Source organism: Aphis gossypii, chromosome 1 (genome assembly GCF_020184175.1).
Source record: "Aphis gossypii isolate Hap1 chromosome 1, ASM2018417v2, whole genome shotgun sequence".
Classification (NCBI taxonomy): Eukaryota; Metazoa; Arthropoda; class Insecta; order Hemiptera; family Aphididae; genus Aphis; species Aphis gossypii.
In genome coordinates this window covers 38,526,947-38,583,828 of record NC_065530.1, presented here as the reverse complement: position 1 = coordinate 38,583,828, position 56,882 = coordinate 38,526,947, and the positions used below count along the sequence as shown (strand labels likewise).

The following is a 56,882-nucleotide window of genomic DNA, read 5'->3' as shown; positions in this document are numbered from 1 at the left end:
CATAATCGTGTTTATATTAGAATTCACGGTTTTGACCAGGTATTAACCAACATAACTCATAAGCACACGGATGCCGTGTACCCGTAACTTAAGCGTATTAATAAATATCCGTGTAATTGAAATCCGGATATAACTATAAAAGTGTAATTATTCAAATATCTTTATATCTAACATGCATGGTACCAATGTAATTAAACTTAATTACTTGTATATAATTATTTCCTTAGCTTTTCATAAGTATTTTATTTAAAAAGTATTAATATTTATTACTCAGATTTAAACAACTTTATTTATAAAAATCAGATTAAAAATAGAAAATAAAATAATGATGTAGATGGGAAATAAATTTATTTCTAGTGTTACCTAATACGTCAATTGTGTTAAACAGTCAATAAAAGAATAATAAATATTTATAATTAGTAGAATAAATTATTATTCTACTAATTATTTAAATTTTTTAGTTTAATAAATTAAACTAATTTATTAAAATTGATTTTAAATTGTCATAACCGCCTCGATAATGAAAAAGATTATAGTATAGACTATAGATAATGAGTTTTTCATAGTTAGAATTTAAAATTTATGGAAGTATTAGTTGGATATTTTGAGATCAAACAAATTAAAGAAACAAAATTTGTAAATTAATTTATATATTTAATATAAGTATTAGGTATTTAAAATATGTATAATGCAAACACACAGATACATGCACTGAAACAAATATACGGGTACACAGATTTCAACGTTCATTTAACCGTATAGTCGTATACCTAGTTTTTTACACCGTTTTAATAAAACATGTGTATTTAAATATCCATGAAATAGGATTCTCTAGTTCATATTTTTTCAACTATCATTTGATAAAACTATAATTTCTTCCATTATTTAAAAATTGTATATTTAAGGTGGTATTCGATTTTAATGAGAAGTATTATTATCTTAAAAAAATAATAATAATAATAAATAAAATACAAACGGGGGTATTTAAATTTAATATTAGTCGTCTTATTCATCTTACATTTAACATTTAACTAATTACTATTCTAATTCTACCCAGCTGAAGTATTGTGGTTATACCTAAATAGTTTTAATAATAAAAAAGCATAGCCTGATATGAAAATATTTATTTTATATTATACCCAAAAAATTGATTTCTTTTGAAAATCTAATCATTTTTTAAATTAAAAAAAAAACCAAAACAATTTAAATATATAAATGATATTATTAAACAATCATATCCTAATTAAAAAAAATAAACTAACCTACCTAACATAATGTCTTGTTATGATTATATTATAGATATAATAAAACACTAAATTTCTTACTAGTTCCTCAACAAGTTCATTCAAAGGGAATTATAAAGCTTATTTTAGTAAAACCATCACCGATGAGGTTGTAAAATTTGATACTATGTATGACCTAAAAGGTGGGAAAAAATACAAACTTCAAATTCAAGGTTGAATTCAAGAGCCAACTATTACAGACTATTCGTTATTCGTTAAATTTGCAAATTTACTTTGGAAAACCAGTAAATGCGAAATAAAACATTGATTTAATCCCTCTCTTAAATTGTTTGCGTAAATTAAATTTTTAATAGTTTAGTGGAAATTTATTTTGGGATAGTATACAGCAGTTAATAATTTGAACATTATTTTTATTATTTTTTTAGTGAAACTATAAACCTTCTATTATATTTAAAAAATATATATACATAAAAAAAGATCACTTGTCTTGGTTTATGTTGTGCATGGGTTATAGAAAGAAAACAAATATTGTGCTTAACTTTAAATCACAATGAAAACGCCAGCTAAAAATCATTTATTTGAATTTTGATTTAGAAACATAAGAACTTTTTTTTAAAAAAAAAAAATCATATTTACTTCACAATTTAATGTAAATAAAAGGGATTCTTATTAAAAAAAAAAAAAAATGTTAACTTAAAAATTCTAAAATCCAATATTTAAATGTATGCATTATTAATTAAATAATTAAAGGAGGTAACTTGGGTAAGAATGATACCTTTCATGTATAAATTATAAAATAAGTCACGATTGTTGTAATAAAAAATAAAAACTGTGTTTTAAATAATTATGATATTATACATTATAATTTTTAATGTATGCTACTTACCTTCTCTATACTTACTCAATATTCACTTAAATAACGTAAACGTTAATGTATTTTTACAAACAATAGATACCGATACTTATGATACTTTTAATGAGATACAGGGTTTAGGGTACTATAAAAAAATATGTGGAGTATGTATTTTATTATAAACCGACGACAGAGATGTACCTAAAAGGCCTATCCTTAACGCCGCTTGATCATATTGTATTATTGAAAATACGAGTATTATAAATTATAATAAATAAAAACAACTTAAATTGCCTATCCTCAATGCCGTATCTGGTACATCGTCTATATTATTGAAATATTCTATTCTGTGAAAATACATAGGTAAACAATACAGGTTTAAAAAATAATATAATTAAATTTATTATATACTCACTCAATTCTTGATAATTTAACGACTGATAGTAATGAATTGAATACATTTATAAATAAGTACGTATATTCAGGTTTATTTAAGGTATATTGTTGGTCCTTTCGGTTTTGACAAGTGACCCGTGTACCATAATATTATATCAATTTATATTTTATTCGTGTATTGTACTTATTGTAGACTATCTATAATATTTTTCAACATTTTCAAATCACCTATTTAGAATCACTTATTTTCAGGCCCGGATAGACCCGGCGAGTTACCGAGTTAAACTCGGTGGGCCGCTTAAAATTTAGACCGACTTAGTAATATATAATCGAAAATATTTGAATACCCCAAACTCTGTATTACTCTTAACAGCTCAAAAATGTATATAAATATGAATTAATGACTTTATATTATTGAAAAATGGGCCGCTAACATTTTTAGGGCTGGTTAAAATTTTAAAACTTGGTTGGCCGATACCTTCTCTATCCGGCGCTGCTTATTTTTTCAAATTCTTAAAAATCACAATATGCAGCTATCTTTTTTTCATAATATTATGTTAGTATATTATTAAAGTTTGTGTAATTATTAAATTAATTATAAAATATGTATGTACCATTAGATCATAATATCCATAATATAATGATTTTATCAATAGCAAAATTAGGAAGTTAGGATTTTTAAAAATAAATTGTGGACTTTAAAAAAATGGCAAATTGGGTACTGCTCAGTGCTCTGCTTAATAGCAGGTATCGAGTAATATATTCAGTGATGTATTATTATTGTATACGAAAAATAATTTCGTGCTAAGACGGTCTGCCAGACTATATCACTATTTACGTTTCATATGTTTTTTGAAATTGTTGTAATTTATTTTACTATTAGTATAATGGTAGGTAGGTCGATTTAATTTATGCAGAAAATATAGAATTTATTTTATTATTGATACTCGTATCTTTTAAATTAAAGGTAATATGTTATTGTTATTAACCTTCAATTTAATACGACCTTATATTAATATTGTATAAAAAGCTATTATAGCTATTAGGTATCTTAAATTGAATGGGTGAAGGTAAACTTTCCCGAGTCTTCAGTACCACTAATTTAATTTAATAAAAATCATATAATAATAATAATAGCAATTAATGCCTTTAGCTGTTACTATGTGCTATTATAGTCAAAATACAAAAAAAATAAATAAAAAATCATAAAATAAATCTTATAGGTATACAAAATATACGTATGATAAAATAAAAATTTTTAAATTTAATTTTTTTGATAGTAGGAACAGATTTTAAAAAACTTATGGGGTATTTAATTTTTGACTTTGTAATCTAATATTTTTTGAGTTGTAGTTTTTTCTTAATTTTTTGTAAGACTGTATTTTTACTTGTTTTTTTAGTTGATTGCAACTTTGAATTTTGAACAATTTTGACCCATAATGTTGACCCAGGAGAGTTAAAAAAAATAAAATTGGGAGAGTTTACCACCGCCCAATTGAACATACATTATACATATTTTGAAAATTCCATTATGTTTAAATTAAAAATTAAAATTCATAATTACGTTAAGTTTTTAAGACCTCAAAAAGTAATAAATAATATCATTAAATTATAAAAAAAATTATAAACATTAATATATATAAAATTATTTATAAAAAATAAAATAATATATTTTAATTATTTAATAATATAATTCATTCATATTTTAACTTCAAATACCTATCTATAAAAATAACTATGTTTATATATGTTTAGTTTTTTAATTCCAGTATGAACTATACTTATAAGAAATATTGTACCTATTACATTTTCAAAACTTAGCTTGAACTTGTTAAAATATATTTTATAATTTTTTTTGTATAAAATACTTGTAGTTTGGACATTTTCATTATTTTTGAACACATTTTGTAAAAATTTAAATTTCAAACTTGATAATAATAAAAAAAAACTTTATAGCAGGTATTTTAATTATTTTAATTTTAGTTATCAATAACATTTTATAATTTCTGGTCTTTTAGAGAGTTTTCATCAGTGTCGTGATTAATTCAGGAATTTTTATGGTATCGGATTAATTCGTTCTTGATTTTAACTGAACCCTTATGGGACTGAAAAGTATTGAGTAAAATCTATGTATAGCATATTATATAATAATATAATAAAATTAGGAATTTATAAATCGAATCTTGATTTGTGAGGTGAAGCGTGAAGCATTATTAAAAATTTGAGATGATTAAATTACAATTTTTTACCTATCCACTTGTATATTCTCATAGCGTATAATTACAAAGGATTCAATATAAAGAAAAATCAATAATCTAACTTAATTCCATTTTTTGTAATAGTTTCATAATGTTATTTTTAAGTTTTGTTTCCGAGTATGTACCATCCTAATTAACGATGATAGAATTGTTTGTTTAAAATTCCGAAATAATAATTATAATAATAATAATAATAATAAATAACAGGACGTAGGATTTATTATTTTAATGGGGCAGGTGCACGATGGGGCCAGGTTTCAGGAGGGTGCTACACTGCTTAGGTACTATACAGTATACAGTATATATATTATATACGCAACCCGAAATAGTGACTAATATTATAATAGCCGTCGCGCGTCGGTGGTTACATACTAGGTAACTTAGGTACTCTTTCCCTTTTGTTGTTTTTATTTATTTTTATGTATAGACTATAGGTGGTAATCAGAGGTTTTTGTTTTCGTAGATTCGACTTTTCATTTTTAAACGAATTATGATTAAAATTATCATTAAATCTCCTATCCGAATAATATTATTTTGATATTATCTGTAATAAATGTGTATACATGTTGTACGTCTATCATTTAATGTATTAATTAATTCAACCAGAACCAACGATCAATGCATAACATATATAAATATACTGGATTTATGATGAAAATATGAAATAATACACCACTATAATAGTACCATACATAGAGATTCATCAATGTGTACCTCCTCTCCAGCTTCCTTCGTTATTTAATGAGTTTATTCAAATTATGCTTTTTGGAATTTTTAAATGTTATTTAAAGAGTAAATATCATGGTTTTAGATATTTGTTGTTAAGGAGCATGCTTGGTGAATTTTTCCGTTATCCCTCCCTAATTTAATCCAATATTGATCTTATATACATACTTCATTAAGTGATTTTTACTTAATTATTGGGGAATGGGGGATAACATTTTTTTTCGCGGTTAACAAACAACTGATACCATTAGGGTATAGAGCTATTTATATACCTATTATAATGTATTAATATAATACGTACTATATGGTGGAACCATTATAATTTATAAGTGTAACTTTTTATTATTTAATCAAAAAAAAACCTACTGGTTTTTGTGTTAAGTAAAGCAAACAATATTAATATTTTTAAATTTATAATAATATAATAATTCGAGAACTAAGTACGGATAGTGCGAGTGACTAATGATTTCGTTGTGGAAATTCACCATTTGAACACGGCAGTTCTTCGGCTCAGTGCCCCTCCGACAGGTGTATAAAACCAGCACAAGAAGAGGAATAGACAGTCACGCACAATGCATTTCGCTCTCCATACGGGCCTAGTAACCAACGTGCAGTTGTGTAGTTCAGCGGTATAGTGCACTCATTGGTTTTCTATCCGTGTTCTTACGATACCGTTTACGAGGTGGATATTTCGTGCGTTTATGGTTTATATTTCGTCACAGTTTTCAATTTATTATTGTAATATTTACACGCGACAAAATATAAATACGATTTTTTTTAAAAAGGTTTTGTTCGATATACGTATATTATGTGATTTGTGTTTAATGTATAGGATACGTGTAGAACAAACCAAACGGTTTTAATTTTGTAAGTAAACATTGAATTTAATAATATGTTTAAGCACATTGTCTGTAGGCAATTTAGTTCGACTAAATTGTAAATTTTATACTAATGAGAATTATATTAAAATTACTTATAACCATTACTCAGCTATTCAATTATGATGCTTAAATGTTCGGAGGAAAGATAATAGTAGAAAATTCTGTACACATTTATTAAGAATTAAGATACTTTTGTTACAGCTATGATATTAAAGTCTCTAACTCGTAATAATTATAATTATTTTAGTATACTAAACAATTATATTAAAATATAATACATATTTTAAAAGAAAACCATTCACTCTTAATATGAATACATAAACAGATATAAACATTTATTTAAACTTAAAATCTTCTCCCCTCTTTCAAAACAAAAGAAATCCTCTAAAAAAACAATTATTATTATATAGGTAATTTTTTTATACCCTTTAGATCGAAAACCAATTCTGTAAATCGTTTTTGAACCTAGTACTTACTACCTATATATAGCCCAAAAACAATGCTAGTTAATTATTAATTAGTATTACTAAGAAGTAACTGAATCAAAGGATTGATCAACTGATTCCTGTAAAACATTTATCACATATTTATATTATAATCATTGTCGAAGCAGGTTTATTGACTATTGAAAAAATAAATAATAATAATATCACATTATAGGTATAGTTATGTTAATTATGCCGCACTGCGCCCATTTTGTCAAAATAATAGTCACAATTTAAACTATTATAGTTAAACGAGTTAAACGTATTTAAATTGAACAATTTTGTATGGAATTACTCTATGGTTATTTGTGATAAACTACGGAGCGGTATAGAGTTTTCATTAAAACGCCAAATACATTAATGCGTTGTGTTTTATCGGGCGTAACCTCTCAGAAAAATATAGTTGATAAACCTATAAAATATTCGTAAAAACAATTAGAAAAAGTTTTTGTTAAATACTGTTTTATAACTACTATTTATATAAATATTAAATTAAAAAATTCAATTTAAAAAAGCCTTAATGATTCAAATTTTATATTTTGTTGTGTAACGATTTTCGTTTAGATTCGGCATTCAGTCTCGCTGCAGGAATATCTTGTATCCGTTAACATACCCTTTTATGCGGTTCTCTCACCCATCGAGTAAATAATGTCTAGGGTACTTTTTTAAATTAAAAGCTCTATAAGTCTAAACTTATAATTTAAAATGATAAGAAATATTATTTTTTTTTTATAGTTACTGAAATTTAAATTTTAATAAACAACAATTGTCATAGATTCAGATGAAAAAAAACTTAATAATCCATGGTCGTCACTGTTAGGTCTTGACTCTTGAATTATTATTATTTGCGTTCATATACTTCATATTTTCTAAAATATCCAGGACGCGATTTACAAATGTTTACACTTGACCTGTTGATTATTAAATATTAGTAATGCTCATTTAACTTTTTTTTCAATTGTATAATGTCTAATATAGTGTCTATATAGAATTAATATTATACACAATACAAAAGGCGAAACTGGTGAAAGGGAGTATGTTTCACCTATATAATATAGTGCAGGTATTATTATTAAATTACAGACTCTTGATTACTATTGTCGATGGGCGGACCCATTGTAAGCGTATCATTTTTGCAGAATGGCGTAGGCACATACACACATGTCACACACTATAGTGATAACTTGATTTCTACTCTTGATCCTGGGTCTTAATATCTTAGTTCTAGTATACCACGAATAATGATAATAATAATAATATTATGTGGGTTAATACTTAATATACACTTTATATAGTATAATACTTAATACATAGTATGACGTATACAATATGCCTAAGTTTTAAAGTTATATATATATATATATATATATACCTACTTCACCATGTATGCTCACTCCAATTTTTTTCATTAATAATGCACTTTTTAAAATTTTGATTCTTTAATATTGACGATTATGTTTTACATTATGTTAAACATAAATTTAAACTGCCACAGTATTATTCTATATAAATGTTGTAACAAATCTATAGTAGGTAGTAGGTACCTATTTGAAAATGTTTTCTTTAAGTGTAATTAAAAATTTAAAAACCAGAGTTTGAATAAATGCATTATAAAAGCAACGTATTTAGTGAATCATTTTGTATATATATTTTAGTTTTATTCACACAGACGTTAGGCATGTACTACATTTATGAATATAGGTGCTATAACCCCGTTAGATTAAATAAATAATACTTTAAGTGATTATAAATAATTTCAAGTGTGTGCAATATACACACTACCTATGTACATAATTATAAATACGAAACAACAAAATAAACATTATTACTGTTTATAGTTTTTATACCCTTCGGGAGTTTTTTGAATTTAAAGTGTTTTTTAAACTGTAGATTTGTACGATGATAGTCATACACCATCATAATAATATATAACGTACCTATAAGTTTATATTTACAACCAAATAATAGGTAATTCTAGTTGGGTGGGCTCACGCTTTGAAGTCAGCGTTTCAAATTTGAAAGCAATTTTATTATTTATCATTGAATTCGAAAAACGTTACTACAGATTTTGTTTGGTTTTACAAACGTCCGTGACTTATTATAAAATAATGTTGCTGTTGTCTTACGCGTGTAATTTAAAAATTACCGTTTTACGAGTACAAATAGTATACAATCTATGTTCAATTTCATATATATATACACATGTACGGCGACTGGCGTCACTATAATGATTATTTGCCACGGACATCACCAAAATATTATTTTCGGGTAGGAAATTGTTTTAAAAATAAACCTAAGGTAAATTTGCTTTATAGTTTATACCTACTAAGTATTTTACTGCCAAATAGTTAGAATTTAAATTTTTTTTTTTTTTTGATCTTATAATAAAAAACCGTTGTAACATGTTGATCAAATTAATTTGTGTTTAATCAAAGGTTGGAAAGTTTACTACTTATAAATGCACCTTTGTGACTTGTACTAACCTTGAGTTATTATCTTGTTATCTGTGCGTTATACAAAATAGATCTAATATTGATTGGACTTCCAATAAACTATTCAATAAAGTTTATTAGTTATTAAAAAACATATAATTTATTTTTCTTAGGACTCAATTTACCTTCTACCTTTTATTTCGGGTCTCAATTTACCAGTCCTAATTTTACAGGGTATCATGCGTTTGGGCGAATTACCTTTTTACCCGCATGACGAAAGTAATGTATTCGGACAAGTATAGTAATATTAATAGGTAATTTTATATTAATCTAAAAGATATCGAACATTGAATAGTCTTACCTTTCGTGTAATCTAATAAGCTCAGATTTAGTATAATATGCCAATGACGTATACAAAGAAATATATTATGTTCCCAAATGTGTTATTATGAAGGAAAATATTTCTCTCAAACGTTATATGGATTTACGTCCTAAAGTCTTCTGCTTTGGGTAAATTCACTCAATCGCTCAATAACTTATTCATAAATATTTATAGTTTATAGGTAATGCGATACCTAAGATACCATTAACTAAATATACATTTGAATTTTCAATCTCAGTTTCATATTAACTTATAGTTTACTTTCAGGAGGTTTCAATAGCAATATATAGTGTATTAATTTAAATATCTGTTCTGAGATATTGCGATTAGGCTAAATATAATGTAATTGGGATCGTCCTGCATTGAAATATAAATAAACTAGCTTAATGTTTTGTTAAAAGTATAATTCGTTCAATCAAATAAGTAGGAACATAAAGACAAAAAATATAATATTATCTATCTATAGGATAGCTATAATATGTTTTCGTATCAAATATCCAAATGAACCCAACAAATCCCAATATCCTCTCAATTAAATTTTCAAGGTATTTTAACTTTTATTGTTTATTAATGTTATTTGTATTAAATTTATTATGTATAAACAAACAAACGTGGTCTAATTTTTAATGTTAATAGTAGGTACAGGAAATGATTGGTTCCACGAGTCATCGTCATGACAATCGATGCATTTAATTGTTCTCGATTCTTTGCAAACAGTGAAATAAATTGGCCTAATTTTAAATAATATTAAACATTAAAAAAATATATTTTTTTATGTCTATTAGTAATGTACATCTATATAGGAGAAAATAGGCAAAAATCTAGGGAGGCCTCAAGTTTCCAATAATATTGATTAAAACAATGCCGGGCGTAACCCCTATACGCCCTCAACTATAGTTATCGATACACAAATACGAATTGTTATTTTATTTACATAATTTGTTTTACATTTATTTGCATTTATTTTATATAATCTAAATATTAAACAATAAATGGAGTAAAATACACAGCTACTAAAAAAATACAATTATATTATGTTAAAATTTACATTGTCTGGTCATATTATTCTTCCGCCACATTTTTTTTTATAGAAAATAACAATTCTTATCTTCTATGTTTAAATCAGTTATCAAAAATACTTTACCACAATAGTAAAATTGTAAATAAATATATATATATATTTTTTAACTATATTTTTATGGTTGGATTTCTAAGTTGTAAAAAATATAATATTTACTTTGTACTTACTCGATAAGGACATGATTTCGGGATTGTGGGCAAGAGTATTCGAGATTCTATGTATGCCCCAAACTTCTTTATTTGTATGTTAATCTGTATAATATGTATATTTACTTCTTTATTTTAAGTCTTCAGTGCCTAGCTACAAGTAGGTATACCGTTTTAAAATAGTTTAAACTAGTAAGACTTTAACCAAAAAAATATTCATATTCTTATATAATACTTAAATGTAAATTAATGTGATGGTAATTAATAATTATACATTATTTAGCTACTCGTATTAACTTTTATATTTTAAAATGGTGATATAGGATATTAAATATATGTATATACTATATAAGTATAAAGACAATACACCCAATATGGTGAATGGTCATATAATCTTCAACGTTTAGAATGTTTAAAAATAAAGCTTTTTTAGGTAGTCTAATCAAAAAAACTATGTTTAAACTTATTATTTCTTTCCGATCAATCCGAAATTTTTTTTTTTTTTAATTAAATCCGGAACAACCGTAACAGGCTTCCAGGTTTATTTTTTGAATCAACCAATTATTAGTTTTAAATAAATAATTTTTGTAGTTAAATATTTGTAGAATAACTGTTTACATATCAATTCAATTTTGACTTTTATTTATTATACTTTATTATACTCGAAGATTAATACTAAACGTACCTATATAAAATATTTAATTTCATGAATTTCATTTTAAAATAATATGTAAAAGTCGTTATATACTGTCACCACTTTTAGTCATCATTCAATTCATACAAATTTCTCTGAAGACACCTGTTAAATTGGTTACTTGTATAACAGTGTCATACTCATCCTCTATCATTATGTTCGTTTTTATTTTATGAATTCAGTTGAAGGTACCGCAAAATAAAAATCAGGATGTGTGGTATTGTGGAAGTGTGACAGAAATAATTATTACTATAAGATACCACGTCATAATAAATATACATAAATACAGTTATAGGTAGTCTTAAATAATTATGAGGTCCGTTATTGTGGTTAATGACAAAAACGTGTTACAATTTTTTTTTAACGAAAATTGTGTTAAAATAATATTATTTAATTTAAGTTTTGGGTGATTATTATACACTTTTATGCATTTAAATAAATGTCGACCCAATTTATAAGGTTAGTTAAATGTTACAAAATACAAACATGTGCAAAATATTGCGTGAACATTTAACCGTTAACAATCTGACGTTGACGAGTATACAAGGTGATTTCATAGTGGAATTGATTTGACTTATGGGTCATTAGTTCATACTTAAACTAAAGTAAAAATAAATAAATCTAAAAGTTATTAACGAATTTATTAGTTATAACTAATAAGTATATTATGCATGATATTTAATTTTTAAGTTATTAAAATTCAATTAAAGTAAAATGATCTCCCGAACACAATATCTTCTTAACTACTTAGGGATAGGTTGATTTCTTATATTGAAATAAACTATCATTATAGGTACTTCAGTATTTATTTTGCTACTTATAATGGACCATTAAGTGCATATATAAGTATGTAATATTTTAATAAATATATTTCCTCAATAATATTAATTAATAAAAAAAATTTCAGAAGATCACAATACATTTTAAGGACATTTTTTAAAAACATTTATCGAAATAAGGTTTATTTAAAAACATAAAAAATGTAAAGATATTTTTATCGACTGAGACGTCATGAGATAGTTATTGATTATCTTTTGTTTTAGGATTTAATTTTTTACAAATTATCTTTTTTTTTCAGGTAGATACAGGAATGTTACTACTGCAACACCGTATAGAATGCTTACAAAGACCAAACGATGCCTACAACTAGTTGGAGTATTAATTTCGATATGGTTGGGGCATGTTGGAAGCCAAGGTAAGCGCTTACAATAAAAATTAAACTTTTATATATGTAGGTTAATAACTAATAACTCAAATAAGTAATGATTATAAGCGTTTTTGATTATTTATAAGTATAAAATAATGTATTATAATATTACATAAATTCGCACTTTCGTAGTGAACGGATATCGTAAATTAGTTTTAATATATTTATAAATGGATGGCCTAAGTATATATTAAGTTAATGCTATATTATTATGAAATTATTGGTGTACCTATTTTGATTTATAACAGAATTATATGGTAAAAAATACTACAAAAGACTGTGTCCAATTATTATTGTTATAAACATTATAATATATAGACATGTAGTACGGGTGTAATTATAAATTACTTAATTCAATGTTCATAATGGTAATACAGGCAAAATTTTGGTATGTGAAAAAAAATGTACGAAATTATACCTAATCAAAATAAAGATTTATTTAAGTGTCCAAAGGGTATGTTTATGCGTAAATTCATTAACAAAAACGATGTTGAAGGTATGGAAAATTAAGTGGAACCAAATTATGGTAAAAATAGTCGTTTATAGTAGGTACTGCTTAAATAATAGATGTGTTGGCTCATTAGTGTTAACGATACAATACCCATATAGAATAAACGCAATAGTTATTAATTTATTATTGGCTTTCCCTATGACTGAACACTTCTACAATAAATCACCGACTCGAATCAGTCACGGAAGAAAGAATGTATAGGAAAAAAACGTTACAATTAAGTACCGTAGGACCCAACGGTCATTTCGCTCATTTAATATAGATTTTATTTTTTTATTTTAAAATAAACTATATTAAATTAAAACCAAAAATTATTTTCTCAAATGTACCTAATAGTTATTTTTTTCGATTTGTTTGATAACTTTCTATTCGGAATAAACATTGTCAGTACTTATAACTTCATTATTTGATTTTCTTAGAACAACAAATTATTTTTTAATAAGTTATAATATTAGTGCATTCAACATTGTATTATTTGTAACGCGATCTAAAATCACATTAAGATCATTCAAAATTCATTGTATTTAAAAGTTTTAGAATTTAGATAATACTCAAAATTCAAATGATACATTGATAATAAAATCATTAATTATGAATTAAGCCCATTAAGGAATTATTTACTTTTTCAAAACATTTCCTCCTCATTTTTATAAAATTAAATATAAAACATTTTTAGATGTAACATGTGATATAGGTAAGTATGCGGTAAATAATTATTTTAAATTAGGTTATTCAAGTGGTATATGTGTACATCAATTGTAATTTAACATTTAAAACTATAAATTCAATAAATTCTAAGAATAATATAGACATATTTTTTCTATTCATGATTCTAATTGGACTTAAAAAATTCTAGTTTATTTCTTTGTCAAAACCTTACAGTGTCAAAAAAAAGCTCATCAGTTTTAATTTGTATAAGTACTGACATTTTTTTTTACCTTATAGAGAATTAAACATAAGTAGATAATTAATACTTTAAATTTGTAATATGTAAAACGTCAACAACAACAAACTGTTAAGTGATATTAGCTATTGTACATTTTTATTTCAATAAATATTACTTCGATGAATTTAACATTAAAACGACTTGTTTTAATTGTTCAATTGAATTAGAATAAAATAGTGTATTATAGGTATTGCGTATTATAATTGTTTTGTTCTCATGACGAGAAGTTCCAAATATTTGACAGACCATATCCGTTTTCCGGTCTGCTTGACCATTCACGAAAAATTTGCTTCGGTTTTGACAGCGTAGGTTATAAAGTCCAAATTATAAGGTGCGTGTACCTATTTAATTAAGAGCAGACACGGTGTTTTTTTTTCTATTTTGGAGAAAACCGTCAGTGTTTTCTGAGGACTGACACCCTCCTGTAACAATAATAATAATATTTTATAATACGTAATAGACATTATAACAAGTCAATGCGGTCGGTAGGAGGTTCCCGAGATAAATAACCAATTCCCAGCAGTATGCCGCTTGCACCTGTGTGCCTTATGAATATTATAACTGTACACAATCTAGATGGTAATGAAGCATCTATATAGTCACGATCTGTTCTTTTGTCAGTAGTCCGAGGCGGCTTTGCGGCAGCACGCATTACTAATTTTTTTATAATTATATATGTTTTTTTTATTTATACACATACATGATGTGATCGTATTGTACACACGAAAAAAAACGGGTCATGTATAAAATTCGTGTCCAGTGCGTATGCGTATATTATTTAGGGATCAGTAAATTGCATGAGCGCTAGATCATAAAGAAAGTATAATATTATATATTACTGAAATTCGAGTACCTATATATTTATTGACCAACGAGGTTAACAGTGTACACTGTACAGGCATAATTAATGTATTATAATATTATTTTTAGTATAATAAATAAAATGTATTACATACAGCGTAGACGCATAATATAATATTTCATTTCGCGATTGGGTATTACGAAGATTTATTTTCAATATTTAATACGACTCGACATCCGAAGAGTAAATTATTTTGTAATCCAATGATGAAATCCGCTTGAATAATTAACTATAATATAATATAATATAATATAGTGTATACCTACATATATTGACTATTGCAGCAAGTACTCGTAGACGATGTTCAGCGAAAGAGGTTTAGATACTCTCGACTATTTTATATCATGTTATAACCTAATTAAATTGATATCCTACCGATATAAAATAAGTATAAATTCAACCGTTTCTATATCTATATATTACAATAACATTAAATCAATATAGACTATAGACATCTTTTATGCATATTATGTTTAAAGAATATATATTATTATCATCACTATTTACTTTGAATTTATAATCCTCGATGTATTTTAAACTACGAATTGATTTTCAATATTAACTAACTTGCAAAGAATTATGGAGTATTATTTAAAACCAAAACAAAACCCTATAGTTTATACGATCAATTTTTAGCTAACACACGAGTAATATTTTTGTTAGTTAAAAATCTTGCAATTTGTATGATTTCTTAAATTAATATCTTAATCACTTATAGAGATTTTAATTGTTTTCAGTTAAGTAAAATAAATGTGGGTAACGCATGGCTTAGAATCTAAATTTTAAATGTTTCAGTGTAAAACTCAAAATATTTTATTTAAAATAATGACAAAAAAACTAATTAGTTTGATAATTACGTACAGCAAAATAATTGTAAATACATAATATAATAAGAATTACTACACATGTTTTATTATATGTAATTATAAAAATACAATTTATTGTTATGTAAAAAAGCAAATTACGGAGTGTGTTCTTATGTTTTAAGAATGAATTGTTTTTTTAAATAAATTCATATTATACATTTATAACTGAATTAAAATTTCGTTGATACTGTATCAGTAATATTGCGATACATTTTCAAAATATTCATTAAATAATTATTCAGTCTACCTGTTTTATATTAATCCTATATTCCCATCTCAGTTAAATTTCATTAAATGATTCTTTTTTTGTATTGTTACTCTATAATAATTTTAATTAGAAACGAGTGTTATTATTACCTAATGGCATTATAATTTATAATGTATATAATTAAACAAATTTATCCTCACATACTGCATAGATACGACTCTGAATGAGTAATTAATCACAAATTAGATTGCACCAAGCTATAGTTACGTAGTTGGCTTATGTATATAGATCCATATCAATACGTAGGTAATAAAATATAATATGTATTTGAATCATTGTGATTCTGCATAAATACTTTGTTCGCGGGTTCATGTTTTCTGTATTCTTTAGACATTCGTCTGCTGGTTAACAAACCACAAGTCCACAAGGATTACTCAATCGCGAGATTATATCTAATCGAGAGTCACTGCTGCTTGAACCAAATCGTACTTAGAAGACCATTGTTTTGTCTATTAAACATAAAACTCTATATTGTCTATTGGGTATAGAATAATTCCACTAGACCGTGGCGCGTGGTGTTAAGTTCCGCACAAATGGACATTGTAATAGCATCGTAAAAAGATGGCAATTTCATACATTTAGGTAAGAATTCTACATTAACACGAAAATCATATTCTTTTGAACTTTCAATCATTTTTAATGTTTAACACTATGGACAATAATATAATACAAAATAATATACCTTCATTTCAATTTTAACTTGTAAACCTATAGAGTTTATTTATTCTATTTCTGATTTTTTAAATGTTGAGTTATAATAAAATTATGGATTTAAAATCATAGTTTTAAAAGCTTGGATTTGTATTTTTGTAGAAAAGTATTAAGTCTCTTGACAATTCTATCTTCTTTTTTCAAAGAAAACCTTCTTTTTTTTTTACATCAATCTAAATCTGCATTCAAACGACTTTTTGAGTTATTAATAGGTATTTATGTTTAAAGATAGTTTTGTTACAATAATAGACAATTTAAAAAAATGATAAAATGCTAATTGATAATTATTTAGTTTTAAAATCATCGTAGTCTCCAAATTTTCCAAATCTATTAATATAGTCTAATAATCATCCTTACACATAATTTAGTTTTCATTTAAATAAAAGATGTTTGTTTAGTTATAGGGCACTTCTCATCCATTGAATAACAAATAAAAATAATTAAATATAATACGTTTTTAAGTGTACTTAAAATGTGGCTTTATCAATTCCGCCCGATATTTGCCGATATTGATTCCGCTGAATATTTGTTTATGTTGATTATTTTGTTAACATTTAAAAACAAAATTCGTGAGTAGGTACTCTAACATTTGTAAATATTTTTTATTATTATGAATTTTACTGTACCCAATAAAAGTTAATACATTTTATCATTTTGAGGTAGGTAATGAATGCATTGCCATATTGAAATACGACTATATTATACATGGGTGTTGAATGTTAATGGTGTTTACTTATGGCCTATATGCCTTATAAATAGTTGTATAAAAGAATCGCTATTCACCATACATATGAAAGCATTTTATAAGCATTTATTCAATTATAATTTATTTATTTCCATAAACCTAATACATTTATAAGCTGTTATATATTATCTTAGGTAGGTATTAAAATGTTCATAGGTACATTTTTTTTCTACTTCAGCTGCTTGTCCGTTCTGATTACTGCAGTGAGTGGGTCCCATTTCACGAAGTTTGATGTTTAAAACAATCATAGAACCGAAAACAAAAGAAAAACAAACAAACATTTACTGGTATATTATGTAAATTGAATTATCAGTGTGATTAAATCATTTATAGAAAGCCCAAAGAACTTCCAACATCTACTCCACAAATTCGGCTTTTATCTTATTCTCCTATAAGTATGTTCCATTTTACCATCATGAAACACCAGTTTTTATTGAATAAGAAATACAATTATAAAAAAAGTACTGGATATAAGTATGGTGTGTAACAAATCGTGATTAACAAATTTTATTCTGTTAATAATTTGGGCTTCCATCACCAAATACTATTCAAAGTCAATATTATCGTATTATTAGCAGTGAGGTGACATCGAAACCACATACTCAGTATTTGAACCTAAAACAAATATGTACTGGGCATCCAACAAAGAGTAAACATTAATCAAATATTTGAAATATTTGAAAGTACCTATACAACATCCTATACATAACCGTACACTGTGGTCATCTGTTCAAAACTGCAAATCTAATAATTAATATCCAAATCCATAGTTAGGTTAGATTAATCTATTTTTATTAGCTTTTTATTTCCTTTAAATTTAATATTCACAGAACTCACCACGGTTCTTATAATAATATATATATATATATATATATTAATTTTTTTTTATTTTTTACCACTTACAATGAATGTCAAATGCTTTTACTATCTAGATTTCTTCATAAATTATTATTGGGATTTATAGATTGTTCTGATATTTTGTTATCATTAATTTAAAAATAAATTGCCCTAATACCAGAAATCTGAAACTATATTGTCATCTACCTATTAAAAATAAAAATACATATATTTTTAAATCCCCTGCTAACCTCTTGATGGTTGACTTTTAATTATAAATTTTCTTTAATCTTAATTGTTCGTATAGAATATTATTTTATAGTTTCTCATTATATTCATTTAATTAGTTTTATATTTATAGACTTTTAGTACCTATTGTAATATTGTTTTCTTTCTGTACATTAGTTAATTTATATTTTTTTTACATATATTTTAAAAAAAATTTCCAGAATTTGAATAAATATATAACTTAAGGGAACATTTTGAAAGACCATGTTTGATGGATCATTGTTTATTAATATAATAGTCGTTAAAAATAAGACAAAACATAGAAAGATATCATATATAATAAAAATGAAATATAATTATATAAGTATCTATACTAATAACTTAAACAATATCGTATATTAATCTAATTTTTGAGCTTCGTGCATAGTTTTTATAGTATTATTCTTGAAGATTAATAAATCAATAATAAAAAAAAAAAATACTAATGTTAATTAGACATTTTGCTTCAATTTATTATTGGTAATTTCGAAATATTTCTTAAAACAAGCAACACAGAAATAGCATCTAGGTCAACAAAATGTGAATATGATTTGTGACCGATGTCTAATTTTTAACGTCTGTACGACTAACATTTAATAAATTAAAATAAATATTTTTAATTTTCATCGCTAATTCAACCAGACACTCTATAGTTGCCGTAGTACTATACAATCTATGTATAGTGAAGGTACTCATCGTACTTCTGATTGAAGTTTATATTGTTATTAATACAATACGTAGTTTATTTCGGATACACAAAAGAAAATTTAACACACTGGAAACGATGAGAGCACACCACTTCTGTAGGGAAGTTATATTAATGTGAACATTCTAGACGGTGTATTAAATGTAATTAAAAAGGCTTGAACTGAAATAAATTTCTATTTCAATTATTTAATAATAATTAAAACATAAGAGTCATCAATTGAGTTTTCGAAAATGTGACTTCAATGTCGTTAAAAATTGTGTATGCGTTGTATTATATATAAACAAATCGTTCATTTTATCAATTAATAATAATATATATTATAAACCTTTTTTTAATGAGATATAACTACTTCTCTGATGTTGACTGATGTCAGTAATAAATATATTTTAATTAAAAATGTATCATTTTCATAGTGTGAAGTAATAAGATATTATTTAATGAAAGCGAGTTTATTTTTCGGAAAATAGTCATCTTAAGTACAACCATAACGCATAAGAATAGTGCTTCAAACATTTGCAGTAGGACTGAATGCATAGATAGTATTTTGAAAGGAATTTTCGTATAAATATACAACTGATTATTCACAAGTGTTAATATAGTTTCTCTAAACTAGGAAATATGACTTAACTTAGACAAATCAAATAAAACAATTACAAATTATAATAAATATAAAATAAATAATAATTAACACTACAATATTATCATTGTGTTATTATAGAAATATAGACTTTATATCCATAGTAGGTACCCGTTTAATACACTCACTACCCACAAAAAGACGACTTATCAAATTATTCATACATAAAAGCTAAATGTAAGCTTTATTTCTTTTATTGAACTGTAATAATCGTAAAATCGTTGAGACATTATATTATATCACGATAAATCGTTTATTGAAAAGAATCAATTATTATAAAGTAAGTATCTGACCTAAAAAATTTCACCATAGATATTCCTAGGTATGCAACTATGAACCTACTAGGTTTAAGGACGTCGGGGAAATTATAGCAGTATTATAATGCACCATAAGTATTATGCAGCCAGGGTATGTGGGTTATTACAACACGGACAGCCAACGGGGACGATACACATTAAATTGTAAAAAAATATAGAAATACACGTCATACTGCTTGGAGGGCTTTGCTTGGCATGGCGCGTGGTCTCGACCGGTCACGAGCAACCGTGTAAAACCGTTAGTGGACGGACGGCAGCGCGAAACAGTGTAACAATATAATATAGATAGGTAGGCACGTATAAATATAATATATAAAATAATATTGAAATACGAAAGCCGTTCTCGCCGGTGTTGCAATGCGACACGAGTCTTGTGGTTTCAAATCTATAATAATATATATGGACTATAAATTGTATCGATATATTGTAATAATGTAATGTATCATATTGTAATCGCAAGTTGTAGGTCCGCGGGCGGATAAAAAAAAAAAAAACAATGGACTGCAAAGTTTGATATAATAACCCCGCGAGACGATTCTAATCGGAATTAGCATTGTTGTTAATAGGTTTTAAACCATAGAGACAATAACGTATTTTATAATTGTAATACAATACTACATAAAAGATATTTCTCTGGGTAATTAGATATTATAATTTCAAACAAATAATGATTTAAATCGATCGTACTATGATATACAAAGCTATTTATATCAATAATACCTAATATATAATATATTATAGTGAGACGCGTAATAAGTTAATAATATGATGGTACCTATATATTATAGTCTGTTTATAATATTATGTACACATTATGAATGTATAGATATTTTTTAATTTTATATTTTATATTACGAGAAGAAAAATCAATGCTGAAACTACAGTAGGAAATTTGATTAAATTTATAATAGTTTGTACTTTTGCGAATTCGTATTTAAATTATTTTCTAATTATAGAAAATTCTAATTCTAATTATATAATAATTTATAATTGTTCTATTAGATTAAGCAAATATTTGTTGTGCATTTTAAAGAATACTCTAATGTCGTTAATAATTTGATCATTGCAATGTCAAATAGGTAGTTAAAAATTATAATTAATGTTTATGTGTTTTAAATTTCAAGCTGAGTAAATATGATACAGTCAAATATTTTCTAAAAAGTTTTGAATTGTTTATTTAAATTTAAAAATTTTATAATATATTTATCATACATTTTTTTATGCACATATTTTATGAAAATTGAGGAATTGTTTTGTTTTGTATTCTGCAGAAGAACTACACAGGTTTCATGTGATTTTGTTTTTGTTTTGAAACATCCGTTGAGGCATTAAAAGTGCAGCCCTAAAAATAGTTGTTTATTCCACTATACTTTTTAACATTTTAGATGTAAACAATAATTTTAGAAGTGACAGACATCTAAAACTCAATCTAAAAACAATGTATTTTGTTGAAACATTTTTATAAAATGGTTAACATTAAATGTTTGAAAAAATAAATTGTTAGATGTAAAAACATTTAATTAGAAAATAATCTTGTTGAGAATTCAAAGTTTTAAGGTATTACATTTGATAAATTTACGATAAGAATATATTTTTAATATTTTATTTTGGATTAAAAATGAGCGTCTGTATCTAATAATAAATGAAGTTAATGGCTAAAGGACAAAAAACAAATAACATTATATATTTTTATATACATATAGAATCATTATTTTATTTTCAATCGTTACAATCGTTCAATTTTTTTGTTTTTCAAAAAAACCTTTTAGCAGTAGTCACTGTTAACTATCACTGTTTTAGTCCTTGAATCATTTTGTATATTTGTGTACTTAAAGATATTCTTTATAAAGTACATTTGAAATTAAATTCCGTGAAAGCAAAACACTCGTGAAGATTTTAATTTCAAATACTTGTCAAAACAATGTCAAGTCTGTATTAACGGAACACACAATGACTGTCAAGTTGAACAATTACTTGTCAATTTGATTTTATATATAGTATTGTATCTTTTATAAAACAATAATTATAATAGCTAGTAAATAGGTAAGTGTGTATGTCCCATATTTACTATGTTTGAATTTTTATATGAGTATATAGTATTTTTGATGTTAAAAAAATTGATGGGTTAGCTAGCCTCAACAATAGTTGTTTATTTGTGAAAAAGGAGAATTGTTTATTCTACAATAGTAGGTACCTATGTTTTTTTTCTCGAACAGCACTTTCTAGAAAAATAAAATTTATATAAAAATATTGACGATTCATATTCATACATGTACCAATTCTAAATGTACCTAATCAAATAGGTATCTATATAAAATTAAAAAATATTTTTGTTTTATATAATTTTAAAATTTAAATCATTATTATATAACAGGCTTAAAAAAATTATATATATATTTACAACATAAAAATGCGTTTGTCACATTTTTATTAAAAAAAAAAAAAAAATTAAACAAGACAGTAAAACAATATTATGAGAAATATCAAAAACGTCAATGGTAAAACTTAAAAAATTAAATATATAAATATATTGTTTTTTTAAACCGTAAGAACATAATATAAAATTATACTATTCATGTAAATAAAAAATATTTTCTAAGATGTTAATATTTTTCGATGTAATAAGAATTCACAGTTAAAAAAAATCACCCCGTATAAAGCTCGTCAATTGAAATTCACGATTTCGTCTGTCCGGCTGGTTAAAATTTACTTAATGCATAGGTATTTTATATTCGAAAGCTTACTTCGTGTATATTCATTGCGATTTTCTTGATGACAATTTTAGATATATATATTTATGTCTTAAAAAACAGCTGACTCCCGTCGATAAGTACCTACCTACGACGCGTTTCCTCCTCAGTAGTTCGATTTTCCTAGAAAGAGAAATCGATTTATACAAATATATAGTTTTTTTTATTTCGACTCGACACGAACTACAGCGATGATAATATATATATATATCATTTCGTGCATCGGTTGGCGGCGTTCAAGCCCTAATAATCACACAATCACGTGCCCTCTGGGTTCATCCGCAAGTCACCGACAGTCGTGTGTGTTTTGTGCGCTACTTGGTCATTTTCGCCGGGCACGGGCCATAGTCATATACATAATAATAGCGTTAGTGTTAAGCCGTGATCGGTGTGACGCAACTGTGGTGGTGTAGGAGAGCAATATTGTATTATAATATACCGTCGGAATCATTCGAGCAGCGAACTTATATTATTATTTATTATTATTGTTGTTTTTGTTGTTATTAGTATTAGTATATTATATGCATATTGTACTTTCTATAAGACCATTGGCCGTTTTACTTGTGAAAAAACGTCCTCATCGTGCTTATTATATAGGTATATATTTTTGAAAATTTTGACAATACGTCTATACTTTCTTATTTTTGAAAGTTTACAATATGTATCACGTTTTATATTCGTTTATTTTTTAGTCGAATTACATAGGTACATAATTTAGGAATGACCCCGGAGCGGTGTATATGATGCATAATGATCATCGTGTAGGTTACACCTGCATGGTGTAATTGAATATTAACATTTAAATAAAATTGGATTTATAATTAACTATTATTATGTCTGTATTGTAGTGAACGATGAGCAAAACTATGTCTGGTTGATAAGGTTGGTTTGTCGAGATGATGATTATTAGTGGACTGTGGATAGGCAAAATTCTCAGTGGTGGAAAGGGGTGTAGCCTTAACACATTTTTTTTTATGTATATACAAGCAGTCGAGTAAATAACCCTGTAGCCTATTGTAGAGAGAGTCACCAGAATGTTAATGCGTGATAAGTATAGACTTATGAATATAAAGTAAGTAACTCGTTCGTGTATTATTGTAGAAAGTTTAGTTACGATTTTTGGGGGCTACCTACTCAACTATTTACGTCAATAATAAACATATAATACACATACTCGTATAACTTACAACTTCTTAAGCACTTTATATCTTGATATTATGTTGTAGATTAAACGCGCAATAATTTATGAACATAAAGTTATGTTAAACTTAGACAAATATATTAATATTAACTTCTAGTTTGGAATAAATTAGTCCCGTGGCAGTGTTATAGCAATAATTGACAGCGACAAACATGATCATGCGGGTCGGTAATTGGAGGATATTTTTTAAAAAAAACTATCAAACAGAAACAGGTATATTTTTTCAGTTATATATCTAGTTTCAAATGTTTCAATGCTAATATATTTCATTAAAACTTTCTACTACTGATTCTGTTTTAAATATATATACATATATATAAATTAAGGGTTAAGGCTATAATTAAGACTTTTATTTAACCGTTTCGAATACCTTTTTTTAAATTTATTCTTTAGAACCTATTTGTTTAATTTTTATATAATATTATATAATATTATATATAATGTGTATAAAAAAACAAAAAAATGTATAAATTTTAAGATTTTACAAGAAATAAATGATTCAGACAAGAATAATATTATTAATTTATCAAACAAACGAACTTCGGTTTTCATTATACATGAAAAAATTATTAAGAGTGTAAGAAAAAAGTTAATCATTCTAAGCCATAATATTTTTTATTCAAAAAGATGGGTTCCGATTTAAGTTTCTAACTAAAGATGTTCTACTTGTATTAAATTCAAGTCCTAGTAATGATGTATGATGGCGTGAAATTATTTTGCACTATTTTACTATAGGGCTGAAGTCAATTTATACTGAGTAATAATGTTATGTTATTATCGGCGTAAAATATGTGTCTTAATAGGTACTAGGTACTAGGTGGTTATACATAAAATCTATAAAAATCATACTGCACGCACACCACCTAAAAATGTCTATGTATAGGTTTACTTTAGTGACGCCTAGACAGAACATCAAGTACTGCAGTGAATGTGCTCTTAAAGGATTGTGTGTGTGTGTGGTGGGGAGAAGGTGTAAATTGCTGGTATCACAGCGAAGCGTGCGTATAAACTATAATAATTAATTTTAATAAATTATAGTGATTTAATGATTTTTTAAAACTAAAACTCTAAGCTACTTTAAAATATATTTTTTATAAGCATAATTTTTGAGCATAACAAAATGATTTTCTTATAAAAAAAAAAAAAATAAATGAGAAGGTGGGTAGGTATATATTTTTATTAATTACAAATGAACTTTTGAAATTTAACAGGTTTACTTACTTTACAATTTACATAGTATATATCATGGAAAACAATTTACTGTAAAATGTATTTAATTTTCTTATAATATAAAATGTAAGATAAAAGTATCTTTACGTGTATATCATTATTATGCAATATGCAGTCGCGTAAATCGATCTACAGAATAGATTATTATATTATTATATTATATATATTATTATCACATCGTGGGTAGGTACTCAATTTACATTAATAAATTATTTAGAAATTGCGGTTTATTTTGTCACGATCGCCAATACTCGTTATAATATTATTATTGTATTATAATATCAATAATAATATGTAAGTTTATGATTGATACATAGATCTAAGTGCTCGTATTAGATATAATTCATAGTTTTGTTTAAAAATTGGACACTTAATGCTTGAATTATTTTAAACAGAATTACATAAACAATATACGATAAATTATACACAAAAATTAGGTAATACCGCGATATATTATTGTACAGCAACGAGCAATGTTTATATTCATCATCTGCAGTAGTTTTTATTGTGGTGAAACGTGATAGTGGACCATGGACGAGAGTCGTAATTCTGCGGTAGAAATTCAGAACATTACCATAAACACCAATGATATTATAGTTGTGTAATTGTATAACACTGCTGCAGTAATCACTAATCAGTGACGATGTTTATTGTACTTACAGTACAGTTATAATGTATAGTATTCGGTTTTAGATCACCATAATCTCGACTATATAACCATTTTACTCAACATAATATTATTATAGTTTATTTTACACGCGATGTAACATAAGAAATAACAGTATATTTTTGTAATATTTATATGAATTTATATATAAATTAAATTAAAAATAAATATATTAAATATATTTGTATATATATATATATATATATATATATTTGGATCTTCAATATTAAGCATTTAGTATATTATTACATTGTTTAGTTATTGAATATTAAATTTATTCATTTTTGTTAGGTTTACTGTGTTTGATATTTTGTAGACTTTGTCATCTAAGTATCTATAATTGTGCGGGTCTACAATGTTCCATAATACTGTATATAAAGTGTGTAATTATTAAATTGTTTAAGTTTATTATTTTTCTATTCATTTTAATCAAACTGAAATTTGATTTCGGGGGAAACCGATTGGAATGGTTATTGTCGCAGTACCTATTGTAGTAAGTGCGTGACAAACTTTATAATGATATTATATTTGACGCATGTAGTTGTATAGCATTACATTATAGAATATTCAAATAAAAGAGTACCACTGACCAAACTTTGCCTGTATTACAAAGACGTTTAAAAACAAATCAACGGTCATACGGATCGGAGTAACGGTTAGCAACGGGGAGTAACGACTAACGGTCACTGTCGTGATAATTATTATTATAATACCTACCTATCTAAACTGAATGACTTTTGAATGTTGACCTATGTATAGGGGCTCGTTTGACGTTTAATCTCTTGATATCTTGAAACAATCGTTCAGGTATATAATATATACATAGTTAATACTTAATAGTATGTCTAATTATTTAAGCTTTAAAGATCAACAGAAGAGTTTACTTACTTGTTCCGTACTATAATAAGCGTAATGACCTACATTATACAACTGCGTTATTATAGCCATACCTACCTATAGACTAATAATGGGTATAGGTATATGACGTGGTATATGTTTATAATAATATAAATGCCATCTTCTATATTTTTAATTACCATTTTATACAGTTAGCCATAACTAATAACTTGCGCATTCAGCGTGTAACTACCTAAGACAAATTAAATAAAAGTCGGACGTACTTTACGTTATTAGATGACGGGCCACTGGAACGAGTGTTTTTAAATATTGCGGTGTTCTGATTACGGTTTTAGACGCTGAAACAATCATAATATAATATCGTTTTCAGAGTATAATATTCGACTAACATAGCTGTTATTATACCTATTTTTATATGTGAGCATATAAAAGCAATGAGTACTATAATACGTTTCATCTAAAATACATTTTCAACCGTTCGTGGTACTTCATAAAATAATACTAAAAAATTCAACAAGTTTATTATAGAAACAGAATAAAATACGGATTTAGTTTAGTTAATTTCAAATATTTATCATACACTGTATGGTGTTTAAATGTTAATTATAGTATAGTATAAATAATGTATTGTTTATTTTTTGTAGTGCATATACGATATACTTATTTGCTGTTATTATTTATATAATATAACCATTTATAAAATAGTGATAAAATCAAATTAAATACGATGTTTTATCTGGAATGCACTATGTATGTTCAATGTTTATGTCGTTTATGATATATACTAGGACGATAATCTAGCATGCTCACCGACTTTAATAATGAAGTTCTTCAAAATCTGATTTTTTTTTAATTTTTTAAATTTCTTAAATAATTGTATAATGTAGGTATACTTCAATATTTTGGAGTACTTGAGATTTTTATACTATTAAGGAATGTCGTGTGATAATAAAAATTTCCGTTTTTTTACGGAGGAAACTCCTAAATATTATACCGTTATATACAACGATAAAATCTCATTTATCTCGATTTTATCTCGATTTATCTCGATTAAAAATCATGGTCTTAAAAATACCAAAAATCAAATTTTGAATAATTGTATTATTAAAGAAAATGATGAGGTGAGCAGACTTGGTGAGTCTCCTATAAATAATATTTATTTACCTATATCTAATGGTCTATAATATTGTATACTTCCGTATGATTAACATAATACGTAATATGGTTGATAATCATCCGATTGTTATGAAGTATAATCATTACAACATTTTACAATAGATTAATGATTAATTAACGAATTATTTTATAACTGCCCTTCAGTTTAATTTTTAATAGCTAAAACACCGATATTGTAATTACCCGTGTCTTTGAAATTATTAACTAGTCAGAATTTTTTTTTCTAAATTTGTATAGATACATATCATTATAGTATGTATAATATAAGTATATTACTTCAATAATAATAATATACGCTCATGTTTAATGAGAATTAAATTATTAAGTACGAATACACAACATAATATAAACGCATAGAATTTAATAAATTATAAAGAATTATGAATTTAATCTATTCTATATGATGTAGGTGATAAGCGAAATTTTTAAGAAAACTAAATTTCCTGATCATGTTAACAAAAAAAGAGAGGACATGCGTACGATAGTTTAAAACTCTTTTCATATGTATCGAATATATACAATTAAATCACTTTTTTGAAATATATTTTCTGGTTTTCACAAAAACAAAATTTTAAATATTTAATATAATAAATATTAGATATTTGCTTTGTTTTTCAAATCTCGGACAAAAATCATAAACAAATATAAAACTAACGAAGACCCGTGCATCTCTCCCCCTATATTTTACACCAACCACACTGAAATCAAATAAATAATAATATTTAATTTATTTTTTACCCATTCGAAGAAAACACGCATCAGACATTCAAATTATACTATTAAAATCACAAATGTATATACTCATCTATGTTTTCGTGTATACCTAATAACCACCTATACTATATTATACAGATCCATATCATATCATATCTTCTTAGACTCGAGTGTTATCAGCTATCTATTGTTATTTTATCTTCTAGAACTAGGCTATGCACACCCCACGACGTAGTGCCAATTATTTGATTTACGTGTCCGGAGGATATTACGTGACGTATTACGGTCCATTATAGATGGGCACGTTTTTTATTATTATTATTATTATAGTACTATAATTCTAGCGCTAATATATAATAATAATATATAAAACGGTGCAGAGCGAAACGACACATACGAAAACAATTTTTCTCCGAGTTTTCTCGTAACACACACACACACACTTATAGACTGCACACATCATATACACAAAATTGGGTCGTTCCGTTGACGTATTTCTTTACTCATCATACACTACAAAAATACGCATTATACGAGCGCTGACCGGAAAATTCCAATATTATCTGTCCGTTGTGTTGCCGTTGTTGTTGTATATTACACGCGTCTGCTTCAACAGGTTAGGTATTCCTACGATCGTGATCTGAAGAAAGTATATTATATACCTATTTAGAACAAACACAAATCTAATTGCGAACTGTATAATTGGGCGGGGTAGGTAAATATAGTATATATATTATATTATATACATTTTACTGTACATTACGATATTGTGTCTGTTTATATTATATATTATACACGCGGTTATCTATACGAGAATAAAGTATTGTAGTACCTAATAAAAATATGAAGAAGTAGAAACGAATGCGATTGAACCAACTGAATTATAATTAACGGTATACCTACGAAATCAATTCGAGAATAGGGAAAGAAAAGGTATGCATATTTGTACGTGAAAAAACAACGCGAGTATTACAATCATAGAATATCGTTGGTAACTGTTACACAGAAAACGCATATATTTATTAATACCTAATTATATGCAAAACATAATATTTTTGTTTACAATAAATCTCGTGTTGTTTTCATAGTGAGTGAACTGATTTACTTTATGATTAAAGATTTTACTTAAATGCGTTACGATTATTACCTATTTATGTTTTTGAAAATTTTATCTTGAATCGTTGAGGCTGGAGAATCTATTCCAACTCCCAAGTAGGTACTATCAATACACTAAAAATATTTACTATATTTACTACATAAGTCCCAAGTTTATAGCTGACAATCGTTATATAGCTAAATTTTAAATAAAATCCGTGTCTACATCATTATACGTTTGATGACAAATAAATTGTTCATTCAATAGGTTCAAAGGTATAATAAATAAATAAAATAAGTATTTCCGTATATAGGTTTACATATTATGTTCAATATTATACTTAGAAAGATGTTGTTTACTCTAAGACTTAGACTCTATAAGACATTGTGGTACATTTAGTAATAACAACCGCCACCATGCGTTTTTGAACTACTCGTATTTAGACTTTTAATACATCCGATTTAAACAAATTATTTACTTTTAAAATAACAATGATTTTGAAATATTTTTCAAATTGTTTGACGTCTATTTATTCTTGAAAATCAGACTTTTTTTTAGTATTAATACTATTGTGGATTAAGTAAAATATTAAATAGTCTGCTCAATCCTTTTTGGAAAACGTATGTTGTTATTTTTTTATTATTATCGATTTTGTTGACGTGTATTCCTCTACGATGATCACCGATGCAGTAAATTTCGAAGGTTATTCGATAATTGTGTGGATTGTTCTTAATTAGTCTTTAGTCGGTTGATGGTTGTTATTATAATATAATATGGGTGGTATAATACTATACAACTACCTAACCATTGACAAGTTTATGTAAAAGTCTATTCATATTGCATGATACTAGGGTCCAACACTCCGACCTTTTCTATTGTTTTATGAGGAAAAAAAATTATCAGCCTGGAGTCCTTGATAAAACTTACTGACTAATCCCGGTGGAAGCTAAATATTCTAGTGCACGGTTGGTCGAGGAGCTGCCGGATGTTCCGCAAGGGCAAGCGTAACGTCACTTCCGGTCTTATTTCTGTTTTGTTTTTTCGTTTTATTTTCAACCCTTTTCTTTATACGTACATTGTACCTATTTAACGAAATTAAATCATTTTTAATAAATGGAAAAATGTTATTAATAATATAACTGTAGATTTCACAAAATTTCTTCAAACCGAAGATATTGTTTTCTCATCCGGCTTGTGTAATAAAAAAAAAAAATAAAAAAATGGTTTTCAAAATGTATGTTGAAAATACCTACGTGTACAATTGTCAATTATAAACGGAAATTTACCAATAAATTAATAAATGACTAATAAATTGCGCTTAGGATTAACTATTTTTAACCAATCGCTCACAAAACATTTAGTTTCAATACACCAATTGCTACATTATATTATATTATAATATATTCAGTGTTGATAAAGCTACAACTCCGCTAAATAACAGACATTACTTGTTGGTCATCTAATTTAATATACTATACAAAAATAATATTTTATTATACTCATTAGGAAAAACTTGAGTTATATTATTTAAATTAAATAAAAACATACTAAAAAAAAAAAAAACATTTATTTTAAATATTATACAAAAGAAATTTTATTTTTATTCTGTTTATCACTCAAATTTATATTAACAAATAAAAAGACCTGCAATATTGGTATATTTATCATAAAATATAAGGAACTAGATAAACTCATTAACACTTTTTTTTGGTTAAGGAAAGGATCGTTTAACGCTTCTTATTTAGCATTTTTTTCTAGATAAAAATGAAGTTTACTCTAAACTATACTTTTAAAAGGTCATTTTAGTTACATCATCAAAATTTAAAAAATAAATAGTACTTAAGTACTTAAGACCATCGATTATTTTTGTTAATTTAATTTCGTGATTATTTTAATGTTACTCTTAATTTTTTTATCACTACACCGTAACACTAATTATACATCACTATCCTTTGCCACAAATTGAGCGACACAAGTCATTTTCCTGCAACACCCGTTTACCGCCGTTCTTGACTTTCTTATTCAAACAATCCTGTATTATACAACAATAAATTATTTTGTTATCTATCTTTTTCTTTATTATTAAGACACTAAACAAATTGTGTCGATTATATAATTGCCTTGCACTTTACAGTAATATTTTATTTAAAAAATAAATAGTACTTAAGTACTTAAGACCATCGATTATTTTTGTTAATTTAATTTCGTGATTATTTTAATGTTACTCTTAATTTTTTTATCACTACACCGTAACACTAATTATACATCACTATCCTTTGCCACAAATTGAGCGACACAAGTCATTTTCCTGCAACACCCGTTTACCGCCGTTCTTGACTTTCTTATTCAAACAATCCTGTATTATACAACAATAAATTATTTTGTTATCTATCTTTTTCTTTATTATTAAGACACTAAACAAATTGTGTCGATTATATAATTGCCTTGCACTTTACAGTAATATTTTATTTAAAAATAAAATATATTTATTAAAATATTTTCAACAAATTATTGAAAATAAGACTACAGTATCTAACCTATTTTTATAATACGAATACATTAAAAGGCTGAGAAAGTCTGACCTATTGACATTGTCTATACACTTGAGTACTTAACTGATCTGAGTATGAATACTGAATTATAGAATTTTAATTTTACAATATACCTAGTCAAAAAACAAATATGATTTATATTTTTAAGTGTACACAAAACGTTATGTAGTTTAATATGTAGACCTCTGGTCATTTTTTATATTTTTAAATATCTAATGGTTAGTTAGTGTCAATATTATTTAAAAAATAAATTGTAAAGTTTATTTAAATGTATTTTTTTTTTAAAAAAAAATCAGTCAGTTTAAAACGCGTTAATGCAGGATAAAATTTTGAGAGACAAACATTTTTGTAATAATTATTACCTAAGCTATCTATTAAAAGATGATATTACTATTAAATGTTTAATAAACTTAGTTCATAAAGGTAGATTTCTCTCTCCCAAATTGTGTATATAGTAACTTACAAATTAATAAAATCTCCGTGCCATCTCTATAGCAAACACATATTATGACGTGTACCAAAATAATTATTGATTGGTACGATAAATTATTATACAAGTTTTCCTTAGCAATACACTATTATACGAATTTTATCTATCATATTGATTTAATGCGCCTACATTTTGTATAATACGTTCAAATTCGAACAAAACATCGAGGATTTCTACCGTAATTTTAACTATACCTGTGTTTATGTATTTTGTTAATAAAAATTTTTCCGTAGTATCATAACATCAATTAAAACAAAAATAGTTTAGATATAAGCGTTATACATACGTCATGTATTATTTATATCATTATTATTCTAATATAAATAATATATTATTCATAGTTTTAATAAAACAATATACCTGAAAATGTACACCATGGACGTTTATATCGAAAAAGACATCTTAAAACTTACTCAAGCTTCTGTTGAAATGATTAAAATGAATTCATATTATGTACCCGAAATATCACGTTTTGAGTTAGTAAATATTATTAATTATTATACATGCGCGGTATGTTGAGTTACTTATATAATATTATATAGCCACCAATGAAAAAAAAACAAATGAGTCGAAAATGAAAATCACGATCTGTTGTTCGAATTTTAACGGGTTATATAAAGTGTAGGTTCAAACACTCAATTATTACATTATGCTCAAGACAAAATAATAGCCGCCGACAGGATTTAATACAAGTGTCATACATAATATAAGTATTATATTGTATAATATTATACAGAGAAACTTTTCTTTTCGGTAAACGCTCACTTTTAGGTACTTAAAATAAAAATATAATTTTCTTATGTACCCAATAGCTTAAAGTATTTCTGAGTTTTGACTTCAGGTTTTTGAAAAATAAGTTAGGTAAATTTCTTTTAGGTATCAGGTGCCATATTATAATATTTTCTTGAGCATAACATAATATGTTATTTATTATTATGTGTCAAATATTGAGATATTAATTAGAATTTTTTTTTTATCACTTAAAATATATTTAAAAATTAACTCATTTAGCTCAGACTCAATACTTGTAAATCTTCAATGGATGCTTAATAGAAGATGATGTCGTGACCTAAACTTTTAGTCTAAAATAAATAAAATTACATTAAATAAATTTAAATCAATACATAGTGTAGCCGCTGCTGGATTATTTCTTTTATCATATCCGTCATTTTATCATAACACGCCATACGTATTCTTATTGTAAAATTAGTTTACAGTTTGTATATTTAATAATGAATAAACAAAAAAAAACTATTTGATAACCATAAGCTCAACATTTTCAGAAAAATATTCTACCTACACATTTTATTACAGAATTTAAGAAATAGTCACCGATACATAAAATGACGAGCATTTTCTGTCAAAACTAATGCACCGTGTATTAACATACGAAAACTCATCGTTACGTAATATCATCATTTAAGCACGCGGTTTTTATTTCTTGTCCGATTAACAGCCTAAATTTCTACGTAATTCTATTGTATTGTACGCATAATATTAAAGCCACGAACAAAGTCTAAAATTTAATCGCCCACTATATTCATCTACAACTACAGCATTACGACTTATCTCCTCCATTAGCAGATCAAGTGCAATAACTTACAGAATACATAGTACTATAGTAGGTACCTGTATATACCTAATATTGTTTTCACTCATCGCTTTATTACTGCACCGGAGTCGAACGAATTGACACATTGCGATTTGGTCGATCGATGTCATTTATATAGAGGTATATACATGTATAAATATTATATGGTCGTCGGATCGTGACAACGTTTTTATATCGCCGTAATACAATACGCACTGTCGGCTGATTATATACTTGCAATGACGATCCCGAAAAATAATCATATGCACTCCACTCATCCACTGTATTGCATTGCTAAAGAATGACTTAAAACAGTTTATGGACTTGGCGTTTTAGGCGTTTGCTAAATATTACAATACTACTAAGTTAAAATTATTTCTCGATGGGTTTTTGGAATTTTGGATAGTATTTTATTTAGTTGGATCAGTGATTATGATATCTTGTTTTCTAATAAGTCGTATATTACGTGATTTCTATGTTTTTCTCAAATTTAATATATATTTATATTTTATATAAATACAATATATAATTATATATGTGTGTGTGTGTGTGTGTGTGTATGTGTGTGTGTGTGTATTATATTATGTATACAACAATTAATATCAGTTTAAACGTGAAAATTGACAAGAAAAAAAATAAACTCAAGAGATACAATTTTTCTAGAATTATTTATGCATATTGTTCGATAGTTTGGTCACACGGTGAATATTCGGTTTTCATATTTTTTGATTTTCAGTAATACTTTGTTTGTGTATATTAATATGGCTAGGTTAATATTAAGGTTTTAAGTGGGTATAAGCTGTATAGTGTGTAATGGGTAATAGGCATTGTTATAACTTATAGCCATTCTGTTTTATATGGTTTTGTTTAGAATTATAATAAAGTATTTCTTAAAATTATTTAACCATTATATCCTAACCAAATTACTAAATATTATATTAATCTAACCTCAATCAAATTAAAATGTGCAATTATTATAATAATTAGATCATATTAAAATATTAGCAGCTGACTTATAAAAATTAATTGAACCCATTAATGGATTACACATGAACTACACATCGTGCAGATCACGCCTTAAACACAAAGAAGAAAGAAAAAAAATAATTTAAAAGCCTTATCAATGATCCAAATATTGAAAATTGTTTAGTGACGAACATTATTGTAAAATATTGCGTGGTTTTACACTAGTTAAAGGAAATTAATAGTAACGTTCCATTTTGATATATTTTGTATAGTTTCATAATATTTAAAATTATTATTCCACACAAAGAGCATAAAAAGAAATCACAATAACATCGCCTATAGAAATACTTGATACCTATAATATATTTATTAGAAGTTTTGATTACGTCAATAAAATTGTGGTCATCGGATATCGTTCCTAGTGACTGCTTTAGTGTTATTTTTTTCATTTTATTTATTGTATTGAGTGAAAACAATAAGTTAAAAAGTGAAGACTTCTTTATTAATCGTCGATCATCTTCTAATATTTTCTTTGTTATTATTTTTATTCAAATTTCGCCAACAAATTACAGACTACAATACTATAGACTATAGTACTATATAGAGACCGAAATGTATTATTATTATTTATAAATAATACCTAATAATCAATTGGAGTAATCAACTTGACATTATTCTATTATCATGGTGTCAGTGGTTAAATAGACAGTAGAAACTATAGAACTATACAAACTATTAGTATAGACTTATGTACTTTACGTATACCTAATTTTGTAAATCTGTTATTGAGTATAATAGTTTTGATACTATTGTCATTTCTCAGTGTCAAAATGAAATTGTATTTTTATAATTTATCAGTTGATATTTTTCTTTTTCTTTATTGTCGGAATTGTATATATTTATATATGTATATATACGTCGATTATTTGGTTTGTAGGTAATAATAAACACTATACGGATTATAATGTATTAGCTACCTATACATGATATGTAATTTTTTAATATCATAATGTTATAATGTTGGTAACTGATTTCGAATTTGATTACTCATCGAAAATTTAATAATGCTAGTTAATAAATATAATTTTTCGAAACACTATATTATGACTATTATATTTTACGGAATAAATATAGATTTTTCGTACAACCGTATAATTCTTAAGTTATATAGTATACGTGTTGGTATGGCGATTTAGATCACTATTATATGCCTATAGGTACTAATAAAAACCGTTAATCTCATAATTTTTTTCTCTATCAATTTTACCGTGAAATCGCACTTTACCTCACCAAATATTATAGTAGCTCAGTTTAGCGGTACATGTTGTTTGAAGATAAGTCGTGTAAACGATTCCTTTGAAAAATATATAGATAGATAGATAAGTATATAGACAGATAGCTGGAAATTGGAGTATAATTTAATACTATTACAGTTCTTATAATTCGTATAGATTTTAATGGGTAAAAAGATACATTAAAGCTTCACTCTGAAAATCTTATGACATATATTTGATATATTTAGTGTAGGTGTATAATACCTTTACCAAAATTACTTTTTTAGAGTAATAGAAAAAAAGAGATGATAGTATTCGATCAAAATGTTTTAACTTTCATTATTTGTCTTTAAACAAGGATCACGTAAACACCTAAAAATTACAGAGGTAGATAGAATTAGTTGAATACAATGATTTCAGTCTAAATGAAAAATTGCATAATATTTGATATTTTATAATAACAATTAACAATAAAATAAATGAATAATTAACCAAAAGATTGCTGACTTATAATAGAAACTATATCCTTTTAACGAATACAATAATATTTATATAAGCCATTTGAATTGTTATTATTGGTGGAGGTGAACAGAACATTATTTACGTTTCATTAAAAACTGTAGAAAATATCATTCAATCATAATATCTTTACTTTACTTCAGGCATTTTAAAGTATAAATAATAAACATGCAGTAATAATACGTGTTTTGTTTGTATACGTCCGTGTATGTTTACCGTATCCGGAAAATCAGATCTTCAGTACAACACAATAATATAATTTATAGTATTTGATTATGATTTGGGTACACGTACTTCTAGTACTCATTTATACGAAATGAATAATTCATTAAACAATTACACGTTCAAAGATGATCACGAAATAATCCTTTGATTTCGACGAAATGTGAAACGTTCACATTGTCCGATACGACGCTACGTCCATGTGAAAATTATTTTAGAAAAGTAAGCTATAATGTGTTCAGACGTATTATAATATTGTGTATATTATCATTTATATATGTGATAAATCTGATGGTACGGTAGTCGTCACGACTGTTTAACAAGTGGCTCGAAATTGCTGAATAGTTATCCTAAATATAATAGTGTATACTAATGTAGTATTATTATTTTATTTTGATGTATATGTATAGCTGTTGTAGGTGCGTGTCTACGAATTATCAAATTAGCATATCCATATAATTAAAAATCATAAATATTTTCGTTTCGACATTGGTGAAATTCGAAAATATGAAATTGTTGTATCTAACGGCAACGCTTTCCTTTGGAAATATCTATAAAGCTGTCAAGAAAATAGAAAGAAAAACCACTTAGTAAATAAACATCAAAATAACAATCTGGTATTTCGTAGCTGAAACGAAATAATAATTATTATAGGTAAAACGTGTAATAAAATAAATATGTTAGGCTATAAAAACTCGTCTAAACCCTTTTAGTATGAGCTGATCAACATTTTATAGATACAGTTAACAACGAATGATTAATAATTTATATAAATATAGTAAATGAATTCGAAATCAATAAAATGTTTAATTTTATATTGTTATAATGAATATTTTGGAATTTACACTGTATATATTCAGCCTCGATAAATTTAAATCAGATGTACTCGCATTGACTACACATCATGATTATAAACGAGAAAAATTACTGACGAATTGCAAGTGTTTAAGAATGACAACATTAATTAACTATAATAAAATTGAAAAATAATTACATAAACTAACGACTAACATCAATTGATATAATACTGCTGAACATAATTAATATGTGCAGAACATTTGAATATTCATGATAAAATGTTTGGTTTAAACTATAATATAAGTAGAACAAATATCAATATTTTATTGCAATTAGATTTTATTGTTACCTATGAGTTAAACTAAGAGACTATTATGTTATAGCCATTACATATAATTTTTGTGGGTTCGTAAGAATTATCGATAGCATATAATATTAATATATTATATAGGTACAATGTACAAAGTACATATGTATAGTTAAATGTGAAATAGAGTACAACGACACATTGCAATATTTCTACGGCAGTGGCAAGTAATTTGATAAAATTCGTTGACCAATAAACCAAATACGCGTGTATTTGAAATAATTTGGATTTTAATATATTTATTAAAACATTTTATCGGAAAATTTAAAATTTTCCGTTGATTGTGTGGTGATTTTCCGTTTATGGTGGTATTACACATTAACATAATATTATTATAATGAAAACTAATAATGGCCAGTTTCAAAAACGTTTATACCTTATAGGTATCGAGAGCAACCTCTATTTATTACCTAGTAAATACCTATATTATGCAGATTATAAAATTATGTCATTAAATATTTTAATGTAGACAATGTACACTACAACTGACAATATACTCATCGCGGTATCTCCATGGCTTTTATAGTTCTCGGCTTAATATTATACAACAACTCAATAACTGGAATGGATAAATAAATTTATTATTTACGTTTAAAAAAATATAATTACCTAATTAATTAACTCTGTTTACTTTGTATTTCTTATATAATATATTGCCTGATTAACAATTAAACAAAATTATCCATTTAACATTTATTATTTAATTAATAGTGGAGTCTATCTGCAATAGTAAAAAACCGATTTGCTAACATCACAAGTTAACGAATACTTCTAATAGTTCTCGAGCGACACGTTACGGTATATTGAGTTATTTGTGATAATATATAAAAATATCGTTCCCCCGAATAACACATATAATCATAATACATATATATAAATGATATAAGTGACGTGAAACGCTGTACTTTTATGAGTTATACACCGTGAGGAGAATCTTGCGTGCATCGGTAGCGATTTGTTCGGTTAAATCCGAAACGGATTTCCTGTTACTCCAAACATACCTATAATATTATACAGTGCGCTGATACACTTGAGCTCCTCAACAGCCACCTGGCACCTGTTGCCTATATACTTATTTACCATCTGTACATAGGAACATGCTTTCGTTACGGTTGGCGAAAGCAGCATTTTCCATCTCATTGTTTTACTCAGGTTTCAAAAAAAAAAATAAAAAAAAAGAATAATAAAAGAATTTAAATTCATTGAATTTTTTCCTGGGTAACGTATTCTTTTTAATTTTAAACCATTCCTAAATATTCTTCCATCAAGTTCTATACATAAATTTAAGTTTTATACAGTTGTTATAGCTATAATTATCATCAGATTTTCAATCATAATATTATACGCATTAAGTTATAATCATTATTAGCATTCATGCGTTCAAAAATGACTCAAATTGTACATTTTTTTTTATGCAAATATTTAATTCAATTTAACTTTTATAGCTGTGGTGGACAATCGATGTTATTTAGAAAACGGCGGTTCGGCAGAAAGCTTCTTCGTGTCCGAAGATGTACCAGTCGGATCTATTATTGGTACAATGAACTTATATTTATTTTGTTATCTCTTTACAATTATAGCAATATAACTTAAATTTCCTAAATTTTATAGGCGTTTTGAAGATAAACGGAGACACGTCCGAAACTGGAAACATAAATTTATCACTGAAAGAAGTAGACAGTCCGATAGCCATTCTGCCCGGCACAAAAGAACTCACTCTAACGAAACTATTGGATAAAGAAGTATATTATACGATTATAAATTTATTATTATCATAACAGATGTTTAGCTATAAAAAAACCAATTATATAATACTAATATGCCACGTATGTTCCAATGCAGGGTATTTCAGGACCATCTTCCGTTTACGTAAATGTAATTTGCGAGAGAAAACATACAGCCGATCCAGTAAGTCCTTATTGCTATAAAATCACAAATTATTTACATAAAAATGTCTTAAGTATTTATTTATATTTGTACATATTATAGATGTTAGATATACATGTTTCTGTTATCTGAATTTACTTCATAGACCTTATACTTAACCTAACCTAAGTATAAGGTCTATGGTTTACTTATATATCTTTGTATAAAAGGTTCTTTATCGTTTATACGTATAATAAATTAATATGTAATACTTAATAGTATGATAATGCAATGAAAATAGCAAATTGTAAAAATACCTATATTCTACATTAAAAATGCTTTTAAAAATATTCGAAAACTTTATTTTTATTACGTTTATTTTACCTATAATATTATTAAAATATGTATTGTATTAATAAACATAATACACAATAATAAGATGTAAAAATTAAATATTTCCGTTGTTTATAAAATAGGTATAAATATAAACAATTTTGTACATTACAATATTACATAAACACTCGCTTAGCCATGTTTTTATTGTATTTGATAACTAATATACAGGATTTAATAGTTAATAAATAATAATATGATATAGAATAGAGTCAAACAATATAATATTTTACCATATCGATCAATAGCAGCTAAACATGAATTTACAATCAATCGACTTTTTATAATATAGGTATTATATTATACTATGCAACAAACCTCGTAATTAATTACTTTTATACCTATACTTCAACAGCATATAGTAAATATATACAATTATACAATTTATATTCAAATTAATAAAATGTTTTTCTTACGTAAGTATAAAAATTAAAAATTATTCATATTCAATAAAAATATGTAAAAAATATCTATAAAACTAAAAAAAGAATAAAATAAAAATCTCGTAGGTTTATGATTTTATTGGTATCTGAATCACGCATAATATATTCAATATGTACACTTTAATGCTTACTTATAAAAACTATACTCCAAAGATCATCGGATCCTACTTGCTTAGCCCTAATTATAATTATTATATTACTATAGTAAGACTACGATAAAATATAAAGTAATTTTCGGACTTCCGGAAAAGAAAAAGCACTTTAGTAAAATATTATTATATTGTATATCTAACCTCGTGCGTGTTTCCAGAACTTTGCGATTCCTGTGAGTATTCGAGTCACCGATGCCAACGACAATGCTCCCATATTTGTCAATGCCCCTTATGTACTCAATATATCTGAGGTATGAGTGATTTAATTTAAAACAAGAATTTTTTTGTTGATTTTTTTACAGTTATATGTCTATTATGGGAATTTGTCATTATTTATTTAGGTGTATATATACTGCCACGTTTCTATTTTAATCCTATTTTCCACGCGTTTATCATTACAGGTGACCGTGGTCGGGACCAGAGTGCTCCAGGGTATCAAAGCAGTCGATGCTGATCAACTCGGTCCATTTTCCACTGTACACTATACAGTGCTTCCGGGACCGCATTCAGTAAGTTAAACACATATCTATAATTTTTATTATTTATCGAATCGACAAGGAACATAATTATATATTATTACATATTTATAAATATTTTATTTGAATTGTAACTGATTAACGAGTTCTATATATTATTATACATATTACATATTTTAATATTTACATGTATAGGTACAACCTTATTATTGTACCTATTTATGTGCCGTGGCTTGTTTGATAAGATATTTATACATAAACAATAACAATATTATATTTAATATTTTTTTTCTCTACTTTACAAACTCTTTGATCGTAAAATTATACTGTATATACTATATTATACTATATATACGATTGTGTATTTACTATTTTGTGCAGCCAATTTTCATAGGTGGAAATAAAACGATCTTAGAGGTATGTTATATTACATGTGCATGTAAACATTGTAAACGAATCGGACACTAATATAATAGAATATAATATGATCAAATAACGATTTTAAAATTTTTATAATATCAGTATGTATATTAATTATAACTTAAGTTTAGTCATATAGTGACGGATCCAATAAGGTGGGATGAGGAGCCATGGCCCCACTACCAAATACTCTTCCTAATTTTAACATCGAAAAGGCTTAATTTAATTTAATTCAATAATTGAAATATGTAGTAGTATATTGCCAGTTTTCTTGTTCAAATTATAAATAAATAATTTATATAAAAAATATATATATGAATAATAATATGACAGTGTGACACTTTTATAATAAAATATATAAAAATTATAAATAAAACATTAATATCTTCCGTGGTATATAGGTAGGTATATACCTAAATTTTAAAAAATTGTTTTTATTTGATGCGTTTACTCTAGAATCTGTACCAGATAGTTCATATTTAGACGCACAGTAGATCATTAATATAATATAGTAGTACATTAATAGTTAGACATTAATATTATTACAATTATTACAGGATTTTTTTGTTTTCGTCAATGGCCTAGAAGGAACTTTGGTATTGAGAAAAGCGTTAGATTACGAAACTCTTTCAAATTTTACTATCAGTATTCGAGCACAGGTACCTAAGTTTACACTTATTTATAACGACAGATAATATTATACATAATAATATGGCATACAATAACTTCAAACATTTTTTGTGATTGGACTTATTTGTTTTAGGATCAAGGAAATCCACCGCAATACACAGATACAGTCATATTTGTTAACATCATTGACGCAGATGATCAAAATCCAAAGTTCTATGATGAAAGATATACTGCTACTTTACCTGATAATGCTGTCAAAGTAACGAATATTATACACTAAGACTTTTTAGTAAAATTATCATAATCGAAACCGTGAGTTTAATGTACTACAAAAACATTAAAAACCAATGTATTCAAAATTAGCAAACTCTTGGTATGCAAAAATATACTTTAAACAAATCTTTGTCAATTTTAAGTGTATACCTACAAGTATAATCAAAATTTATAATAGGTATACATAATAGTAGGTATAGTAATATACATAATACCTACTAATATTTGAGCCAATTTTTACTGGATTTAATTTCTTCTATTTAATAACAAAATAAAATATATGCATGGATGTATTAAACTCACTGTGGACATGATAAAAATTATTAATTATATTTTTTTCATAATATTATAATACCGTGTTTTTTTTGTTTGTTCCACATAATCAGGGCACAAAACTTAGGGTGTTTCCAAGAGAAATTGCTGCATACGATCAAGACCTCGGTATAAATGCTAATATTTTTTACACCCTGAACTCTGGTTGGTATTTGAATTGGATTTAAAAAAATTGTCATACATTAAAACTTAATATATTTTTTTTTATCGTGTCATAATTTAGATACTCAAGACTCTCGATATTTTGAACTGGACAGAGTTTCGGGTAGTGTTACCGTCAAACGTGCCATTCCAGAAGACGATTTATTACAACCGATCACTATGGTCATTCGAGTATGTATTTAGTCAACTCTAAATTGCAGGCATAACTGAAAAAAATATATATATATTTTAGGCCACACAATTCGATAACCCCGATCGTTACGCGCTGGCCACGTTAGCTATAAGCCGGCCGGGTACGTCACTTCGAGAACTACAGTTTTTACAAGACCATTATCAAGCGGGAGTGCTCGAAAATGTGCCGTTAGAAAGTGTCCTGCTGACAGTGATCACCAACAAGCCAAAGGACAAGCGTCTGAAGTATTGGCTGAGCAACTATACAGACATATTTTCGATTTCGATCAGCGGTGACATTATTTTGAAGAAACCGCTGGATTACGAAACAATTGACAATTATGTGTTTTATGCTTTTGCCACCGACAGTTTTATGGTAGGTATCTAACTGGTGTATTTTTAAAAATATTATATTTTTACGAGTTTGCGACACAAACCCCTGTCCATATTTTATTATATTTTTTATAATATAATTAATACGCGTGTTCTGCATAACATACGTTTCCTTATTTTTCCGCAGTTTTGTTCATACTATACGAGTATACGACTATATTATTTGTGAACAGATCTTTCTCTGATGATAAACTCCATATAAATCTATAATCTCATTATTATAGTAATAATCTATATTTATTTACGGAATAAATTTTAATGAATATTACATTATAATATTTTATGTAATTTTGGGGCCGAAACTAGTTAATTAGGTACCTTATTTTGGTGTGGGAGACGTCGATTTGTTTCGAACACACCGAGTTCTCTGGTTGACGTACTGTATTTTCAACTGCATTTTCTCAGTCAAATACAACGACTATATTCTTGTTTGCTTAAAGTAATTTATTATTAGTATTCTGGATACTTTCGGATTTACAATTATTGATTGGACTTGTTTCAATTTATATGATTTATTATTTAATAGAATTTTTATTCTGTACTTATAATATAAGTATATCATAGTACAGAAATATTTAAAAACTGTAGATACTCGTATATAACTGAATACCAAATGTTTACTTTTTCAATTGTTTATAACATCAGTATTAATATTATTGGAACGAATGAAATAATAAAAAAAATTACTGTTCTCCATAGTTTAATAGCCATACGCAACGAAAATTTTTGGAGCAATATTAATTGTCGAAAAATTTCGTTCATGTGGTCTGTCAACTCCAAATCGACAAAAAAGTGACAGAAAATCCTCTAATACTTAAATACCTATATTTTTAGTTATTATTATTAATATTTGTTTGGACTTACGACGAAATACATTAAATAATGTTTATATTTTACTTTCGTATAAATTAAATAACCACGATTTTCAGAACACTTCAGCATTTGTTAACATCACCGTACTGAACGTCAATGACTGGGATCCGAGATTCCGATACCCACAATATGAGTTTTATGTGCCAGATATATCTCTATCTCAATTACTACCAGGCACGGTGATTGGTAAGGTGGAAGCTGCAGATGGCGATCGTGGTGATCGTGTTACTTTAGCATTGCGAGGCCCGGAATCTAGGTATAGCAATACATAACATTATTTTATCATATTATAAAATAACGTAACACATAAGTACCTACATAACTTACTACTTCACATTAAAAATAATAAATGTGATTATTTTTCTAAAATTGCATTTAAGAGTAATGTTTAATTTAATTTGTTTTATTTAATCATATTTTAGAATGTTTGCCATTGAAGATTCGGGAGATATTGTACTGGGTGATTTATCAGATCTTAACACCTCCACGGCACATTTAGTAGCAGTGGCTACAGACACTGGAATTCCTCCGAGACAAGTAGGTGTTCGATTTATATTTTGTTTAATTCATATTTTATAATATTTAATATTTTTCATAGGCTTCGGTACCCGTTATTGTACATTTACCAGACACGATTATAAGGTCTGCTGGTCGAACATCTGCTAACAGCTATACATTATTTGTGATATTCGGAGTTATTTTGGGCGTCCTTAGTTTAGTTATAATCGCATTGATCGTCCATATTCAAAAAAAGTATTTTAATTTACTTTAAAAAAACAAAACATTTTGTTACTCATTTATCACTCAATTATTTTCTTTTTTTTTTTAGTAAACGACCGAAACAACTTGGCACTGCAACTAATTTTGACGTACGTACGAAATTTGAAGGATTTAAACGCACCAATCCGATATATGACGAAAAACGTTTAGTTGGAGTGGGCACCAAAATGCAAAATCCATTATTCAATCCAAAAGAAGATTCTGCCGATCCTTTATACACTGCGACAGTTAAAAGTTTGTATTTTTTATACAGTAGTATGACTTTAATTATTTGAAGAATTTTCAAATACAGTTATTTGAATAACTTTTAAACTAAATTATTTTAATACAACATTATTCTAAAAATTATTTGAGATTTCGAACACAACCAATCTTTTTTAAATTTTTTTACATAGACTTACTATTTTACCATAATTTTTGACAATTCTAGCAACTAGAATGTTTCCTGGAACAACTAATGGAAATGGTCGAGCTAAAATGGGTGCAGTACAGCAAACACTTCCTCGATCTAGGCACAAGTTCCCTGCACCAGCTCCACCGCAAGTACCCAGGGGTAGTGGAGGTGGTGGCCGATCACCTGCTGGTTCTTCGACCACTACGACTACAGCCACTCCAAGTCCAGTGAGCAGATTTTCTAGAATGCCCCATTGGCCCACCGAAGCTATTCCTAAACGTGTTAAGAAGCTCAGCTGGGACGATCGTAATTCGTGTGCTCACATGACGGTATGTACAATAAACCAGAATTAGATATGCATGACATAATGATATTAAAGTATAAGTATTAAATTTAAAAATTAATTTTAATTATAAATCATAAGGTTATAGACAATTTATGTCTAAAATCTTGTAAAAATGATAAAATTATTGACCAAAAAAACCAAGTGGACCTTATTGACTTACTATAAACATTTTTTACTGATATTTAAAAGATAACATTATTAAATTCAACTGTATAATATATTAGTATACCCTACCAATAAATATTATTACACATTACAAAAATAATTAGGTACTTAATTAAAATTATTTACTTAATTATCAATCTAACTAATCTAAGCGAACATCTTCTACTAATAAAATTAATCTATTTGCTCTATTTGCCAAATAAAAATTTGTTAATTTTTAATGTATAGAAACTTAAAATTAGGTACATGCAAATGTACGATATATATGTGGTTTCTTAGACTCAAGAGTGGTATTAACTTCACAATAACGTGGATTAAGCATAATTAAAAATTACTGTTTTATCATTCGTATTTTAATATTAGTTTAAAAATAGAGATCAAACACGAAACAGCCCTTAACGTATATTATAAGTACCTACATTACAATTATTATCGATTATTTCTTAATAAAATTAATATCTCAAGATAATTTCATTGTTATTGCGAAAATGTATTAGAATATGTATTCAGGTTAATAGTATGTAACGTAAGATAAATTAACGAAATTATCAAAGCATAGCGTTCGTTAACTATATAGGTACATTTATTTCATTGAACCACTCCTACCATCGCAGTTTTTAGCTCTTGTAATTGTTGAATTTTAATCCTGAACAGTCAAATTACAAAAACAGCTAATCTAATAGCAATATAGAAAGTTAAGTTCGAGACCACAAGTTATGCAGGTGGTTATCTATACTGACTGTACTATTATAGTCAATAAAGGAAACGAGATGTTTTAGTGAAATTATAAAGTAAAATAAATTTAACAATTAATTTTACTTAACCATTGATTATACGTATATAGTATATCGCATATGTACAGTAGTATATAGGTACTAGATAATAACAAGTTTGGTGTTTTGAATTCAATCTACCTATTACTTACATTTAATAAGATATAGTTAAGGTGAAACTATACTTAAATGTTTTGTGATTTACGTCACGCAGTGTACAATTATTATGTTCATAAGGTTTTAAGATAGGAACCTAAATTTGAATTGCTTAAAAAAAGTTTTAATGTTACCTACGTATTTTTTTTTTTTTAATAAACGCGTAGAAAATGGTTTTTTTTTATTGGGCAAGTGTATAATATAAATAATATACGTTTTAACTTTTATTTTAAATTTACCAATATGGTGATATTATAAATAAAATAGGTAAATACCTATTATATATTATTATTTACTAAATAATCACTGTAATGTATGTTAACAGTGTGGCTCAATTATTAGTAAAAATTGCAAATAAAAGTTATTATTCGTAATATTCCCATATATTTTCTTTATGAATATATTTTATATTATGATATCTGAAATATTTTCTGTATAAATAAATAATATTTTAGTTTGATATATTGTATGATATAATGAATTTAATCTATTCTGTGCAATGGCATTATTAGGTGTATTAACCGACGCAGGTTAGTCCATTAGTCCGCCATTATATAGGTAAAGGACTGTTTGGTTAAATATTCCTTCTAGTTATGTGTATTGTGTATATACATCATACAACAATAGTGGAACAGCATTATATTACAGTATTATATAAGTATTGCTCGAGACTTGTGAATTTATCAATAATATAATTATATTTTTATTTAAATAATAAGTATTTTTATGATTATGACGCCTAAATATTTATTGCATTGTCCTTTATTGTTTAGCGTGAGATCGATCCGAGCGTTAGCGTGACTCCAGTCGAAGAAACGAGAAGAGAAGACAATTTAACCGTTTATTTTTAGGATATTTCGGTCATTCGAAATTAAACTTAAATTTTAAGTATAACAACTATGTGATAAGATCAAAATTATAACATAAGGTATTTATATTATATTATTACATTTATACATATTATACAATATACATACGTCATAAAACGTGTATATAAATCACATTATTCCTTTTTATTGTGTTAAATTTAGTCATGTAAGTATATTTTATGTTAAGTGTAGCTCTTATATATATATAAACTCATATAATTGTATAGAAATAATCATGTAGCTTTTTAATTTTTTTTTTTTTGTGTTGTAATTAACTTTATTATATTTTCTATAAAATGAGTGTCTTATGTACGGACTGAATTATAAAAAATATCTACTACATATATATTATTTGTTTATAAAACATAATATATGATTGCTGTTCAATAAATAATAATACATATAATTATATTTTTAATTTCTGCCTTTGATATATTATATCTACCTAACAATTCAATCGTTGACCGCTGTGAAACACAACGGCTCATCTGAATTTCTGGATTTTTTTTTAATGAACACAATTATAATATTAAAAAGTTTCACTGCAGTAGGTAATTACTAATTATATAGGTTCCGATATAACCAACGACTCACGAACGCATTTCAAAATTAAATTTCACAGAAAATCGATTACTTTGATATTTGGATTAAATATATAATCGTAATGTTGATAGTGATTTGTATTTTATTAATATACTGGATAGCTAGTATACTGGCATTTAAACTTTTAATTTTTTAGATTTATGACTTGAAATGTTTTCATGATTTCTTCTGCGTTTTAATTTTTATCCATCGAGCAATTTGTTGTTGCATAATATTATGTCTTATAACTTTTAATATTTGATTCGTGTTATTTCATTACGTGTGTTAAAGCACACTTCATGAACTGTCGGAGTTTAAAAATCAATGTATTATAGCCGTACAACGTAACTATATATAGCCACTAAAAATAATTTTAACACAATACAATGTTGGCTGTATATTAACTCGTAATATATTAAGTATATAGTTATGTTATGTTTTAGGTTTTCATCAAGCATTAAGGTAATATAATATAATAATGTATAATAATAATTTGTTTTTTTTTATTATTTTCATAAATTGCAATACTACTGTATACCTAAAAACTAAAGTGGGTACTTATTAATTTTGCTATCGGATACTTAAATACTTTTTTAAGCGCACGAATACAGAATAACCGCATGTGCGATATTGTACATTTAATTTCATATAAATTGCGTGACCATATTATTGAATACAATATTTTCAATGTACAACATTTAATATTATTTATAAGTAAGTAAGTAAGTAACTCATAAAATCTTATAAATCCATAATACTGGATTAAATTAATTCTAAAAATCATTAGATAGTATAGAAAATAGTGCTATTTTAAAAAATATTAAATTTGATTAACGATAAAATATTATTGAAATGTATATGTTTTTGACAGTATAATGATATTATAACTTAAATACATAGTATTATTATAGTATTATATATTTATTATAATACATAGGTAAATAATACAACTAATAATAGATAAACAAATTCTATTTAAATTTTGATGAAAAGAAATGTAGGTATACGCAGATTTCATGTATTATTTTTTAATATATTAAAAAAACTGCCATATATTATTCACAATCCTTTTATCAATAATATACTTTTTTTAAATAATATAATTGATGTGTAGACAGTCTTCTGCATTTAACACTCTATTAAGTTGTAATTACTAAATGGCTGTACGTTTTTATTTTTTAATGAATAGATAACTATTATTTTTATTGAAGAATAATTTGATGTATGTTCATTGCTTAATAATAAATTAATTATACATACTATATTTAAATATTGAATGTGCTTTTAATCTTATTTATAGAGTTATATTATACTCATACAGTCATACACTATAAATTTGCTATGCATTACTTTTTTCGATAATGCTTAGGTAGAAAATTGTATAAAATTATTTTAAAATGTATTTCAGTTTAAAATAAAATACTTGTTCATTATTACATAACAAAAAAAAAAAATAGTACAACTTAATAATAACAAATGTCTATTACGTGTCTAAAGATAAAATATTAACTATGTATATATAACATATTATACCTAATTTCGACTTTAAACTCGAGACCTATTTACATCTTATATAGGTACACTATATATATATGTTTTAATAGGTATCAAACTATTAGATATATGTAATATGACACGCCATACGAAAATATCGATTTTCAAACAAGAACAAAAGAAATTTCTAAGTAAATTTATATCTATGCAAATAAGCTATAATTACGTTGGTTTGACATAAATATAGTTTTACTTCTATAATATTATACCTGTAAAACAAGAATAAATTTGCTATAATTTACCATATTATTTAGACTTGGAATAATACATTTTATTCTGAAGCTTTCAACGCGCTAATCATGATAAAATATTATACTTTATCATTTCAAATGTTATTTTATAATGGTGTTTATATTATTATTTATTGAAAGGTTTTACATTTTTGTAAATCTTTGCTAAGCATGAAATTCTTGCGGCTTTATATTTTTGCTAAAATTGATTTCAAAGTTCAAATAACTAAAGCTGAACATTAGCGTTTATATTACTGTCATTATTGTGTTATATAAATAATATTTTGAAACATTCCTTATAAACTGAAAAAAGTTGTTTATTTAGTAAATGTCATCATGGTAGTTACATTTTGAAACTTTAAGAATTTATAATAAAAGATATACTAAAAATTTCACCGTTTGTATTTTAGATTTTGTATTTTTGTACCTATTGTAGCTGTGCAATGTTGATCAAAATTAAAAATAGTTATTTTTTTATTGTAAATTGTTATACGTAGGTACATCATAGACCATAGTAATAGTATATATATAATATATTATAATATTATATTTTTATTATTTGCTATCTGCTACGCTTTTCGATCGATTATAATGAGTAGAAGCTGTATACAAATTTCCGAATACAATAACTTTTTGTACAACACAAAAAACGACTTCCAAGAAAAGGCTCAACATAGGTATTATACCTATACTTAAAAATCATTTGACCATCTCTGGTAAATGGTAGGCAGTAGGCACGGACTGTTAGACTAGTCTCTTAGATCTTTAGACTCTTAGTCCGCGGGGGTAGGTAAACTAATTTTTTTTTTATCGGTTTTAAGACATAAATATTAATTTATTTCATACTTCCTTGTTGGGTTTTTAATTTTATACCTACTGTAGTACTGAACGTCTGTACCTTCTTCTGGTTAATTATTAAAGTTATGACATGATTACCCGATTGATGACGTTCAATTTGTATCGTTTAAATTTTTAATCACGATCAAAATTGATTTAATTACCTACCTTAAATCGCTTTTTTAACTAACGTAAATATGTAATAGGTACGATTAGAGAGCCTATATAATTATATAGGCTGTCTTGGTACAATCGTACGAAGTATAGAATAAAGAACATACTAGTACGAAATGATTTTTTTCGAAACGAAGACTTAATTTATCGCTTTGACGAGTTTCACTCATGCCGCGTAGGTCACACTGGTCTCGTCTATCACGCCTTATCAACTAATGGTCGATCGCTCGGATGTCGAACCGTAACAATAACAATATTATCACGATATAACTGTTGAGCGAACCGAAGACTGGCCGTAGATAATAATAATAGTAGGTAAATAATAAAATTTACAATAGACTTCGCTATTTCGGAGTAGTTATCGAGTTGTTGTTGACTTCCACCACTGCCACCGAACTACCGAAGCGCCGAACACTCGATACTCGGCAGTAAGGCAGTTCGACACTTCACGTCCACGATCGACAGTCGTCCGGTTCGTCTGACTCGTACTTGACATTTGTGATTTTCTAATTCTTGTCATCTCGGACTAGAATTGAGCAATACCTACGTGGTTACGTTATATCACACAAATTGGCCGATTCTGATCATGGCGAAGAAGTTACTGGATTTTACCACTGGGCTCGCTAAGTCCACTGCTTTGGCTCGTAACCGCAATTGTAAGTCTGTAATAAAATAAGGTGTCGTACAACTTTTAGATTCGGTTTTAAATGTTTTAATCCGTAATTTATTGTTATTAAATTATATTATAATCAATCATATAAATCAACCATTGACTGCAACTACTTATAGGTTTGCAAAGTGTATTCGTCTGGTTTATATTTTCAATTCACCCAATTGGTTATTACTTATTAGCTATGGTGTTGTTACAAAAAAATTGTTTTTCACAGTTAATAATCAAGTAATGGATTATATTTTGGTATTAGTCAATCATTTACTACATTTGACAGCATTGGTGAAAAAGTTTTATAATTAAACTTACTACCTATGACGGGCTATGAACTGAATATGTGTTCGATAATATTATAATTTTACACCTTTGTTATTTGTATTAAATTAAAAAATATAAGTATATAATATGTAGTATTAAATTATTGCAATGTTCAGTCAGGTGTATAAATTAACATAAAATTATAGGTACTTTTCTGTTATTTATTGTTATCCATCTTTTTAATTTACCATCATAAAATCTTTAATGTTATTCTTTAGAATATGCTTTGCCGTTTGCGTTGATAATTATTATTATAGTCAAAAATATTTTAAATCAAAATAAAAATTATCAAAATTTCACATTAATTTATTTTTAATTTTTTAAATATTTTAGATTTATAGATTATGACTTATGATAATTATGATTTTATAATATTAAAAAAATATTATAAATACTATTTTGATTTGAAGAATAAAGACAAATTAGACAAATGTTTTATTACCTATTATAAACTTCTGTGAATACACTTTAAATATTAGTTAAAAGTAATTAATTTATACCTATAAAGTTAACTTTATCTTGCTGATGGATAGATTTTAAGAATAATGTAAGTGTTTTAATGAGAGTTTTAGGTTTAGAAAATTATTGTTTTGCTTATGAATCCCGGAAATTAATTTCTTTGTAATAAATAAATATTATCAAAAGTTACAAAGTGTACATTATTACTTCACCATAAGAACAAGAAAAATAGGTCACTATTTATTATTTTACTAATGATATAGATAATCATTATTTATAATATACACTTGAAATGATTTAGCTTACATAATCTGTTTTAATATTTATTAGTTATTAACTAAAATCCAATAATATTGTAATAGTTAAAAATAAAGTGTGCATACCATTATTTTAAATAATGTTTCAGAGAAACCTTACACAATAAAATAGACAATTTTTAAAAATATCTAGAGAAAAAAAGTACCTATTTCTTCTTCTTCAAATAAAAAATAATATTAACTGATCCTATGAAAATTATATTTTAATAAAACAAAAATATCTAATGTTAATTTAGTACAAAAAATTTTAAATAAAATAATTAAAGATATTATACAAATCACAAAAATAATAAGTTATTTAATAATATGTTGTAATTAAAATCTTACAAGTGGAACTAAGTAGTATGTTCGTATATAATTTTATTTTCATATTATATTTTAGATGCCACAGCTTCAACAAGAATCTTGGTCAAAAATCCTATTGTTGAAATGGATGGTGATGAAATGACTAGAATTATGTGGGAAAAAATAAAAGAAACACTCATTTTTCCTTATATCAAAGTTTGTTTTACAATAATTATTATAAACAATTATTATATTTTGTCTGTGTCAATTTTTTATAATTTATTTTAATTTCTAGTTAGATTGCTTATACTACGATCTTGGTCTACCCAACAGGGATGCTACTGATGATCAAGTAACTATAGATGCTGCTGAAGCTACATTAAAATATAATGTGGGAATTAAATGTGCGACAATTACACCAGACGAAGCTCGTGTTGAAGGTATACAATTGTTTTATATTCTTATTAAATTTTACATCATTATTAATTAATTAATTATTTGTATTTTATAGAATTTAAATTGAAAAAAATGTGGCTCAGTCCTAATGGTACAATACGTAATATTCTTGGTGGAACAGTTTTCAGAGAACCAATTATATGTAAAACTATTCCTAGGCTGGTTCCTGGTTGGACCAAACCTATTGTGATTGGTAGACATGCACATGGTGATCAATACAAAGCTACTGATTACTTAGTAACTAGGCCTGGCCAAGTTAGTAATTACTACCTAATTTGACCTATTGTCTATCTCCTATACAATATATTATGCATTTGCAAATACATTTTGGCTTATCCAAATGATAATAATCCAATTATAAAATAATTAATTAAACAAAAATATTATTATTATTAATATATTTAAAAAATTGTATGATTTTATTTTACAAATATTTAAAAAAAGTTGATTATAATATTAAATAATATACTATACTTGTCAGAGTAACTCACTATGTTCCACACAAACAATTGTACTAATTAACCTTTTGTTACCTATAATATCATTAATTTTATAAAATTAACACTGTAAGATAAAATATTTAAATATATAATACTTAATGATATAAAGATGACATTTTATAAATTGGTTTAAAATAATGAATAATTCCATAATCATAATGATCAGGATATCAAAGCTATAGTAGAATACAAACCATTGGTAGACCACATATGACACTCGTATTAAATTTATGCATAATTAATACATAAAACAGTGGCAAACTGTATATTGAGAGATAGCCAAATTACTTTTGGTAAAATAGAAAAATAATCAGCATAATTATTTTTGATTATCTAGTTGGAATTAGTTTTTACTGATCACAAAGGGCAAGTAGAAAAACTAAAAGTGTTTGATTTCAAATCTGCTGGTGTGGCTATGGCCATGTATAATTTGGACGATTCAATAGCATCTTTTGCTCACTCCAGTTTTCAAGTTTGTTTAAACAAATTATATCTATATCTTATCAATTATTGTTTAATAATTATTTATTATTAGTATTATAAAATGTTTATAAAAAGGTGGCTTTGTCAAAAAAATGGCCGCTTTATTTATCTACAAAAAATACTATCCTTAAAAAATATGATGGAAGATTCAAAGATATTTTTGAAGAGATTTTTGAAAAGTAAGTATAATATACAACTTTTATTTATGGATGATTGAACTGTATATAACTGTAACTATTTTATCTATAGAAACTACAAGTCTCAATTTGAAACAGCCAAGATTTGGTATGAACATCGATTGATTGATGACATGGTTGCACAAGCATTAAAAGGAGATGGTGGTTTTGTATGGGCTTGTAAAAATTATGATGGAGATGTCATGTCTGATATTATTGCTCAGGGATATGGTTAGTTATAGCAATCTTAATAATTTGATTTTAATTGATTTACTATCATAATTTATTATAGGTTCTTTGGGTCTTATGACATCAGTTCTCGTATGTCCTGATGGCAAGACATTAGAATCTGAAGCTGCTCATGGAACAGTCACCAGGCATTACAGGTTAATATAAATCTGCTGAATGTGATTCAATACATGTATATTTACAAATATTATATTATTTTCAGACAACACCAAAAAGGAAATCTAACATCAACAAATCCAATTGCTTCAATTTATGCTTGGACTCGAGGTCTTAAACACAGGGCAATGCTTGATAACACTCCTGAACTTACCAAGTATACTTCATAAAGATAAGCTTTTTTAACATACTTACTAGTACTAACTTGATTATTATATAATATAGATTTTGTGACACATTGGAAGAAGCTTGTGTAGGAAGTGTTGATGCTGGCCATATGACCAAAGATCTTGCAATTTGTATACATGGCCTAAAAAATGTTAAAGAAGGAATGTACTTGAATACCAATGAGTATTTGGATAGTATAAAAGAACATTTGGACAATAAATTGAAACCGTAAGGATAAAAAATTGACAGAAAATACAATTTAATATTA

General features: G+C 26.1%; 2 protein-coding genes across 4 annotated transcripts in view; both read left to right on the top strand.

The window, feature by feature from the left end:
• Window positions 1-6,046: 6,046 nt before the first annotated feature.
• Window positions 6,047-49,338, top strand: LOC114119153 (cadherin-related tumor suppressor). Of its 2 annotated transcripts, none has more exons than XM_050197088.1 (18): window positions 6,047-6,344; window positions 12,661-12,773; window positions 40,378-40,467; window positions 40,544-40,674; window positions 40,775-40,840; window positions 41,945-42,037; window positions 42,188-42,295; window positions 43,240-43,341; window positions 43,446-43,571; window positions 43,972-44,062; window positions 44,142-44,251; window positions 44,313-44,627; window positions 45,574-45,773; window positions 45,940-46,054; window positions 46,116-46,270; window positions 46,347-46,531; window positions 46,728-47,020; window positions 48,905-49,338. In XM_050197088.1, the coding sequence occupies exons 2-18, from the start codon at window positions 12,695-12,697 to the stop codon at window positions 48,980-48,982; spliced, it is 2,337 nt and encodes a 778-aa protein (XP_050053045.1). In that variant the 5' UTR covers window positions 6,047-6,344; window positions 12,661-12,694; the 3' UTR covers window positions 48,983-49,338. The 2 variants fall into 2 exon arrangements, with proteins under 2 accessions (XP_050053045.1, XP_050053044.1); XM_050197087.1 differs by having other exon boundaries at window positions 12,657-12,773.
• A 3,311-nt stretch (window positions 49,339-52,649) lies between these two features.
• Window positions 52,650-56,882, top strand: part of LOC114119155 (isocitrate dehydrogenase [NADP], mitochondrial) — a 5,518-nt gene continuing 1,285 nt past the window's right edge. The window contains exons 1-10 of one of the 2 annotated variants that reach the window (XM_027980642.2): window positions 52,650-53,033; window positions 54,524-54,642; window positions 54,722-54,866; window positions 54,938-55,137; window positions 55,720-55,854; window positions 55,941-56,044; window positions 56,115-56,272; window positions 56,334-56,427; window positions 56,493-56,603; window positions 56,672-56,842. In XM_027980642.2, coding sequence (XP_027836443.2) covers window positions 52,964-53,033; window positions 54,524-54,642; window positions 54,722-54,866; window positions 54,938-55,137; window positions 55,720-55,854; window positions 55,941-56,044; window positions 56,115-56,272; window positions 56,334-56,427; window positions 56,493-56,603; window positions 56,672-56,842 — 1,307 coding nt within the window. In that variant the 5' untranslated portion in view covers window positions 52,650-52,963. The remainder of the gene's footprint in view (window positions 53,034-54,523; window positions 54,643-54,721; window positions 54,867-54,937; window positions 55,138-55,719; window positions 55,855-55,940; window positions 56,045-56,114; window positions 56,273-56,333; window positions 56,428-56,492; window positions 56,604-56,671; window positions 56,843-56,882) is intronic. The other variant, XM_027980643.2, reaches the window with a different exon arrangement.

What these genes read in the sequence shown, in the direction of transcription:
- LOC114119153 (XM_050197088.1), top strand. Translation starts at nt 12,695, where the DNA reads ATGCTTACAAAGACCAAACGATGCCTACAACTAGTTGGAGTATTAATT. An exon ending in CGATCACTATGGTCATTCGA is followed by an intron (nt 44,252 to 44,312) that starts GTATGTATTTAG and finishes TATATATTTTAG; the next exon opens with GCCACACAATTCGATAACCC. An exon ending in ATACACTGCGACAGTTAAAA is followed by an intron (nt 46,532 to 46,727) that starts GTTTGTATTTTT and finishes TGACAATTCTAG; the next exon opens with CAACTAGAATGTTTCCTGGA.